A 72089-nucleotide genomic window follows, 5' to 3' on the forward strand; every position below is an offset into this window, starting at 1 on the left:
CTTAATGGCTGGGTCCAACGTGCCTGACATTAAGAATCTCTGGCTTAATACTAGCTAGTAAAACAAAGCCAGAATTAACTCATGATTACCCAACAAGCCATCCGGCTTCAGGGCTGTTGGAAGAGTTGGATACAGCGCCAGATGATGGCGCTTCTATGAAAGCGCCATTTTCTGGGGTGGCTGCAGACTGCAATTCGCAGCAGAGGCGCCCAGAAACCTCGGGCTAACCTGTGCTGCGGATTCCAATCCCCAGCTGCCTAGTTGTACCCGGCTGGACACAAAAATGGAGCGAAGCTCACGTCGTATTTTTTTTAATTATTTCATGAAATAAGTGAAATAATTAAAAATAACGGGCTTCCCTATAGTTTTTGGTTCCCAGCCGGGTACAAATAGGCAACTGGGGGTTGGAGGCAGCCCGTGGCTGCCTGCTGTACCTGGCTAGCATACAAAAATATGGCGAAGTCCACGTCATTTCTTTGGTGGGCAAAAAACTTCTGCATACAGTCCTGGATGGAGTATGCTGAGCCTTGCAGTTCTGCAGCTGCTGTCTGCTCTTCTCCATACAGACAGACAGCAGCTGCAGAACTACAAGGCTCAGCATACTCCATCCAGGACTGTATGCAGAAGTTTTTTGCCCCCTGAAAAAATTATGTGGGCTTCGCCATATTTTTGTATGCTAGCCAGGTACAGCAGGCAGGTACGGCTGCCCCCAACCCCCAGTTGCACCCGGCTGGGAACCAAAAATAAAGGGAAGCCCTTTTTTTATTATTTCATGAATTTCATGAAATAATTAGAAAACAAATGACGTAGGCTTCGCCCCATTTTTGTGTCTAGCCAGGTACAACTAGGCAGCTGGGGATTGGAATCCGCAGCACAGGTTGGCCTGAGCTTTCTGGGCCGCACTGCTGCGAATTGCAGTCTGCAGCCGCCTCAGAAAATGGCACTTTCATAGAAGCGCCATCTTCTGGCGCTGTATCCAACTCTTCCAGCACCTGCCTGCTATACCTGGCTAGCATACAAAAATATGGCGAAGCTCACGTCCTTTTTTTGTAGTTTTTTGGCAAAAAAAATAAAAAATGCTTCCCTTGATTTTCCATTGCCAGTGAAGGTAACACCAAGCAGTGGGGGTTAGCAGCCAGTAGCTGCTTGGATTACCCTTAGCTTGCAATACAAAAAATGCAGCGGGAGCCCATATATATTTTTTTTAATTATTTATTTAAATAACTAAAAACAAAATGGGCTTCCCTGTATTTTGATTGCTGGACATCACAGTGCTGTAAAAATAAATCTTTAAAAAAAATGACGTAGCGCTCCGCGGTATTTTTGATTCTCAGCGCAGATAAAGCAGAGAGCTATGGGTTGCCACCCCCATCTGCCTGCCGTTACCTTGGTTGGCAATCAAAATACAGGGAAGCCCATTAATTTTTTCTATTTAAAAAATAGTTAAAAAAAAAATGACGTTGGGTCCCCCCATTTTTGATAGCCAGCTAGGGTAAAGCAGATGGCTGTAGCCTGAAAACCACAGCTGGCAGCTTTACCGTGGTTGGGGATCCAATGTGGAGGTCCCTCCAGGCTCTTTTTTTATAATTATGTTATAAATATTAATAATTACACAAAAAAAAAGGGTCCCCCCCCAAATTGGATCATCAGCCAAGGTAAAGCGGACAGCTGTGGTCTGGTATTCTCAGGGTGGGAAGGTCCATAGTTATGGGGCCTTCACAGCCTAAAAATAGCAGGCCGCAGGCACCCCAGACGTGGTGCATCCACTAGAGGCGCCAATCCTGGCGCTTAACCCCAGCTCATCCCGTGCCCTGGTGCAGTGGCAAACGGGGAAATAAATCGGGTTGATACTAGCTGTAAGGTCACCTGACATCAAGCCCAGCAGTTTGTCATGTCATGGCGTCTATTAGATACCCAACATCATATCATGATCATCATGGACCGTCTAGAATATGGGGGGGGGAGACATTCAGGGAACGTATCCCCCATTTTCTAGGAGTGCTGTCACGCTCCCCGGCTCCCCTGCCACGCTCCCCGGCTCCCCTGCCACGCTCCCCGGCTCCCCTGCCACGCTCCCTGGCTCCCCTGCCACGCTCTTCGGCTCCTTTGCCAGGCGTCCCCCGCTCCACGGCCTCCATGCTCCCTCACCTGCGTCCTCCAGGCAACCCGGTCCCCGGTCTCGGCGCCCATCTGCGATGCTGAGCGCTCCTGCCTCCTGTGCACCGCTCCCTGCTCTTGCTTCTGGCACCCGGGCCTCGCGCATGCGCATTAGGGCGCGCGCGGTCATTGACCCTCTCTTAAAGGGCCAGCGTCCTCCAACAGGATATTGAAGATTCAGGTGCAGGGTATATAGGGGGTTCCTTTCCAAGTGGGCGGGGACTGTTCTTCGTGTTTGCTAAGCTAGGAGCCAGGTCTCCCTGTGCCATTATCTCGTACTTACCTATCTCTCTTGTAGAGCCGCTCCTGTCTCGCCAACCGGTCCTGACGGTTCCAGAACCCCGAACGGACTGTCCGCCATCTTCTCAGTTCCTACCGTTTCCGATCCCTGGATCCGTGTGGTGACCGACCTCCCCGTTCCGCTGGTTTGGGACCCTGCTTGACATCATCTCGGCCTCCGAACCTGCGCTCCGTCACACGGACTACCTTCAGAGACTCCGTGGTCCCAGGGACTTCTACACCCACTCCTCTGAATGGACTGTCCTGCTACCCGTAGTGCTTCGGCTACCGGGCACCTTGCCCTCGGTGGGGTGCTCAGTCCAGTGGATCCACCTCCTGGGCCTACCCGTCATCCTGGTCCTAACAAGTGCAGACCCTTCTTGTGAGGAGCGTGGGTGCAATGAATCTGCACTCACTCTCCCCGGGTCCACAGCAGCAGAGTCCATGTCGTAATGGTTGCTACCAAAGCTGCAATGCCCTGCTCATGAGGTAAGGGCATGCCTAATCAGGAGAACTATTCTACATTTCCAAATATTGGTATTTGCTGATATTATTGCTATTCCACCTACTATATATTGGGGATAGGATCTTGGAGATGGAATACCCCTTTAAGTCCAGTTATCCAGCTGAATGAATACTTAACAACAGAGCTCGCTATTTAGATGTGTTTTCTTGTGGCGTATAACGGACTCTCATGTTTGGTAGTCATTCAGCAGGGCAACTATAAAAGCAAATCCCTCCATTTGGAAATGTAGTATAGCTCTCCTGATCAATTATGTTCCTTACATCATGAGCAGGGCATTGCAGTAATAATAATAATTTATTCATTCATATAGCGTTATTAATTCCATAGCGCTGTATGTCTTTGGAGTGTGGGAGGAAACCGGAGTACCCAGAGGAAACCCACGCAAACACAGGGAGAACATACAAACTCCTTGCAGATGGTGTCCTTGGTGAGAATTGAACCCAGGACCTCAGCGCTGCAAGACTGCAGTGCTAACCACTGAGCCACCGTGCCGCCCATTTAGCTTACAGATGCATAACCACCACTCACTGTGTCTGAACACAGGAAGCTGAGCTGACAGCCGCTCTGTGCATGCGGCAGCGTCTATTGTGAAGGAGAGGGCCGCGGGGGATCAACGCTGAACAGGTACCGTGGGACACCGGGGAACACCGGTGGGGTTATAGGGGGTGACCTGGCAGGGCCTGGGGAGGAGTTTTCTGTCGCATGTGTCATGGCACATGCGACAGAAATCAGAGGAGTAGGGTGAATGCGGCCGGCGCGCTGCTGTGCGCGCGGCCATCTTGGATTTCTGGGAGGGCATCAGGGGGGGCACTTTGGCGACACCGGGGGACCGGGGAGGAGATTTATCATGTTTGTTCATGCCAGATGGGAGATAAATAATTTTTTACCGGCGCTGTCATTTACTGTAACGTGATCATCGGTGTACGGTGTATACCTGTGATCACATGAGCGGGGACCGGAAAAACCGTCCTGAATCATGATCTCCAGGGTCTCAGCTAGCCCTGAAACCCCGGAGATTTTCTGATGCTGGGGGGCGCTATTCACTTCTTTCTGCCTGCTGTTTATAAACGGCAGATCAGAATAAGGCTACATTAACACGACCTATCCATTTTTGCGGTCTGCAAATAACAGTCCGGTTTTTTTTCATGGGTGCATCCGTGTGGCATCCGTTTCCGTTCCGGAGACGGTCCGTATGTCATCTGTTTGTCATCCGTGTGCCTTCTGTTTTTTTTGTGTACTGCAAAAAAACTGAAGGAGGGTAAATGCATAAATTTACCAAGGATCCATAGCTTCATCCTACATGAGGCGGTCACTTGTTCACTCCAGTGCCATTTTCTACTGCTTTTCACAGCGTAGAGCGCTCTGGTGATTTTCTTGTGCTTGTGCACTTCATATCAGTCTTTTCTGTCATTATAATGGCAGAAAGACACATAATGTCCCACTCTCCTGCATTTTGTAATTTTGCACCCTTTGGTGCCTTTCATGTGGCACTAAGGGGTGCTTAGCTTTGTATTTAGCCAAAAAAATGAAAAAAAAAATGACGTAGGGTTCCCCCTAGTTTTGTAGCCAGCTAGGGTAAAGCAGACGGCTGCAGCCTGCAGACCACAGCTGGCAACCGCACCTTGGCTGGTAATCCAAAACTGAGGGCACCCCACGCTGTTTTTTAAATTAAATAAATAATTTAAAAAAAAAACACGTAGGAGTCCCCCCAAAATTGGATCACCAGCCAAGGTAAAGCAGACAGCTGGGGTCTGATATTCTCAGACTAGGGAGGTCCATGGTTATTGGACTCTCCCCAGCCTAAAAATAGCAGGCCGCAGCCGCCCCAGAAGTGGCGCATCCATTAGATGCGCCAATCCTGGTGCTTCGCCCCAGCTCATCCCGCGCCCTGGTGCAGTGGCAAACGGGGTAATATATGGGGTTAATACCAGATGTGTAATGTCACCTGGCATCAAGCCCTGGGGTTGGTGAGGTCAGGCGTCTATCAGATACCCGACATCACCAACCCAGTCAGTAATAAAAAAAAATAGACGACAAACACATTTTTATTTGAAAAAACACTCCACAAAACATTCCCTCTTTAAACAATTTATTAGAAAGAAAATCAAATCCAGGTCTGGTGTAATCCAAGGGTTTGCCATGACGATCCACACTGTCCCAGTCAATGAAGAGCAGAATGTTCCCCATTGGCTGGGAGAGCAATGCAGTGACCTGAGCTAACATCAATGGGTCAGCCCAGGTCACTGCAGGGCATGACAAGTGCTGCTGTCAGCGAGTTACATTACCTGCGCTGATCTCCAGCACACTGACAGCACCTGTCACTGAGTTCAATGACCGTCGCCTTCACAGCCAAGTATCGCGAGAGGACCGTGACGTCACCGCTAGTCAGTCTCGGGTCGGAAGCGAGAGAAGGTGATGTGACAAGCGGCGGCCATGGAGGACTGTGACAGCGCTGAGGTCGGGATGGCGGGACTTCATGACCGCAGGTAAGCCGAGTGGGACCATGTGTGCAGAGTGTGTGTGCAGAGTGTGTGTGTGTGTGTGTGTGTACGTGTGTACATGCCGCGGGCAGGAGGGGGCGGAGCGAGCTGAGCGGGGAAGTGTGGGCTTCCTGCATGTAACTAGGATAAACATCGGGTTACTAACCAAAGCGCTTTGGTTGGATACCCGATGTTTATCTTGGTTACCAGCTTGTGGCAGGCTGCCAGCGATGGCTCCTGCACACTGTAGCTGTAAAAAGCCCTGCTTTTTGCTGCTAGAACCGTTCTCGAACGTATCTAGAACTATAGAATTTTAGCAAAAAAGCTCGAGTTCTAGTTCGATGTAGAACAGCCCCAAAATCACTCGAACCGCGAACTGGAGAACCGCGAACCGCGCTCAACTCTACTTACGAGCCAGCAGGAAATGAGGCTTCCTACCCAGAATGCACTGCAAGGAGGAGGAGAAAGGAATCATTAAATACAAGGCTGGTGCTACTAAACCTGGTCACAAGAGGGAGCCAATGTACAGCCTAACAAATAAAACATGTTTACAGCAAATGAACAATAACGAAAACAGATTGAATGCGGATGGCAGAACATTCATTAATGTGATTTGAGCTCTGCAATGACATGCTCAGATCACAGTCACTATAAGTGAGAAAGGGAGAATGTAATCCAGTGCACAGCGCTAGGCTAAAATAATATGGTGATGTGCTCCACCTAAAACTTTGAAGTTCACCGCTGATGTGGCCATAGGACATATGGTCAGACATCAATCGCAGACTCGCATAGCCTATGGCTGCCATACTTGTAAGTGTCATGCTATGATAACTGCACAACAGGAAATAGAAATGGGAGCCCGTAGATGCTCAGCTAAAAAGGTATAAAGAAAACATTACTCCTTTAAATAAATGTTTTATCATAAAATATAACACATTCCCTTTAATAAAAGATTTATTCTATAAACCTATTTCCTTTGTCTATTTCATTATCATTCTTGATATGCAGTTTACACTTTGTTCTTTGTCTCAGAATTCTCTTGTAGACATGTTCCTTCAAGTAATTCCTGCTGGATGTCAGATCTGTGAATCTAAAGCCTGCTTTCCACATTGCAATTTTACATACGATATCGTGTGCGATTTGCAATGCCCCAATCGTATGTGTGGCACGTTCAATTTGTTGAACGTGCCACACAAATGATTAACCCCCATCACACGTACTTACCCGTCCATATGAGTTCGATGTGGGCGGCGAACGTCCACTTCCTAGAGTGGGAGGGACGTTCGGCGTCACATCGATGTCACGCGGCAGCCGGCCAATAGAAGCGGAGGGGCGGAGCTGAGCTGGATGTAAACATCCCACCCACCTCCTTCCTTCCGCATTACCGGCCGGGAGCCGCAGGACGCTGGTAAGATCTGTTCATCGTTCCCGGGGTATCACACACTGCAATGTGTGCTGCCCCGGGTACGATGAGCAATCTGACGTTCAATTCTAGAGAATTGAACGATGTGCGTGCGATGAACGTTTTACCGTTCAATCGCAATCGCACGTACCTGTCACACACTGGAATGTAACTTACGATGCTGGATGTGCGTCACTTACGATGTAGCCTGCCGACACATTGTAAGATACATTGCAGCGTGTAAAGCAGGCTTAGGTGAAGCTGACCTCACTAACTATCACTGACTTATTCTTAATGAGCTTTTCTCTTAAAGATGATTTCGAAAATATGACATTTTCCCTATCCAAAGCAAAGAAGATAATTTACTAATCTCTTTGGGTTTGATTGCTGAGATCCCACGTGATTATGAGATCCAGGGTTTCAGAAATTGGGCTTTTCAAAGCTCTATCTTTAATGTAGTGGACATGTGAATGCTCGTCCTCTACTTCATTCAAAGAGTGATGAATTTTGCATACTAGCTAGCTTGATGAAACAGTTGAAAAATAATATTACATTTTTAAAGCTATTTTCCGCTGCTGTGAATCAATCACTTTCTTCTCCCATTACCAAATAATAACACCTACAGTTAGGTCCAGAAATATTTGGACAGTGACACAATTTTCGCGAGTTGGGCTCTGCATGCCACCACTTTGAATTTGAAATTAAACCTCTACAACAGAATTCAAGTGCAGATTGTAACGTTTAATTTGAAGGTTTGAAAAAAAATATCTGATAGAAATTGTAGGAATTGTACACATTTCTTTACAAACACTCCACATTTTAGGAGGTCAAAAGTAATTGGACAAATAAACCAAACCCAAACAAAATATTTTTATTTTCAATATTTTGTTGCGAATCCTTTGGAGGCAATCACTGCCTTAAGTCTGGAACCCATGGACATCACCAAACGCTGGGTTTCCTCCTTCTTAATGCTTTGCCAGGCCTTTACAGCCGCAGCCTTCAGGTCTTGCTTGTTTGTGGGTCTTTCCGTCTTAAGTCTGGATTTGAGCAAGTGAAATGCATGCTCAATTGGGTTAAGATCTGGTGATTGACTTGGCCATTGCAGAATGTTCCACTTTTTTGCACTCATGAACTCCTGGGTAGCTTTGGCTGTATGCTTGGGGTCATTGTCCATCTGTACTATGAAGCGCCGTCCGATCAACTTTGCGGCATTTGGCTAAATCTGGGCTGAAAGTATATCCCGGTACACTTCAGAATTCATCCGGCTACTCTTGTCTGCTGTTATGTCATCAATAAACACAAGTGACCCAGTGCCATTGAAAGCCATGCATGCCCATGCCATCACGTTGCCTCCACCATGTTTTACAGAGGATGTGGTGTGCTTTGGATCATGTGCTGTTCCCTTTCTTCTCCAAACTTTTTTCTTCCCATCATTCTGGTACAGGTTGATCTTTGTCTCATCTGTCCATAGAATACTTTTCCAGAACTGAGCTGGCTTCATGAGGTGTTTTTCAGCAAATTTAACTCTGGCCTGTCTATTTTTGGAATTGATGAATGGTTTGCATCTAGATGTGAACCCTTTGTATTTACTTTCATGGAGTCTTCTCTTTACTGTTGACTTAGAGACAGATACACCTACTTCACTGAGAGTGTTCTGGACTTCAGTTGATGTTGTGAACGGGTTCTTCTTCACCAAAGAAAGTATGCGGCGATCATCCACCACTGTTGTCATCCGTGGACATCCAGGCCTTTTTGAGTTCCCAAGCTCACCAGTCAATTCCTTTTTTCTCAGAATGTACCCGACTGTTGATTTTGCTACTCCAAGCATGTCTGCTATCTCTCTGATGGATTTTTTCTTTTTTTTCAGCCTCAGGATGTTCTGCTTCACCTCAATTGAGAGTTCCTTAGACCGCATGTTGTCTGGTCACAGCAACAGCTTCCAAATGCAAAACCACACACCTGTAATCAACCCCAGACCTTTTAACTACTTCATTGATTACAGGTTAATGAGGGAGACGCCTTCAGAGTTAATTGCAGCCCTTAGAGTCCCTTGTCCAATTACTTTTGGTCCCTTTAAAAAGAGGAGGCTATGCATTACAGAGCTATGATTCCTAAACCCTTTCTCCGATTTGGATGTGAAAACTCTCATATTGCAGCTGGGAGTGTGCACTTTCAGCCCATATTATATATATAATTGTATTTCTGAACATGTTTTTGTAAACAGCTAAAATAACAAAACTTGTGTCACTGTCCAAATATTTCTGGACCTAACTGTATACTCTGGTACTCATATCATTCAAATGATGTTGGCATTGGTTCTGCCGTGGATTGCATGACATTGTTATTAGAGTTGAGCGCGGTTCGAGGTTCTCCAGTTCGCGGTTCGAGTGATTTTGGGGGCTGTTCTAGATAGAACTAGAACTCGAGCTTTTTGCTAAAGCTCGATAGTTCTAGATACGTTCGAGAACGGTTCTAGCAGCAAAAAGCAGGGCTTTTTACAGCTACAGTGTGCAGGACCCATCGCTGGCAGCCTGCCAGAAGCTGGTAACCAAGATAAACATTGGGTATCCAAACAAAGCGCTTTGGTTAGTAACCCGATGTTTATCCTAGTTACGTGCAGGAAGCCCACACTTCCCCGCTCAGCTCGCTCAGCTCGCTCCGCCCCCTCCTGCACGCGGCATGTACACATACATACACACACACACACACACACGTCCCCAGCCATGCAGTCCACGACACTGACGTCCTCCTGGCACTCTGCACACATGGTCCCGCTCGGCTTACCTGCAGTGATGAAGTCCCGACCCCAGCGCTGTCACTGTCCTCCATGGCCGCCGCTTGTCACATCACCTTCTCTCGCTTACGACCGGAGACTGACTAGCGGTGACATCACGGGCCTCTCGCGATACTTGGCTGTGAAGGTCATTGAACTCAGTGACAGGTACTGTCAGCAGTGCAGGAGATCAGCGCAGGTAATGTACCTCGCTGACAGCAGCACTTGTCATCCCCTGCAGTGACCTGGGCTGACCCATTGATGTTAGCTCAGGTCACTGCACTGCTCTCCCAGCCAATGGGGAATATCCTGCTCTTCATTGACTGGGATAGTGTGGATCGTCATGGCAACCCCATGGATTACACCAGACCTGGATTTGTTTTTCTTTCTATTAAATTGGTTAAAGAGGGAATGGATTGGGGAGTATTTTTTCAAATAAAAATGTGTTTGTCGTGTATTTTTTTTTATTACTGACTGGGTTGGTGATGTCGGGTATCTGGTAGACGCCTGAACTCACCAACCCCAGGGCTTGATGCCAGGTGACATTACACATCTGGTATTAACCCCATATATTACCCCGTTTGCCACCGCACCAGGGCGCGGGATGAGCTGGGGCGAAGCACCAGGATTGGCACATCTAATGGATGCGCCACTTCTGGGGCGGCTGCGGCCTGCTATTTTTAGGCTGGGGAGATTCCAATAACCATGGACCTCCCTAGTCTGAGAATATCAGACCCCAGCTGTCTGCTTTACCTTGGCTGGTGATCCAATTTTGGGGGGACCCCTACGTGGTTTTTTTTTTAATTATTTATTTAATTTAAAATAACAGCGTGGGGTGCCCTCAGTTTTGGATTACCAGCCAAGGTGAGGTTGCCAGCTGTGGTCTGCAGGCTGCAGCCGTCTGCTTTACCCTAGCTGGCTACAAAAATAGGGGGAACCCTACGTCATTTTTTTTTTCATTTTTTTGGCTAAATACAAACTAAGCACCCCTTACTGCCACATGAAAGGCACCAAAGGGTGCAAAATTACAAAATGCAGGAGAGTGGGACATTATGTGTCTTTCTGCCATTATAATGACAGAAAAGACTGATATGAAGTGCACAAGCACAAGAAAATCACCAGAGCGCTCTACGCTGTGAAAAGCAGTGGAAAATGGCACTGGAGTGAACATGTCACCGCCTTATGTAGGATGAAGCTATGGATCCTGGGTTAATTTATGCATTTACCCTCCTTCAGTTTTTTTGCAGTACACAAAAAAACGGAAGGCACACGGATGACAAACAGATGACATACAGACCGTCTACGGAACGGAAACGGATGCCACACGGATGCACCCGTGAAAAAAAACGGACTGTTTTTTGCAGACCGCAAAAATGGATCGGTCGTGTTAATGTAGCCTTATTCTGATCTGCCGTTTATAAACAGCAGGCAGAAATAAGTGAATAACGCCCCCCGGCGTCAGAAAATCTCCGGGGTTTCAGGGCTAGCTGAGACCCTGGAGATCATGATTCAGGACGGTTTTTCCGGTACCCGCTCACGTGATCACAGGTATACACCGTACACCGATGATCACGTTACAGTAAATGACAGCGCCGGTAAAAAATTATTTATCTCCCATCTGGCTTGAACAAGCATGATAAATCTCCTCCCCGGTCCCCTCCGGTCCCCCGGTGTCGCCAAAGTGCCTCCCCCTGATGCCCTCCCAGAAATCCAAGATGGCCGCGCGCACAGCAGCGCGCCGGCCGCATTCACCCTACTTCTCTGATTTCTGTCGCATGTGCCATGACACATGCGACAGAAAACTCCTCCCCAGGCCCTGCCAGGTCACCGCCTATAACCCCACCGGTGTTCCCCGGTGTCCCACGGTACCTGTGCAGCGTTGATCCCCCCACAGCCCTCTCCTTCACAATAGATGCTGCCGCATGCACAGAGCGGCTGTCAGCTCAGCTTCCTGTGTTCAGACACAGTGAGTGGTGGTTATGCATCTGTAAGCTAAATGGGCGGCACGGTGGCTCAGTGGTTAGCACAGCAGTCTTGCAGCGCTGAGGTCCTGGGTTCAATTCTCACCAAGGACACCATCTGCAAGGAGTTTGTATGTTCTCCCCGTGTTTGCGTGGGTTTCCTCCGGGTACTCTGGTTTCCTCCCACACTCCAAAGACGTACAGCGCTATGGAATTAATAATGCTCTATAAATGAATAAATTATTATTATTACAGCAATGCCCTGCTCATGAGGTAAGGAACATAATTGATCAGGAGAGCTATATATTACATTTCCAAATGGAGGGATTTGCTTTTATAGTTTCCCTGCTGAACGACTACCAAACATGAGAGTCCGTTATACGCCACAAGAAAACACATCTAAATAGCGAGCTCTGTTGTTAAGTATTCATTCAGCTGGATAACTGGACTTAAAGGGGTATTCCATCTCCAAGATCCTATCCCCAATATATAGTAGGTGGAATAGCAATAATATCAGCAAATACCAATATTTGGAAATGTAGAATAGTTCTCCTGATTAGGCATGCCCTTACCTCATGAGCAGGGCATTGCAGCTTTGGTAGCAACCATTACGACATGGACTCTGCTGCTGTGGACCCGGGGAGAGTGAGTGCAGATTCATTGCACCCACGCTCCTCACATGAAGGGTCTGCACTCCTAGAAAGTGGGGGATACGTTCCCTGAGTGTCTCCCCCCCATATTCTAGACGGTCCAGAGTCGTCGTGGGACCCCTTTATTTTTTTTCTTACAATAAATTGGTGAAAGAGGAAATGTTTTGGGGACTATTTTTTCAAATAAATTTCTTTTGTCGATTTTTTTTTTTGTTAGTACTGACAGTTTATGATGTTGGGTATCTAATAGACGCCATGACATCACAAACTGCTGTGCTTGATCTCAGGTGATTTTACAGCTAGTATCAACCCGATTTATTACCCCGTTTGCCACTGCACCAGGGCTCGGGATGAGCTGGGGTGAAGCACCAGGATTGGCGCATCTAGTGGATGTGCCACGTCTGGGGTGCCTGCGGCCTGCTATTTTTAGGCTGTGAAGGCCCAATAACTATGGACCTTCCCACCCTGAGAATACCAGACCACAACTGTCCGCATTACCTTGGCTGGTGATCCAATTTGGGGGGGACCCTACTTTTTTTGTGTAATTATTAATATTTATAAAATAATTATAAAAAAAGAGCCTGGGTGGACCTCCACATTGGATCCCCAACCACGGTAAAGCTGCCAGCTGTGGTATTCAGGCTACAGCCGTCTGCTTTACCTTAGCTGGCTATCAAAAATGGGGGGACCCAACGTCATTTTTTTTTAACTATTTTTTAAATAGAAAAAATTAATGGGCTTCCCTGTATTTTGATTGCCAACCAAGGTAACGGCAGGCAGATGGGGGTGGCAACCCATAGCTCTCTGCTTTATCTGCGCTGAGAATCAAAAATACAGCGGAGCGCTACGTCATTTTTTTTAAAGATTTATTTTTACAGCACTGTGATGTCCAGCAATCAAAATACAGGGAAGCCCATTTTGTTTTTAGTTATTTAAATAAATAATTAAAAAAAATATATATGGGCTCCCGCTGCATTTTTTGTATTGCTAGCTAAGGGTAATCCAAGCAGCTACTGGCTGCTAACCCCCACTGCTTGGTGTTACCTTTACTGGCAATGTAAAATCCAGGGAAGCATTTTTTATTTTTTTTGCCAAAAAACTACAAAAAAAGGACGTGAGCTTCGCCATATTTTTGTATGCTAGCCAGGTATAGCAGGCAGGTGCTGGAAGAGTTGGATACAGCGCAAGAAGATGGCGCTTCTATGAAAGTGCCATTTTCTGAGGCGGCTGGAGACTGCAATTCGCAGCAGTGGGGCCCAGAAAGCTCAGGCCAACCTGTGCTGCGGATTCCAATCCCCAGCTGCTTAGTTGTACCTGGCTGCACACAAAAATGGAGCGAAACCTACGTCATTTGTTTTCTAATTATTTCATGAAATTCATGAAATAATAAAAAAAGGTCTTCCCTTTATTTTTGGTTCCCAGCCGGGTACAAATAGGCAACTGGGGGTTGGGGGCAGCCGTACCTGCCTGCTGTACCTGGCTAGCATACAAAAATATGGCGAAGCCCACATAATTTTTTCAGGGGGCAAAAAACTTCTGCATACAGTCCTGGATGGAGTATGCTGAGCCTTGTAGTTCTGCAGCTGCTGTCTGGCTGTATGTATGGAGAAGAGCAGACAGCAGCTGCAGAACTACAAGGCTCAGCATACTCCATCCAGGACTGAATTTTAATTGAGATTTTTTAAAATAAAAAATCCCCAATAAACCAGCGCTGATAAGAGGTTTTTTTTTTTTAATATTTTATACTTTTTATTGCTATCCTTGTTTTAGACACAAATTTATTCTAAACAATTCACACAATAGAACAAGGAAAAAGAAAGAAGAATAAACCACATATGGTAGAAATAAAAATAAAAGTAAAAATAAAGAATAAGTAATTGATAGTGCAGCAAACAGATACCAGGTGTCTGGTTGCAGTACCCCGGCCGGTAGTAGAGCAATTAATAAATCTAGTATAGTATATTAAGTGATGCTTCAAGGCATATGATATTTAATGCCAATTGAAACTATCACTGCAATATGATTTTTCAGATACCTGGAGAGTTTTTTTCAATCCATAAGCAAAAAGGTTTTTAATAGAGGCTTAAATTATAAGCAGCAATTTCAGCGTTCCAAGTGCCTTTAAATGAATTTGAAGAAACTGCACTTCAGGATTGTAGTGAGGATGAGGTGCCCCAGCTCATCAAGTGTTCCAATAGGAGTTTACCTGCAGTCAAGTTCAGGCAGCAATTTCAGCGTTCCAAGTGCCTTTAAATGAATTTGAAGAAACTGCACTTCAGGATTGTAGTGAGGATTAGGTAAACTCCTACTGGAACACTTGATGAGCTGGGGCACCTCATCCTCACTACAATCCTGAAGTGCAGTTTCTTCAAATTCATTTAAAGGCACTTGGAACGCTGAAATTGCTGCTTATAATTTAAGCCTCTATTAAAAACCTTTTTGCTTATGGATTGAAAAAAACTCTCCAGGTATCTGAAAAATCATATTGCAGTGATAGTTTCAATTGGCATTAAATATCATATGCCTTGAAGCATCACTTAATATACTATACTAGACTTAATAATTGCTCTACTACCGGCCAGGGTACTGCAACCAGACACCTGGTATCTGTTTGCTGCAAAATCAATTACTTATTCTTTATTTTTACTTTTATTTTTATTTCTACCGTATGTGGTTTATTCTTCTTTCTTTTTCCTTGTTCTATTGTGTGAATTGTTTTGAATAAATTTGTGTCTAAAACAAGGATAGCAATAAAAAGTATAAAATATTAATAAAAAAACCTCTTATCAGCGCTGGTTTATTGGGGATTTTTTATTTTAAAAAATCTCAATTAAAATTCATTTCTGATTCCAGGCAATTTAAAGGGGATTTTTTTGCCTACAAACCTAGCTCCAGATTTAATGGTTATTGGGGTCAAGCGCAAACAATTGTCTGTAGACTACTTGGTATATCCATCCAGGACTGTATGCAGAAGTTTTTTGCCCACCAAAAAAATGACGTGGGCTTCGCCATATTTTTGTATGCTAGCCAGGTACAGCAGGCAGCCACGGGCTGCCTCCAACCCCCAGTTGCCTATTTGTACCCGGCTGGGAATCAAAAATATAGGGAAGCCCGTTTTTTTTAATTATTTCACTTATTTCATGAAATAATTAAAAAACAAATGACGTGGGCTTCGCCCCATTTTTGTGTCCAGCCAGGTACAACTAGGCAGCTGGGGATTGGAATCCGCAGCACAGGTTAGCCCGAGGTTTCTGGGCGCCTCTGCTGCGAATTGCAGTCCGCAGCCGCCCACAGAAAATGGCGCTCTCATAGAAGCGCCATCATCTGGCGCTGTATCCAACTCTTCCAACAGCCCTAGAGCCGGGTGGCTTGTTGGGTAATCATGAGTTAATACTGGCTTTGTTTTACTAGCCAGTATTAAGCCAGAGATTCTTAATGTCAGGCACGTGTCACGCTCCCCGGGTCCTCGGCTCCCCTCCCCGGGTCCTCTGCTCCGCTTCCCGGGTCCTCAGCCCCGCTCCCCGGCTCACCTGCCACGCTCCCCGCTCTCCAGCCTCCGGTGCCCGTCCTTCCCAGGCCCCCTGGTCTCCGATCTCGGCGCCCGACGGCTTCCCAGGCCCTGGCCGGCTCCCCTGCGTCCTCTTCTCAGCTTCCTTCCCTGGCTTCTGGCACCCGGGCTGCGCGCATGCGCATTAGGGCGCGCGCGCGGTCACTGACCCTTTCTTAAAGGGCCAGTGTCCATTAACAGGAAATGAGGCTAAACAGGTACAGGGTATAAAGGGGTTTATTGTCCAAAGGGGCGGGGCCTGATCTTCGTGTTTCCTAAGCTAGGAGTCAGGTCTCCTGGTGTTTCTGTGCATATACTCACCTATCTCTCTTGTAGAGCCGTGCCTGCCTCGCCATCCAGTCCTGCCGTATCCTGAACCCCGAACGCTGTCCATCTGCCATCCTGACAGTCCGCACCATCTCGGATCCCTGCGGTGACCCGTCATCTCGCTCCAAAGGTTCCGGACCCCGCCTGACATCATCTCGGCTTCCGAACCTGAGCTGCGTCACCCGGACTACCACCCGTGACTCCGTGGTCCCAGGGACTTCTCCGCTATACTCGTGTGCACGGACTGTTCTGCTGTTTATAGTGTTCCAGCTACCGGACTCTCTACTACCATCTAGGAGTTCGGCCCAGTGGATCCACCCCCTGGGTCTGCCCGTCCACCTGGCCGTGACAGTAAGATCAGGCCATGGATCCCGCTGCAGCACTAGCAGCCGTACAGGAGGAACTCCAACGCCAGCGTGAAGTCCAGACACGCATGCTGCAATTCATGTCTTCTGTAGACGCCCGCCTGAACACGCTACAAGTGGCAGTTACGACTTCTACATCCCGGGCTTCCACTAGTCAATCCACGGATCCAGCTCCTGTGGCGACTTCTTCGGATACCACCAGACTTCGGTTGGCTTCACCACCCCGGTACGCCGGAGACCCCAAGACCTGCAGGGGATTCTTAAACCAATGCTCCCTCCATTTCACGCAGCTGCCGCATTTGTTTGCCTCCGACCAAACCAAGGTCGCCTTCATCATGTCCCATCTAGAGGGTGAGGCACTGGCGTGGATGAACCCCTTGTGGGAGAAGGGGGATCCTGTGACCACGAACCTCCTGGAGTTCCTGCAGGCATTCCGTGCTACCTTTGATGAGCCCGGACGCGCCTCCGCGTCTGCTTCGTCTCTTCTCCGGTTACGTCAGGGGACTCTGACGGTGGGTCAATACGCGATCCGGTTTCGCACCCTGGCCTCAGAACTCGGGTGGAACAACGAGGCCCTAACCGCCGCCTTCTGGGAAGGACTCTCAGGGCGAATTAAAGACGAGCTGGCGGGTCGTGACGTACCGACCACCCTGGACGCCCTGATTGCCCTAGCGACTCGAGTGGACATTCGCTTTCAGGAGCGATCCAAGGAAGTGTCCCGTGAGAGACGTCCGGTACGGCATTCCTCTCCTCCGCAGAAACCCTCCGTACTTCAGTCATCAACAGCAGGGGTCCCCGTCCACGAGCCCATGCAAATCGACCGAGTGCGGCAGTCTGAACAACGTCGAGCAGAGCGGCTCGCCAAGGGTCTCTGCTTTTACTGCGGTGAGGGCACACACCTGCTACGCTCCTGTCCAGAGAGGCCGGGAAACTCCAAAGCCTAGGGTTGGTAGGAGAGGCCACCCTAGGTGCTGGGACTCTCTCAGACCCGGTTACATGGACAGTGCAAGTGACAACGGGAGAGACGCGGTTCACGGCTGATGCCTACCTTGATTCCGGGGCAGCAGGCAATTTCATCCAGCAGGCCACGGTGGACAAGTACCAGGTGCCCGTTATTCCACTCGACAAGCCCCTGGTGATTGCCTCTGTGGATGGGAGACCCCTCTCTGACACCATCTCCTGGATCACCAGGTCGGTCGAACTGCGTATCGGTGCCCTTCACACCGAGAACATCGCTTTCTACGTCCTCCCACACATGTCCCATCAGATCCTGCTGGGACTTCCATGGTTGCGGACACACGAACCATCAGTCAGCTGGGGCACTGGCGAAATCACCCGATGGGGCTCTTCGTGTCATGAGAGGTGCCTAAAGTCCATACAACCCATCCGACGACCTCCGGTTCCAGAGAACCTACCGGGGCTGCCCTCGGCCTATTGGTCCTTTGCAGATGTCTTTGATAAAAAGGAATCCGAGGTACTGCCGCCACATCGTCCATACGATTGTGCCATCGACCTGCTCCCAGGAACAACACCACCACGAGGACGAATATATCCTTTATCTCCAGCCGAAACAAGGGCCATGTCTGCTTACATCTCAGAGAGCCTGGCAAGGGGATTCATTCGGAGATCCTCCTCTCCTGCTGGAGCAGGTTTCTTCTTTGTCAAGAAGAAAGAGGGTGACTTACGCCCATGCATAGACTACCGGGGTTTGAATCAAATCACCGTAAAAAACAAGTACCCTCTGCCGCTCATCCCCGAATTGTTTGACCGGCTTAGAGGAGCTCGTGTGTTCACCAAGCTGGATCTTCGGGGTGCTTACAATCTGGTACGCATCCGCTCTGGTGACGAATGGAAGACCGCGTTCAATACGCGCGATGGACATTATGAATACTGCGTGATGCCCTTCGGCCTGTGTAACGCTCCTGCCGTCTTTCAAGAACTGGTGAACGACGTGTTCCGGGACCTTCTCTACATCTGTGTGGTAGTGTATCTAGATGACATCCTTGTCTTCTCTCCGGACCTCCAAACCCACAGAGAAAACGTACAGCTGGTTCTACAAAGACTGAGAGAAAATCGTCTGTACGCAAAGTTTGAGAAGTGTGTCTTTGAGCAGTCTTCTCTCCCCTTTCTGGGGTACATCATCTCTGATACTGGACTGCAGATGGATCCCAAGAAGGTCTCCGCCATTCTCAACTGGCCTCCTCCTTCTGGACTGAAGGCAATCCAACGTTTCCTGGGATTCGCCAACTACTACCGCCAGTTTATCCCTCACTTCTCTGCCTTGACTGCTCCTCTCTCCGCTTTGACTAAGAAGGAGGCTAATCCAAAGGACTGGTCACCTGCGGCCGACGCCGCGTTTGGCTCTCTGAAGCGGGCTTTTGCTTCCTCTCCTGTACTCCACCGTCCGGAGTTAAACCGCCAGTTCACCTTGGAGGTGGATGCCTCCTCCTCAGGAGCCGGAGCAGTGCTCATGCAAAAGTCCTCCTCTGGGAAGATGGTGACTTGCGGATTCTTCTCCAAGGGCTTCTCAGCGCCTGAACGCAACTACACCATCGGTGACCGAGAGCTCTTGGCAGTCAAACTGGCTTTGGAGGAATGGCGCTACCTCCTGGAAGGTGCAGTGTACCCCGTGATTATTTACACGGACCACAAGAACTTGGAATACCTACGATCCGCTCAGCGTCTGAACCCACGGCAAGCCAGGTGGTCCCTATTCTTTGCCAGGTTTGATTTCCAGCTTCACTTCCGACCCGCGGACAAGAATGTACGCGCTGATGCCTTGTCCAGGTCTTTCATGCCCATGGAGCAGGAGGAAGAGACTACCCAACCCATCATTTGTCCTAGCAAAATCATTCCGGTGGCTCCTGTCACCCTGGCCCAGATACCGCCCGGGAAGACCTATGTCTCTGAGGTAGACAGGAGAAAAGTGTTACACTGGGCTCATGCCTCGAAAACAGCCGGTCATGCTGGTCAGAAAAAGACATGGGGTGCGATTGTACGTCATTATTGGTGGCCATCCCTTCGCACGGACGTCGCTGCTTTTGTATCCGCCTGCTCCTCTTGTGCCAGGAACAAGACGCCCAAACACCTCCCATATGGCCGTCTTCTGCCTCTGCCGATACCCTCAGTTCCGTGGCAACACATAGCAATGGACTTTATTACGGACTTGCCATTGTCCTCCGGACACACAGTTATATGGGTCGTGGTGGACCGGTTCTCTAAAATGGCTCATTTCGTCCCTATGGCTGGACTGCCCTCTGCTCAGGAACTCGCGGACGCCTATATACAACACATCTTCCGCTTGCATGGCTTTCCATTACACATCGTATCCGACAGAGGAACTCAGTTCACCTCCCGCTTCTGGAGGGCTCTCTGTCAACATCTGGGAGTGACTCTGGACTTTTCATCTGCATACCATCCTCAGTCTAATGGCCAGGTAGAGAGGGTCAATCAAATCTTGACCTCTTTCTTACGTCACTATGTTAACGCCCATCACGACGACTGGTCCGCTCTTCTTCCTTGGGCTGAATTCTCCCACAACCGCCACATCAGTGAGTCGTCCTCCAGCTCTCCCTTCCATGTCGTTTACGGACTTCAGCCTTCCATCCCATTGCCTGTATCCCCTTCTTTGGATGTCCCTGCTGCAGATACTGTATCCCGTGACTTTGCAACCATTTGGGACTCTGTCAAAGCGTCCCTTGGGCGTGCTTCCCTGCGGATGAAAAGACACGCAGACAAGAAACGTCTGGACCCTCCGTGTTTCTCTCCTGGAGATCTCGTCTGGCTTGCTTCCAAGTACGTCCGCCTGAAGATACCATCATACAAGCTGGGTCCTCGCTACATTGGGCCGTTTAAAGTCCTCAACAAGATCAATGAGGTCTCCTACAAGCTACAGCTCCCGGCCACGATGAGGATACCCAACTCATTCCACGTCTCCCTGCTCAAGCCGGTTGTCCTTGGTCCCTTCTCCGCTGCTGCCAGTCCGGCTCCTCCACCTATTGCCGATGACGACATCTATGCGGTAAGGGATATCGTGGCCATGAAGACCGTACGAGGTCGACAGTTCTTCCTGGTGGACTGGGAAGGGTATGGTCCTGAGGATAGGTCCTGGGAGCCCAGGGAGAACGTGGGCACTCCTCTGATCCGTGCCTTCATGTCCCGGTTGCGGGGAGGGGGGCGTGGGGGGGGGTACTGTCACGCTTCCCGGGTCCTCAGCCCCGCTCCCCGGCTCACCTGCCACGCTCCCCGCTCTCCAGCCTCCGGTGCCCGTCCTTCCCAGGCCCCCTGGTCTCCGATCTCGGCGCCCGACGGCTTCCCAGGCCCTGGCCGGCTCCCCTGCGTCCTCTTCTCAGCTTCCTTCCCTGGCTTCTGGCACCCGGGCTGCGCGCATGCGCATTAGGGCGCGCGCGCGGTCACTGACCCTTTCTTAAAGGGCCAGCGTCCATTAACAGGAAATGAGGCTAAACAGGTACAGGGTATAAAGGGGTTTATTGTCCAAAGGGGCGGGGCCTGATCTTCGTGTTTCCTAAGCTAGGAGTCAGGTCTCCTGGTGTTTCTGTGCATATACTCACCTATCTCTCTTGTAGAGCCGTGCCTGCCTCGCCATCCAGTCCTGCCGTATCCTGAACCCCGAACGCTATCCATCTGCCATCCTGACAGTCCGCACCATCTCGGATCCCTGCGGTGACCCGTCATCTCGCTCCAAAGGTTCCGGACCCCGCCTGACATCATCTCGGCTTCCGAACCTGATCTGCGTCACCCGGACTACCACCCGTGACTCCGTGGTCCCAGGGACTTCTCCGCTATACTCGTGTGCACGGACTGTTCTGCTGTTTATAGTGTTCCAGCTACCGGACTCTCTACTACCATCTAGGAGTTCGGCCCAGTGGATCCACCCCCTGGGTCTGCCCGTCCACCTGGCCGTGACAGCACGTTTGACCCGGCCATTAAGAATCTCCAATAAAGGGTTAAAAAAAACACCACACAGAGAAAAAATACTTTAATAGAAATAAATACACAGACACATTAGAGACTCCATCTTTATTACCCCCTGTCAGCCCTCCACGATCCATGGTCTTCTGTCTTTCTCGTTTAACAAATGCAGCTCTGCTCCATCACTGCTGCATGGGGGAAGACGCTGCTGCTCCCCGTGCAGCCTTCACTCCGTGAAGGCTGCACGGGAAGCAGCGTGCAGCCTTCACTCCGTGAGTGATCAGTGCTGCTGGCTGTCAGCGGTAACGCTGACAGACGCGTTACCATAGCAATGGTGCTCCCGGAGCCGCGGTTAGCGGTGACGTCACCGCTAACTGCGTTGCTATGGCAACGGTGATCTCCGTTAATGACCGGCTGTGTCAGCCGGTCCCTAACGGAACGGGGAGTCGACCGTGTGCTAGAGCATGTCGCCGGTACACGGCGATACACAAATGTGCACCGTGTACCGGAGAGATGAACTCGCAGGTCCTACATGACGCGTCATAGTCATGTGACCAGTCTGTAGCCAATGAGATAATAGCCACGTGACTGGTCACATGGCTATTTTGACGTCACGATAGGTCCTGCATCACTGCTGGCAGTGCTGGTCACCGGGAGGATTCAGCGATCATCGGATGGAATAGCGGCAGGAGACAGAGTGCAGGAGGGATCGCGGGGACCGGTAAGTGTTATGGCAATGTTTATTAACTGTTTGTGTACATTTATCATGCATTTTTATGTGTTTGTGATTGCCTCCCATTATATCCTATAGGTTCGAGTTTGGTTCGTCGAACGTTCGACGAACCGAATTCGAACGGGACCTCCGTTCGACGAACCGAACTCGATCCGAACCACGACCGGTTCGCTCATCTCTAATTGTTATATCAAATAAGCCCTGCAGTCAATCAGCGGTTGCTTCACTCTCCCATTCTTTAGACAAATTGGCCATCCGGAGGATGTGTCAGCGATGTTTAGCTCTGCACACACCTTCTGGCACGGTGGTGTCAGACTCTTTTCACATTGCAGAGTCTGACAAGCAACCTGAGGGTTCTCGATTGTTCAGCCAGAGCAGTGCGTCGGCTGGTTCAGGTTCACTGGTTTTCAGCCCTGTAGGAGTTAAAGTGAATCTGTAAGGGGCAATATGCACCCAGAACCACAAGCAGTTTTGAGTGCATATTTCTAATCCCTGCCTAACAATCCTTGTATACACTAGCATAGATAAAGGCATCGTTAGAAAAAGTATTTCTAAATATTGTTTCTTATATGCTAATGAGGCCTATGACTAGTCACAAGGGCGTGAGTTCCCTTTGCTAGTAGGTCCCCTTATCAAGTTAGCATGCCCCTGTGGGCAAACTAACATGCTAATGAATGTACAGCTTTTAAGCACATACCTCACTTTTCATGATGGCCAGCGGAGGATAGATGCACAATAAATTGATACTGGGTATAAACTTCCCGGCTTTAGTGAGGTACAGTGCACATATAAATCCAAACACGGATATAGGGATCCATATCTTATATATGCATATCTACAAAACAAAGCAAAGCAAAGCATATAAACCTACACTAGACCTGCATTATTGTATGGTGTATCAGAGAAACACACATAATTCCAAAAATTTTTTGAATTATGTGTGTTTCTCTGATACACCATACAATAATGCAGGTCTAGTGTAGGTTTATATAGGTACAGTGCACATGACTGGAAGTCCAGGGGATTCCGGATCATGCGCAAAGTGCATCAATCCTCTCCCAGCCACCGTCAAGACTGAGGCATGTGTAGTTTTGCTGCTCATTCATTAACATGCTAGTACGCCCAAAGGGGTGTGCTAACATGCTAAGGGGGCTGACTACCCAAGGGAACTCACGCCCTTGCGACTAGTCCCTGGCCTCATTAGCATATAATAAATGATCTTTAGAAATACTTTTTATAAAGATCTGTTTATTTACTAGATACAGGGACTGCTATGCAGGGATTACTAATATGCACCCAGAACTGCTCGTGGTTCTAGGTGCATCTTGTACCTTAGAGGTTCCCTTTAATTCCTGCAGACTGGTGAGCAGGGCCTAAGTGCTCAAGTTGTTGATTGCCAAGTGCAGCCTCCACTTAACAATTTAAGGCACTGCCTCCATCCAGGAGGTGCCGATGTTAGCTTCAATTTATACTCCAGCGAACCCGGGTCATGGTGCTTTTGATGTGGTTGGCGATCCGTCCTGTGCTTCTGCGTGGTGTGAGCATTTACTGGTTGTGCGTTACTTCCTCCCCTTTTTGCTTTGCTCCCTAGTACACATATAACTCACTAGTCGAGGTAAGTGTACAAATTTTCATAAAACCCTAACTAAAACTTAACATTTAATGATAATTCTAAAAGGTAAAATACCACAAAACATGTGAACAATGTGACTCGGTGCACAGAAGAGAGAGGGAAACTCAGTCCCTACAATGTCCACTCCCTCCTGCGCCCTACCTAGCCGTGGAGGTTGGCACCCTAAAGATATGTGGCATCCCCACTCACCGACGGCTTCCCTGCTATGTCCCTGAGAACCCCTAAACACAAAGATAAAGTGCAGTGCGCATTCATTAAGTGCAGTACATATACATAAAGTGAAACTGTGCAAGTATAGGGTTCACTATAAACCTCCAAATCCAGGAGGTCACAATCGTTCTCAATGAGAGCCTCAATTATAGCAGGGACATAGATTGTACTTAGCTTAAACTGTCTCATACCTCAACGCGTTTCCCCACTTCATGGTTCATCATGAGGCCGATATCAATTTGCTGTGGCACGATATACCTATAGCAGCCAGTATGCTGCTAGATTTTCATGATGTTAAGGGCAATTTTGCTCCCTAGTACACATACTGTCTCTCCTGTGTATTTTGAGTGCTGTGTGTATGGGTTTTTGTTCTCCCTTGTCCGTGTTGTTTTGTGGGGTTTTGATTTTGGTAGGGGGAAGTTGAATCAGGGCTTGGATAGGAGACAGGGCCACGTTGGAGGCTCGACCCTGCCTACCATCAAGCTTACCATCAATATAAGGGATAGTGCAGGGCCCAAATCTGAGGGTCAGCCTAGGGAGCCCTGGCCTGTCCTTACATACCTCGTGACAGGAAATGAGAGTTGCGGTTGCTCTCTTATTTAATCTGTATATGTGATTTGTATGATCTGATCATTTTTTTTTTCATATTATGTGCTGAAAAATGGTGGAAAAAAATTGCAAGTACATCTCTGCCATAGTTTTTCACATTTTATTTTTACAGCATTTATTGTTCAGAAAAACAACTAGGAAGTGGGATCCTCCAAGTCAGCATAATTATTTTAGTGGGAAAAAAAGTCTGTGATTCCCGAAAATATAAAAAAATTGTCATTTTCGAAGACTTGTATGTCTTAAGGGTAGAGTGAAGGGACCACTAATTGGCTGCAGGGCTCATGTCCAAGTAGTGGACAACTATTTTTATGAAGACTATTTACTATAGAAAGTAGATTAATTTATTTTGCAGCTAGAAAGCAATTGAATAATAAAAAAAATAGTGCTAAGGTATGCATAACCTTAAAAATACAAAGAAGAGAGCTTTCAGAGGTTGAGGGTTGATCTGCTATTTCTTCTAGTTTATGCGAGCATTATTGCATTTTCACATCCAGTTACAAAAATAGTTGGCATTACTTAGACTATGGTATCATTTTTACCGAATTATGGGAAAATCCATGCTGTTAAATTGTTCATAGGTAATATTTATTAGTATTCAGAACACTATAATGGTGGGTAAAGTGTCCACAAGTGTAATTTCATGTGAACTATGTTTCTGAGAAATGTAATGTGGTATCTTCTGTACGTTTTACAATTATGAGTAACCTCAGCTTCTGAGAAGTGACTTCATTCACTTATCCATGAATATTGCATTTAAAGCTCATTTGGGTGTTTTTCTTCTTAGCTATTAATTCATATCATTGCTGCTATTATATCCTACGATTGTTGATCACTGGAGACCTTATATTCACATTGCAAGTTGTAATATTTCATTCTGTTTTGCAAGTGAAAGAAAAAGGTATTCAGTTTTATTTGGAGCTTTTCAATTTTTTTACATTGGTGTTATTCGAGTTGATCTATAGTCAATAGCACAAAAAAACAATTATGAAAACAAAGCTGCTAAAGGTAATAGAACTGTAAAAAGAGGACTAATTAACTGGCATGTATCCAGATTTTGTTCTATTGCTTTAGAGAAGACTATCTGAACAAGAAAAATCCTGAGAATAATTGTGCAATGCCCGTAACCTCACAAATCAAATATATTTCTTTCTTAATAACACCTTGTCTCCAACTGAAGAACATTTGTCTGCTTAACACTAGAAGAAAATTGCATGACCAGAAGATAGCTCTAAAACTTCTGTATAGGGAGAACATTTTGTTCCACTAGAGTTGGCAGTTATCAAAACCTTCTAAAAAATTAGCATAAAAAATAAATTAAGGCTTGTGGGCAGAGGCATATAAATTGGTGCTTTGTACTCTTGTGGCCAAATAAGTATTCAGATACTTGGTATGGATAAGTAAAGAGCCATTTATTCCAACATGCAAACGTCTGTTCCAGGTTCTTAACCATCTTGAAGTGTAAGCAATGTCGCCGATGGTCAAAAAAAATTAAGGACCATCTGTCACTAATCAGATGAACTTAGTTTAGGACAATTCTTGTCTGAAATAAAATTACTGGATATACTTAATCTCCCTAAATGAGCACACTGGTTGTACCGTCAAGGAGATCCACAAGTTTTTGGTGTAGGAAGTCTCTTAATTAGTGATGGGCAGATCTGGACTATAAAAGTCCAGATCTGCGTGGTTTCAGAGGTACCCGAGTCCTGGGCCCGGAATTCTGGGTATTAATCCGTATCTGGCACTCAAGGAAATAAAAAAAATAAAGGAAAATAAAGAATATAGCAATGAAGCAATCCCTTTATACTTACGAAGGCACCATTGCTGAACACTTCTCCTGCGGCTTCTCCTTCGCTTTTTGCCACCGCACCAGGGCAATCGGAAAGAGTTGGGTAAAGCGCCGGGCTTGTCACATCTTATGGATGCAACAATCCCGGGAGTCTGCAGTTTGCTATTTTTAGACAGGAGGGCAATAACCATGGCCCTCTCCAGCCTGAGAATACCAGCCCCCATCCCACGGTCTTTATCTTGGCTGGGTTTCAAAATTGTGGGGACCGCACACCATTTTAATAATTATTATGTTAAATAATTAAAAAAAAAAAAGCTGTATGCGGTTCCTCCTATTTTGATACACAGCCAAGATAAGTGGAGGGCTGGCGGCTGCAGCCTGTAGCCGTGGGCTTTATTTGTGCTAGGTATCACAATATGAGGGGACCCTACAGCAAATATTTTATTTGTTTATTTTTATTGTACGCTATAGAGCCGCAGACCGGGTCTGTGATTGGTCAGACATGCTGTCACACAGGCGGGGGGCGCGTCTGACTACAACCAATCACAGACGCTCGTGGGCAGGGAAAACAGTGAATATTCAATGAAAGTTAATTATTGGCTTCGGAAGTGAATGCGTCACCTGGAAGCAGTGTGACAGCCACAACGGAGCCTCAGTAAGTACAGCGCACCTGCTCCTATCTCTTCTATCACCATTTTTAAACTCCGGATTCTGGTCCCCATTTTCTTATATGGGGACCAGAATCCAGACCGGAACCAGATTTTTAAAAAAAGATAACGGGAACCTGCCGGTCTGGTTATCTGTGAGTCCAGCCATCCCTACTCTTAATATTAAAATCCATTTTATAGATCATGGAAATTTCTACAATAGAGCTGATGATGACCAAAGGAATACATGTTTTGGACAATTAATTGGCAAATACAAAAAGCTGGTACTATATTGTGCTTTTTAGCTTTTTAGTATTTTCTGTAATTGTGGTTTGGCTATATAGCACAATGCATAGAATTCACTCATGGATAATAAATATACCAAGCAAAGAAATGTGCTTCAAAGCCAACGTACAAGCTACTGACTTGTCCCTGACTCATCATTCCTACTTAAACTAGATCTGATGATGAAATATGCCACCCTATTAAAGGTAATATAATAAAGTACAAAGCCAGTGAGTTTCTATTAGAAACGGCATAAAAAAATCTGGTGTTGCCTATCTAATAAGTAAATGCCTTGCAGAAAGCACACAGGATCGTTGTTTCTAGTGTATTCTGAAGGTTTACCCTGTCTCTTATAGGTAATCAAAAACATAAAATAAATAGAAACTTGGCACTAGTGTGAAATTATGGAGAAGGATAAGCCATTAACAGGTGTATGAAAGCAGTCAGACACAAAAATAAGCAAGTGGTGCTCTTTTAGGCAAAGAAAAAAATGAACAAAAAATTAAAGCACTCACCAGTCATAAAAAAAGATCTTAATCTTTTTAAAAATACAAACACGTGGCCATGAGATGTGAAACAAGAGTAGTTTTGGCAATGACCATTTTTGATGTACTCGCATTCTATAGGCTGGAAAGGTGCATGAGTGCACGCAAAATGGTCATTGCCAACACTGCACCCCCCTGGCTACATGTGTTTAGATTTTTTATACGAATAAACAAGATTTATATTGCTGGTGAGTGTCTTCATTTTTATTCTTCCTTTGTTCATTTGTTACATTGTCTGTCTTGTTAGCTCCATATATTTGGAAGGTAGTCAATACAAAAACCTGTTTACTTAACACCTAAAAAAGACCAAAAAATTCTGCCCAGTGGTCACCCCAGGATTACCGCTTCATGAATATAATTTCTAATATACCCTACAGCTAGTATGCTTTTAAAAGGGTTGTTCAATACGAGGACAACACCTTCTGATTCTAGTTGTCTCTCCCAGTTAAAATAAAAAACCCTGTACTCCCCTCCCATTCCATTGTGACATCACGCAAGCCCTGAGTCCAATCACCGCCGACTTCTCTTGCTATGTCTTCAGACCAAATGAGCAATCAACAGGAATTGAGTAGCAGCTGCAGTGTCAATTCTTGTTTATTTACTCATTTGGTCCGAAGGTGGGGAGAGAGAAGCCCGGTGATTGGACACGAGGCTCGTGTGACATCACAATGTCAGGTAAACGCTGATCCGCGATTACCAACATTGCTGAAAGAGCACCAGAAAGGAGGGTGAGTACAGGCTCTTTTATTTTAACTGGGGGAAACAAGAATCAGAAGGGGTTGTCCTGGTAGTGGACAAGCCCATTAAACTGCCACAATGCTATAAATGGAAACTGAGATTGAATGTCCATAATTTCTAAATTCAAGAAGCCAAGGTATTGTAGACAATGTCTCAATCTAATTTGAAATAGTTAAGAATTTCCATGATTGAACACCATCAATGCATTTTTGGTATTATTAGGGTGAGGCCACAAAGTGAGGTGGGCTGTGTAAATGAAACTATGCCCCCCCATGGTGACAAATAACAAGACTATAATGAATTTGTTTGTCCATTTACCTGGTGTGGGTGACCGGAGTGCACAAAAAATCTAAGCACGTTCCTTTAATTTTAGTCACTTTAAGGGGTTATCCAGGACAAATATATTGATGATCTATTTAAAGGATAGGTAACAAATCGATGGTTGTCCGGCACTCAGTACCCACAATGATTACGGTATCTACTGCCAAATGTAAACACATTGGCTAATTTTATATTAAAATTCCCAGTCGAGACTCTGTATGTCATCAATATGTGAATCCTTGACTGTGCCACTGCCTCTTCAGTTTGGGAATTGAGGGTCATCTGTGTACCCTTCAGTATGACATGTTAAATGACAATATGAGGCTAGATTTCTGCTTTACATGTACTTATCGCTTCAGCACAAGAGAATGATCTACTGCATTTACTGTAATACTCTGATTAAAGCTGTTGCTCTGCATGCAAGCTCCACTTTACATCTCTTTTCTTTCCAAGGTCAAAGCAGATGGATGAGAGAAATGCTTCCAAATATTATGACATCTCGATTTTTAATGATAGACTTATTTGTTCTGGCACATTTTTTATGCTGTGTCATGAAGATTTAGCACAAATCCTGGTCACCTTCCATAGTTTTTCTCCTTCAAACTGTTCATTATACTCCATTGTAATTCTCTATAGGAAGTAATTTAGAATTTAACAGCTTTATGAAACTGTGTCAATGCTAAGTACATACTGAATTTCATATGATGCCATCTGCAGTGGCTACTAAGGTCAAAAATTGTGAGCGTAATGCTTGTGTTGTGATTGAAGCCAAAAAGACCATAGTTTAACTAATTATACATTGTAATAATGTATTTCAGTGCTGACAATTCTAAAGAACAATGGTTTAATAGATTTTAATAGGTTTATTCAACTTTTCCATAAAAAAAAAACAACAACTGCATTGAAACAAAAATACAGTTCTTCTTTTCCATTGCAATCCAGCCTGGTTACTCCATTGGTTGTATTCATCGAGATCGCCTAGATACTAAAGGCAAACTCCCTGTGACACCGCTGAAAGACTACTTCAGACTGGTCAAAAAATTCCTATTGCTACCATTGGTGCAGTGATGGATGGCCTGCATAGTGTAGCAGAGAGGAAAGAATTTTAATAGATTCAGTCTCATGGAAATTGGTGAATATTTTTGGTCAGCGGATTAGGAATGAATAATTACTGTATCAATTAAGGCAGGTGCAGTAAGGAACCACTTTGACCGACTAGAGTAGAAAGCCTCCAACATCAGGTGGTTCTACAAGAACATAATATGGGATCTATTAGAAGGTAATACTGATTGTGATCCATATTTTTTCAAGAATCTGGTTGAGACGCCCCTGATGAGCCCCTATACCAGTTGAAAAGGGGTGAAACGCATAGGGAGATTCTTGGATTGATATGGAATAATCTAAATTATTTATTTAAATCTATCTCACACAGACAAACTGACCGATGTATGATTGTGTCGCGGGCGGAGGAGGGGACGCTGCGCTCTCCCACTGCTCGGGTCCGGCTGCCGCTGCTGCTGCGGCTGCTGCTGCTCGGTGGCTCGAGCGATGGGCCGGATCCCGGGGACTCGAGCGGCGCTCTTCGCCCGTGAGTGAAAAGGGGATTGGTTTTGGGGATTTATTGTCCGTGACGCCACCCACGGTTGTGGTGATTTTTTATAGCACCACCGCTGCTCTGTATGGGGATCCCGGGAGCGGTGACAGGGAGCAGCAAAGTTGTTAGTTCTCCCCTCCGTGAGTAGGGGTGGTTTGTCCCGGGGCCCAGTGATGAGGTGCAGGATGAGGGATGGCAGGGCCGGTGCAGAGCTTGGTGAGGTGCAGGGTCGCGGGGGCAGCGCTGTGCCTCACGGCACGGTGGTACTCACTCAGCCTGAGACGATCGCACAGTTCTCGGTAAAACACATGGCTGGAAAGACGGTTCCCATGGACGGCTGCTGTTGCTTTTCCCCGGTAGCTAACGGTGACTGTCTCTTTCCCTGTACCTATGCTCAATGTTGGTAGCGATGGATTCCCACCGGTAACCCGCTCCCCGACTTGGATATGGGCCGGAGGAGCCCCTCTTTGCCCGCAGGTGCTGGCCCTGAGAAACTGGTGCCTTGGCGGTGGCGGTGTCTCTCTCATATGGTTGGACTGTTGCCTTCAATCGGGACTTAGTTGTTTGGAGACCCGGAGGTCCCCTTCACTGACGGATTTGGCAAATTCACGGCGACTCCTAGCCTTGCCGGGATCTGAAAGGCCCCTGCCAATGGTGCTGGCTTCTCCTTGTGTACCGGTCCGATACCGCCGGGCCACCACCCGTCCGTGGTCCTTACGGTAACTCCGATAGGCCACTCCTGCAGACGGTCACCGCTGTCTGCTAACCTTGCTGTCTCGGTCCGGGGCACACACCCGGACCAACTTCAGGCTCTTAGCTGTCACTCTTCTCTTTCCACTTTCACTACACCACTGCTCTCTCTCCTCTCCAAAACTGAACTCCAGCTCTGCCTGAGCTAAACTGCCTGGTTTTCCCGCCTCCAGGACTGTGAACTCCTTGGTGGGTGGAGACCAACCGCCTGGCTCCACCCCCTGGTGTGGACATCAGCCTCTGGAGGAAGGCAACAAGGATTTCAGGTCTAGCTTAGATGTGCCTAACCGGGGTGTAGGGTGTGGTGATGTCATTACCTGTGACCCCTGGCTTGCCCAGGGCGTCGCATTCCCCCTTAGCAAAATGCAGACCGTCCGCGGGCTGCCTGTCCAACACCAGTTTTATTTTTCTGAAAAAAAGATAAGAAAACAATACAAGTAGAAGAACATCATCCCACAATGGGAGGCACTTTTCTTAAACGTTACGGTAATGGTTTCAACGGTTACGGCTTCCGCTCTCACCCACTCAAGCAACCTGGCCCTGATGTTGCCCCTAAGAAACAGGCAGCACCCCTTGACCCCAGTCCAGCACCAAGTTACCCGAGCAGGATCTGTCCTTCCCCTCCAGAGGATCGCCACCGGTTCCGGTGGTGGCTGGGCCCCAGCCTGCTCCACTGCAGGCCCTTCCTACAACCTGTCTCTCCGGAGGCGGTAACGATAAGCCATAACAAAAACATTTTTATTTACATTCTACAAGTTTGTGGTTGCCCTGCAAGTTCACGGGCTTGTCCGTAAGGAGTCCCTTACGCAACTTTTCAAACGGTCCCCACGGGGACAATGGTGCCGGCAACGGCCGGTTCAATCACGGTTCAATCAGGTGACTTCATCGGTTGATCACTTATCATTTTCTCATAACTTTCAAGTTTTGAGCTTGTACACACAAACACTCTGATGGTCCCTACGGGGACTGTGCAGCGGCATTCCGCTGCCCTTACTCCATCTCTTCGGGGTCTGCTGGATCCTCTGCCACCAGCATATCAAACATGCAGCGACAGGCTTGCTGTGACATGGGCGCCCGGTATCCATTCCCACCATTACGCGCGGTGTAATAAACTGCCGGTTTCCCCACATAACGGAGACTCTCACTTGCCTCCTCACCTCCAGGGGTGGGCTCAGCACCAGAGCTAGAATCGCTGGAGTCACCGTCACTTGTATCTGCGTCAGGCGGGTTGCCGCCAGCTGCCGCAGCCTCCTGGCTTCCAGTATCCAGCACATCAAATCCTTCTACAGTAGCACGGGGCAATAGGTCAGGCGAGTTTACACTGAGGCGCCCCATAAGTAACGGTAGGGGCGATGCTTGAGTCGAGACTAGGCCGGGCCCCTCAGCCGCAGTGGCCAGTCCTGGTAGGACATAGGGACGTGGGTCACCAGTCGGCTCCGTCACATCTGTTCCCATCCCGTGCCTCGGGGCGGTTGCAATCAGCATCTCCACCTCACGGGTCCACTGCTCCATCATCCGGAAGATCTGATTCTGTTGACGTTGGTTAAACTCAACTACTCTGGCCCTCATCCACGCCACAGTCCCGAGCTCGGGCACGGACCCCGGTACAATCACTGCCGGGGTCTCCAACACATTTTCATTAAGGGGCCTCGGCTCCGGTGACTTCTGGGGAAGCAGTTCAGGGCTGTGCCTGGTGTCTGCAGCCGGTCGGTCCGCTTGGGCAGACGGGTAGGGTACCGCTACCGGTTGGACAGGTAGCGGGCCTAATGGCGGGGCGGCAGTGGCTAACGCGGGTAGCGGGGGAGACAGCAGGGTGAACGGGTGTAGGCCGGGCCCCTCAGCCGCAGTGGCCGATCCCTCAGGAATACAGGGACATGGGTCTCTTACCCCTTCCTCCAAAACTTTCTCCACCTCGAATCTCCGCATAGTAGCCACCATGTCCGCCATGTCGGCCTCCCACTCCTCCAAGAGGAGCTGCATGCGGGCCTGGAGACGTTGATTCAGCGGGGCGGTCCGGTCCTCCACCCACGCCGCTGTGCCTGGCGCAGGGGTTTCGCTGCTGTTAGTTGGAGCGGACATCCTAGCAGTCGCGCTCTCCAGGAACTAGCAACAAGATGGCCGCAGAGTCCTGGCATCCCTGCTTTTATAGCCGCGGCTACATGCGACCAGTCCCAATTTCGCCCCCCTTAGCCTCTTTCCGGCCCCTCCTCTATCGGGGCGGGGTTTTGGCCTTCGCGACTCCACTACTTGAGAAGACGCTCGAGCGGGAACTTTTCGCGCCAAAGATGGCGGCTTCTGAAATTTTTCGGCCGGACACCTCCGGCGGTAACAAGGCGCACCTCTACCCAACGGCAGAGCGGTAAGATCCTGTTTGTGACGCCAAGTTGTCGCGGGCAGAGGAGGGGACGCTGCGCTCTCCCACTGCTCGGGTCCGGCTGCCGCTGCTGCTGCGGCTGCTGCTGCTCAGTGGCTCGAGCGATGGGCCGGATCCCGGGGACTCGAGCGGCGCTCCTCACCCGTGAGTGAAAAGGGGATTGGTTTTGGGGATTTATTGCCCGTGACGCCACCCACGGTTGTGGTGATTTTTGATAGCACCACCGCTGCTCTGTATGGGGATCCCGGGAGCGGTCACAGGGAGCAGCAAAGTTGTTAGTTCTCCCCTCCGTGGGTTGGGGTGGTTTGTCCCGGGGCCCAGTGATGAGGTGGAGGATGAGGGATGGCAGGCCCGGTGCAGGGCTTGGTGAGGTGCAGCATCACGGGGGCAGCGCTGTGCCTCACGGCACAGTGGTACTCACTCAGCCTGAGATGATGACACAGTTCTCGGTAAAACACACGGCTGGAAAGACGGTTCCCACGGACGGCTGCTTTTGCTTTTCCCCGGTAGTTAACGGTGACTGTCTCTTTCCCTGCACCTATGCTCAATGTTGGTAGCAATGGATTCCCACCGGTAACCCGCTCCCCGACTTGGATATGGGCCGGAGGAGCCCTTCTTTGCCCACAGACGCTGGCCCTGAGAAACTGGTGCCTTGGTGGTGGCGGTGTCTCTCTCATACGGTTGGACTGTTGCCTTCAATAGGGACTTAGTTGTTTGGAGACCCGGAGGTCCCCTACAATGACGGATTTGGCAAATTCACGGCGACTCCTAGCCTTGCCGGGATCCGAAAGGCCCCTGCCAATGGTGCTGGCTTCTCCTTGTGTACCGGTCCAGTACCGCCGGGCCACCACCCGTCCGCGGTCCTTACGGTAACTCCGATAGGCCACTCCTGCAGACGGTCACCGCCGTCTGCTAACCTTGCTGTCTCGGTCCGGGGCACACACCCGGACTAACTTCAGGCTCTTAGCTGTCACTCTTCTCTTTCCACTTTCACTCACCACTGCTCTCTCTCCTCTCCAAAACTGAACTCCAGCTCTGCCTGAGCTAAACTGCCTGGTTTTCCCGCCTCCAGGACTGTGAACTCCTTGGTGGGTGGAGACCAACCGCCTGGCTCCACCCCCTGGTGTGGACATCAGCCCCTGGAGGAAGGCAACAAGGATTTCAGGTCTAGCTTAGATGTGCCTAACCGGGGTGTAGGGTGTGGTGATGTCATTACCTGTGACCCCTGGCTTGCCCAGGGCGTCACAATTGGATAAAATAGTATGGCCCTATTTCTATCAAAAATGACTATAGGGGACAATCTGGGACAAATCTATTCTCCCTAGACTGTGCACTAACTATCTTTTTGTGGGCCCTTTTGGTGATGCACTACTACCCACTGTAAAATAGGAGCACTGGAGTCTAGATAAAGGAAAGGGATCATACAGGAATTAGTCGATGAATGGGGGCGTCACTATTACTAGGACGCCGACCCCCGTATGCTAGGAAGGGAAAGGATAGGGATAGTATCTGTCAATATCCTCCCTTTCTTCAAACTGAGCTCATTTTAATTTTATATTTCTTATATGTACTTTGTTGTAGTGTATGTGTATAATAATGAAGAATTAATTTTAACAAGGGAGTTTCATTTTCGGTGTTATTTGGTTTACATCTACCTGAAGCATCAAATATTGGTATAGTTTCTGTTATATGGGCAGCAAGAATAGACTAACAGGTTCCCTTTAAATGCATTATATAATACAAGTGCATCTCAATAAATTAGAATATCATCAAAAAGTTAATTTATTTCAGTAATTCAATACAAAAAGGAAACAGATATATAGTCATTGCAAACAGAGTGATCTATTTCAAGTGTGTATATATATTTATATATATATATATTTTTTTTATCTATATATAGTATATAAACTATGTTACGGATATACACTAACCTTTATTCATGTGAACGTCTGGCGCTCCCCACTGATAGCGATACCTCTGCTAGATTGCTTCTCTTATGACAATTAGTTTTGTTTGTTTTTTTGTTGCAGACAATAAAAAAAAATAATTGAAACATTCAAATGTAGTTTTTCCAATTTTTCAGTAAAAGAGAATTCCAGTGTTCCAATAAGCTCCAAAAGTATCTCACTTCCTGCTGGTTTGGTGGGATCACCACCAGATCATAGAGAAGCCTGGATGGACAAAGTTGTTTCAAACGCATATTAGAAAAGATTCTGTCCTTCATCAGGGTTGTGTCCAGCTCCTCTTTCTTCTCTGTACATAGTTTCCCAAATAGCAGAGCTGTGTGACTAAGTCATAACTTGCTTGCTTTATCATTACTACTGTCATATTACATACTGTAACACCTACAGTTAGGTCCAGAAATATTTGGACAGTGACACAAGTTTTGTTATTTTAGCTGTTTACAAAAACATGTTCAGAAATACAATTATATATATAATATCGGAGAAAGAGTTTAGGAATCATAGCTCTGTAATGCATAGCCTCCTCTTTTTCAAGGGACCAAAAGTAATTGGACAAGGCTGCGGCTGTAAAGGCCTGGCAAAGCATTAAGAAGGAGGAAACCCAGCGTTTGGTGATGTCCATGGGTTCCAGACTTAAGGCAGTGATTGCCTCCAAAGGATTTGCAACAAAATATTGAAAATAAAAATATTTTGTTTGGGTTTGGTTTATTTGTCCAATTACTTTTGACCTCCTAAAATGTGGAGTGTTTGTAAAGAAATGTGCACAATTCCTACAATTTCTATCAGATATTTTTGTTCAAACCTTCAAATTAAACGTTACAATCTGCACTTGAATTCTGTTGTAGAGGTTTCATTTCAAATCCAATGTGGTGGCATGCAGAGCCCAACTCGCGAAAATTGTGTCACTGTCCAAATATTTCTGGACCTAACTGTAAATGTGTATTAGTAAAACTGCCTTATATTCTTTAAAAACTATTTTAAAAATTCATAAAAACATCATGCTAAAAGAGAATAAAGCTATTATTTAAGAGCATAGTCTATGTGCTAACACATTCATGTAAACATACCAGCATATCAGTATGTCCTATGTCAACACCAAAATGAACAAATACTGCATAAAGATCTCATTCACATGATGCAATGTTAGATATTTTGAATCTAGAAATTCAAATTTAAAATATTCAGTTTGTTAGGCCCATTAATGTGGTTAATTCACATGGGGCAACCCAATGTAGTTTCTGTGCACAGTCTACATGAAATCTGTATCAATAAGTACAACTTTCCTGACTCTCTTCCTCAAATCAGATTTCAAATCAATGATGAGATGACATATCTGTATGATACCATAAGGTCAAAAAAGCAACCTCAGACAGACTTGGCACTAACCTCTCTATATAACAGGTCTCAGATGAACCCCAGCCTACATCCTCTAAATCCTGTACAGGTATCTGAATTTAAAACAGGGCACCCGGGGTTGAGTCTTCAGAGTAGCTACCTTGGTTGTTTCTGTAATATATAGTAGCTTTATTTATTGATAGTGACAGCATAACAGATGAGAGCAGACTAAAGGTAAGAGTAGATGGTGCGGTACAGAGAGTTGCCAACAGTCCAGAATTTCATAGACAGAGTATATATAGGTACATTTTTTCCCCTCTGTAAAAAAATGTATGTACACCTCTAGTTATAGTTAGATATCATCCTTTTACAGTTCAAAGCAAATGCAGGTGTCATTGTCATAACAAATTAGGGGCTGTAGAAACATATAACTTAAAATCTTAATGATATAGTGTGGTCTTCCGATGTGTCTATATTCGTGATTTTTTGACAATCTATCCTTAAAAAAAAAGTTCGACAACCCTGGAGGTAGTGGTGTCATAGCAGCGCATTCAAAGTCCTTGCTTCCCATGTAGGTCAATGGCCATGATTGTGAAAAAAATTGTGCAGTAATTGGCTGTTGTAGAGGGCTGAGTTTTGGCCATCTGTAGATGGCCGCTCTGTGCGACCCCTCCCAAAACATTACTTAGTTTGTAATGATCTGTTACTAACATTAAGAATCCAAATTATAGACAGCAGATATTAATATCAGTCCTCAAGGTGAGTTTTGTTGTAAAATTGAAAAACCAATCAAGCTATTGTCTTAATTATAGTTCCAATAGCCTGAAGAGCTGAACATTTTTATTTGGAGGATTGCCAAACTTTTTTCTTTTCTGTGTTACAATACAAACTTCTCTAATGGTATATTGGAGAATAAATCTACTATTGTGGAAATGCAAAATCTGACTGGAGTCAGCAAATGTAAAAATCAGCAAGTGATGAATAGATCTGGGCTGCAATCCAATCCAATTGTCATTTTGAGACCAGTATTTAATGCCAAAATGGCCCAATTAGTACAAGGTGTGTGCTAAATTCACAGAAATGTGTGTGGATATTTGTGATTTAGTAGCAAGTATTGACCTTTAGAAAATTTTTGTACAGTGTGAAGATGTCTGAGCTGTCAGAACTACACATTGTATAGTCACAACGTAAAAAATGGTGGATAAGCTAATTCCTAGAAAAAAATATATTTGAGACTTCCTGAAATGGAACCTGTCAACTGATACATACTGGCCACTTCATAGCAGCATTTATCAGGCACTGGCTGTATTCTCTCAGTCAGGTATGTTTGAATTTGGAACAGTGCAGCATGTCAGAATCGATCATACCTGGCTGATATACTACTACCAGTGCTTGATACACGCTGCCCACAGATTGATTGGGCAGAATGTAGCAGATGTCAGTTTCTCTTTTAGTCTGTGAATCGCATTTAGAGGGTTTTTCCAACCTCTCAAAAGTTCAAAAACCATGGTCCAGGTGTTGTGATCCCTATTCACATCCGCAGCTGGTCTCTGAAGACTTTCACTTTTTTCCAATCTACTGCAGCAAATCTCAACACTGTGCCCTTAAAAATAGCAATGTCATGTTCCCGAATAGAAATATCCACCCATACTGTGTCCATGAATAAGTGCCTCTCACTGTGCTCCCTTCAAAAAATATGACTATGCTGTTCTTTTATAAAATATTCCCTCCACACTAGCCCCCTTTTGAACATTTAATAATGTCCCCCAATGTACAGCTCATCTATACACAGTATGAAACCCCTATATTTCCACTATACACAGGTAATAAGAACATTTCCAGTTCACCATACCTTTAAAGTCCTGAGGGATCCTTTTGCAGTGCTCAGTACATAAAGTCGGCATCAAACTTGAGAAAAAAAAAGTATTTGTCCGGTAACATGCGAGCAAGTTTAAAATCAGTTTATTCCCCAAAAAATGCACAGAACATGACAAAAAAATGGATTAAAAAAATCCCATGTGACTTTTTTAATCCACTTTTTTGTTATGTTCTGTGAATTTTTGAGAGGAAATAAACAGATTTTAACCTTGGACGCATATTGCTGGACAAATGCTTTTCTCTTTTTTCTCCTTTATGCGCAGTATGATGTTCCCATAGCTCCCCTATACACAGTATGATACCTCTACACCTCTCTACACCTCCCCTATACAGCCTCTACACCTCCCCTATACACAGTATGATGGACGCACAGCTTCCCTATACACAGTATGATGACTTTACACCTCCGCTATACACAGTGTAACCCCACACCTCCCCTATACAAAGTATGGATACCTTTACACCTCCCCTATACACAGTATGATAAACCCCCAGCCTGAGGTATATGGGCCCTCAAAATAGGCCCCATTCTGGTGTATATGGGCCCCAGCCTGGGCCCCATGCTAGCATATATAGGGGCCCCAACACTAGTCTTCATGCTGATATATATGGGTCCCACCCAGGGCCTCATGCTAGTGTATATGGGGCCACTGCCTGGGCTCCATCCTGGTGTACACTGTGTGCAGAATTATTAGACAAATGAGTATTTTGATCACATGATACGTTTTATACATGTTATCCTACTCTAAGCTGTACAGGCTTGAGAGCCAATTACCAATTAAGTAAATCAGGTGATGTGCATCTCTGTAATGAGGAGGGATGTAATGTAATGACATCAACACCCTATATAGGTGTGCTTAATTATTAGGCAACTTCCTTTCCTTTGGCAAAATGGGTCAGAAGAGAGATTTGACGGGCTCTGAAAAGTCCAAAATTGTGAGATGTCTTGCAGAGGGATGCAGCAGTCTTGAAATTGCCAAACGTTTGAAGCGTGATCCCCGAACAATCAAGCGTTTCATGGTAAATAGCCAACAGGGTCACAAGAAGCGTGTTGGACAAAAAAGGCGCAAAATAACTGCCCATGAATTGAGGAAAATCAAGCATGAATCTGCCAAGATGCCATTTGCCACCAGTTTGGCCATATTTCAGAGCTGCAACATTACTGGATTATTTAAAAGAAAAAGGTGTGCCATACTCAGGGACATGGCCAAGGTAAGGAAGGCTGAAAAATGGCCACCTTTGAACAAGAAACATAAGATCTAACGTCAAGACTGGGCCAAGAAATATCTTAAGTCTGATTTTTCAAAGGTTTTATGGACTGATGAAATGAGAGTGACTCTTGATGGGCCAGATGGATGGGCCAGAGGCTGGATCAGTAAAAGGCAGAGAGATCCACTCTGACTCAGACACCAGCAAGGTGGAGGTGGGGTACTGGTATGGGCTGGTAACATCAAAGATGAACTTGTAGGACCTTTTCGGGTTGAGGATGGAGTGAAGCAACTCCTAGACCTATTGCCAATTTCTGGAAGACAACTTCTTCAAGCAGTGGTACAGGAAGAAGTCAGTATCGTTCAAGAAAAACATGATTTTCATACAGGACACTGCTCCATCACATGCATCCTACTACTCCACAGCGGCATCCTACTACTCCACAGCGTGGCTGGCCAGTAAAGGTCTAAAAGATGAAAAATAATGACATGGCCCCCTTGTTCACCTGATCTAAACCACATAGAGAACCTGTGATCCCTCATAAAATGTGAGATCTACAGGGAGGGAAAACAGTACACCTCTTGGAACAGTGTCTGGGAGGCTGTGGTGGCTGCTGCACGCAATGTTGATCGTAAACAGATCAAGCAACTGACAGAATCTATGAATGGTAGGCTGTTGAGTGTCATCAGAAAGAATGGTGGCTATATTGGTCACTAATTTTTGGGGGGGTTGTTTTTTCATGTCAGAAATGTTTATTTCTAAATTTTGTACAGTTATATTGGTTTACCTGGTGAAAATAAACAAGTGAGATGGGAATATATTTGTTTTTTAATAAGTTGCCTAATAATTATGCACAGTAATAGTTACCTGCACAAACAGATATCCTCCTAAGATAGCCAAATCTAAGACCCCACTCCAACTTAATATTAAGCTTTGATATTTATGAGTCTTTTGGGTTGATTGAGAACATAGTTGTTGATCAATAATAAAAAAAATCCTCTAAAATACAACTTGCCTAATAATTCTGCACACGGTGTATATGAGCCCCCAGTTTGATGTAAATGGGCCTCAAGCATGGGCCCTATGCTGGTATATATGGGCCTACAGCTGATATATATGGGCTCCCAGTGTACGGTCCCCCAGCGTTGGTATACATGTCCCCCGTTCTGCGTTTAAAAATAAATAAATAAATAAATATCATATAGTCACCTGATCCAACAGGTCTTGAGCGGTGCAACACAGCAGAGTATCGGCGCTTTACCACGCTGGGATTTTGGTGTCCTGCGTGTGCGCTGTCATCAGCAGCAGTGCAGGGTGATAGTGTCTCCCTAGCACTGCCGCAGAAGTGAACTATATCGACTGAGCACGGGGTCTGGGGCAGCCGTACCCTCTGCCCCCCCAGTAGGTATGCTACTGTGTCCCACTCATACACTCTACAGGGAACCTGAGCGCTCGCAGGTTAAACGAGAAAGAGGGATGTTGCATCCAGAATTTTGGGAGACTCCAAGACACAATCCAGCACATATGCAAGTGAAAATTCCTTATTTATAGATTAAAATACTACAAAAAGAAACTACAGTGACATATTCACAAAAATGTTGAAACCTACATATTTCGAACCATATGGTTCTTAATCATGCTAGGATATGTCTTGCCATGATTAACCTTTGTAGTTTGTCACTGATTTGTTTTTCTTCTATTGTAATTAATAAATAAGGAGTTATTACTCACAAGTGCTGGATTGGGTTTTGTAGCTTCCCAGGACACTGGATGCTTCCTTCCTCTATATAACTTTCACAGTCGCCATTCACCACCTGGCGATTTTTTTTGTTTCACGTTTTTTCCTCCCTTTCTTCTAAGAGCAATTATCTTTTCATTTTTCTGTCAATATAGCCATAAGGGGGCATGTTTTTGCAAGATAAATTGTGTTTTTTAATGACACCATTCAAGTTGTGTTTTTAAATGACACAATTCACTCTGCCCCATATTGTACTGAAAAATCCAAATTGCAAGAAAAGTGCAATTGCACACTGACTTTTGTGGGGTTTTATTTATCACGCTCACTAAATGGTAATACTGACCTCAGAGTATGATTCCCCAGGTCAGTACAAGTTCATAGATACTAAGCATGTATAGTTTTTTTTTTATTTAAGTGGTGATAAAAAAAATTGGAAATTTGTCAAGAAAAAAGAATTACGCTTTTGGTGCCACTTTCCAACACCTATAACATTTTAATTTTCTGGATCTAGGGCTAAGTGATGGCTTATTTTTTGGCTTTTAGTTATCATCATCACAATCTGCACACTCTCCATACTGTCCCGCACATGCTGCCCATTCTCCATACTGTTCTGTACATGCTTTCCACTCTCCATACTGTAGCCTACACGATGCTTCTGTACTAGGTGGTCGAGCTCTGACAATGTTTATGCTAAATATTATGTTTCTACTGTGAAATGTGGGTTTATATTAAGTGTATTGTATTATGTGGGTCGACGGTGAGATATTGGTTGGGATCAGTATTAGTTAGATAGAGATAGAGTTGAGCTTGTAAGACACATAGGAATGTCACCATCTGGTGGCCAGTTTAAATATCGTGAATAATGGATATATAAAAAGTTAAGATTAGGCCTGTGAGAGTTTTAGGCATATAAATAGAGAAAGTGTCCATTTTAGAGGGAGTAGGTGAGCTAAGGTTCTGCCTAGCAGGACCAACCGGGGTTGGTCCTGAAAACCTGATGCCAATCCCAGAAAATCTGGAGCATAAGGCTCATTCTGGTGGGCTTGGTGAACCTAACCAGACATGATGTGTAGGGGAATTGGTCAAGAAAGACGGGTCAAACCTGGAGTACCATAGACCCATGCAAAACACTCTGAGGGTATAGACTGAGAAAGGAGAGGCTGCCCCAGCTTATATGGTAGCCTAGGAAGGTAAAGCTGCTGCTGCACCCATAGTGGGAGCTTCTAAATTAAAGGAGGGCTACCTCTGCATTTACAGTCATATGAAAAAGTTTGGGCACCCCTATTAATGTTAACCTTTATTCTTTATAACAATTTGGGGTTTTGCAACAGCTATTTCAGTTTCATACATCTAATAACTGATGGACTCAGTAATATTTCTGGATTGAAATGAGGTTTATTGTACTAACAGAAAATGTGCAATCCGCATTTAAACAAAATTTGACCAGTGCAAAAGTATGGGCACCTCAACATAAAAGTGACATTAATATTTTGTAGATCCTCCTTTTGCAAAATAACAGCCTCTAGTCGCTTCCTGTAGCTTTTAATGAGTTCCTGGATCCTGGATGAAGGTATATTTCACCATTCCTGTTTACAAAACAATTCCAGTTCAGTTAAGTTTGATGGTCGCCGACCAATATTTCAATCCAGAAATATTACTGAGTCCATCAGTTATTAGATATATGAAACTGAAATAGCTGTTGCAAAAACCCAAATTGTTATAAAGAAAAAAGGTTAATATTAATAGGGGTGCCCAAACTTTTTCATATGACTGTATATGGTAGTCCTAAAGGGAAGGAATACCCCAGTGAAAGAGGAAGAATGTTGAGGAGACCCATTGGATCAAATACTTAATTAACCTCTGGACATAGAGGATTGTGGGAAGTGTGTTCAATGAAATCGATTCTGTATATGTAAGCCAGTCTTCAGAGATACCCAAGATAGCCCCCAATGACGTCATAAACCCACCCATCAGCATCACCACAGATCTGCCCAGATGACATCATAGACCCACCCATCAGCATCACCGCAGATCCGCCCCGATGATGTAATAGACCCGCCTATGATGACAGCCACCAATCAGCTCATGGACTAACACATTGTTCAACCCACTGACCAATGAGTGTGGGAGGAAACCGGAGTACTCAAAGGAAACCCACACAAACACAGGGAGAATATACAAACTTCTTGCAGATGTTGTACTTGGTGGGATTTGAACCCAGGACACCAGTACTGCAATGCTAACCACTGAGCCATGTGATTAGTTATGCAGATTCTTGTCATGTCACTCCTTTGTTAATGTTTTGCTCTTGGTGTTTGAAAATCTTTTTCTTCCTGTATACTATAAATTACAACCTGTTCTCACTCTCCCTAATAGCTCAGGATGTTATTAGGTTGATTCCCAATGGAAAGTCATTGGTTCAAATCAAGGACCAGCCATGAAGATTACCCAAGAAAAGAAGGACTGCATCATCTAGCTCATCGATAGCAGTCTCTCAGCCAAGGAAATGCCCACACTGCATCATGTGAGTGCCATGACAGTTGGAAGAAGAAGAAGAAATGAAGTCCATCAATCCATTCAAAAGCCAATGGGTGGACATCCAGGCAAAATATCAGGGTCAACAAGTAGGCTCATCACAAGGTCTATCAGTTTTGGCATGACAAATACGGCAGTGGAGATGGCTCTTATGCTTCTTAATAGTGGTATCACATATGTCCATGCATTGTGTGACATATGTTACATAAGTCAGGAATAGTGGCCTGAAAAAAGTTAAGCGGCCTCTACTTCAATAATGGCCCAAAAAAGGTGAAGAGGACTCAACTTCAATATCATCATAAGAAGCGCCGGCTTGAGTTTGCAAAAAAGTACGAAAAGTGGACAGTAGAACAGAAGATTAGAAACAGATGATTTGGAGTAATGAGACAAAAGTCAACAGACCAGTGATGAGTCCAAATAGATCTGGAAGAAATAAGAGAAAAAGACACAAGCGGATCAAGAAATTGAAGGAACTGTTTGCTTGGTGTAGGAAAACTGATGATATGGGTTTGTTTCACAACCAAAGGCATTAGATACTTGATGAGGATCAATGGTAGTTTTCAATGCAAAGCTATATGTGAGTATCCTACAAGACGAGTTACCTCATACACTCGAGTAGTATCGGTATGAAAAGGACGACAGTGTTAAAGCAGGACAATGATCCAAAGCATATGTCTAAATTGACTAAGAAATGGTTCAATGACAATGAAGTAGAGGTGCTGGATTGGCCCCCACAGTCCCCAGACCTTAAGCCAATCGAACAATTGTGGGTAGAGTTTAAGCTGTATACATACCCAAGGGAGTCAACCAGTATACACCAATATTGGCACTGTATAGAAGAGACTTGGAATCATGTTTCGGTCGAGACAGCTTGATTATGATCGAGAGAATTCCAAGAAGCTTTCAGTCAGTGTTGAAAGTCAAAGGTGGATTTACAAAATACTAACAAAATAATAAAAATTGAAATTTTAGATCTTAAGGAGCAAAACAGTAACACTGTAGTGACATGACAAGAATCTGTAAAAGTAATCACATATTAAGTAGTTACAAGTCAAATTTATGTATGAGATATCCAAGATGATTTATAATAAAAAGAAGGTTGTCTCACACTCAAAGCTGTAGTGGATATTAAGATATGGAGACTGAAAGTCAAAAGTTCAAAACATTGTTTCCCTTTTGCTTTTCACTGTATACTGCCTCCTCTTCATACTATACGCCACATATAACCTCACTGACCTCTCTCTATATGGTCCCATACACACTTTTTCCTCTTCATACTTTCCCTCACAAGCTGCCCCTCTCCATACTTTCCCACATATGCTGCCCCCTAACCATACTGTCCCCTACATGCTTCTCACTCTCCATACTGTCCCCAAATATCTTCCCCCTCTCTATATTGTCCCCCACCAGTTGCCCCCTCTCTGTACTGTACTCCACATGCTGTCCCTCTTCATATTGTTCATCACAAGCTTCCTTTTTCTATACTGTTTCCCACCTGCTGTCATTCTTCATACCATTCCCCTATGTGCTGCCTCATCTCCATACTAATCCCCCACAGGCTGCTCCATCTCCACACTGTCCCCCATATATTCCCCCCTCTATATACTATCCTCCACAGAATGTTCCACTGCCCACTTTCCATACTATCCACTACACACTATTCCCTATTCATTCTTACCCCCACAAGAAGCCCCTCTTTAAGCTGTCTATTGCACCATCACTGTGGTAACCGCTCTGCTTCTCCCCAGTGTCATTTCATCTTGCCAGCTGCCCCTAGCAACACATCCAACCATGCTACATCTTCCTTTTGCTGGAATGTCTCAACCCATCCACTGTGATGTGTGACCAAACTCTGAAGGAACATAATGACCTGTGGTCTTCAATGTGTTGTTTCTGGCCTATACCCTGCCATTAGTGGATTTTTTTTTAGGCAGCTCCTTCCTCCACACTTTGACTGCTCCTAAGTCTTTATCAGTTCATCTGAACTGCTCTGTCTGTTATAAGCTCTGTTAGTCTCTCATGGTATTGATGCAGGTTGTTATCCATTTATCCTGACCTCTCCTCTTCTGACCTGAGATCTGCCTGACTACATCTTGGCCTGTGCCCTCAGTACCTGGTACACCTGTCTTCACCCATTGGTCAGCTTCTGCAAGTCCAGAGACTGCCCTGAGAGTGGTACCTGGAGACTATCTCACCCAGCCTCACCATCTGAGGCTCTAGAGCAGGGGTGGGCAATTTATTTTCCCATGGGGCCGCATAAGAAATTGGGATGGTTTTAGAGGGCCGGACCAATATAATTAACTCGGTTCTACAATATATATATATATATATATATATATATATATATATATACACACAAACACGCATATATACTGTGCGTGTATAATATATATACACATACACACAATGTATACATACACACACAATCCCCATATACTACATCACTACACCCGCCACATACTACACCTGTAATATACATCAGTATACACTACACCTGTAATAAACTACACCTCTATATACTATACCACTATATATTACATCACTACACCCCTATATACACCTGTAATATGCTACATCACTGTATACTACACCTGTAATAAACTGCAGCACATCACTATATACTACACCTGTGATAACCTACATCACTACACCCCTATATACTACACTTGTATTATACTACATCACTACACCCCTATATACTACACTTGTATTATACTACATCACTACACCCCTATATACTACACTTGTATTATACTACATCACTACACCCCTATATACTACACTTGTATTATACTACATCACTACACTCCTATATACTACACTTGTATTATACTACACTCCTATATACTACACCTGTATTATACTACACCACTACACCCCTATAAATACCTGTATTATACTACACCACTATACCTGTAATATACTACACCACTACACCCCATATACACCTGTAATATACTACACCACTACACCCTTATATACACCTGTAATATACTACACCACTACACCCTTATATACACCTGTAATATACTACACCCCTATATACACCTGTATTATACTACACCCCTATATACACCTGTATAATACAGGTGTATATAGGGGTGTAGTGGTGTAGTATAATACAGGTGTATATAGGGGTGTAGTATAATACAGGTGTATATAGGGGTGTAGTATAATACAGGTGTATATAGGGGTGTAGTGGTGTAGTATAATACAGGTGTATATAGGGGTGTAGTATAATACAGGTGTATATAGGGGTGTAGTATATTACAGGTGTATATAGGGGTGTAGTGGTGTAGTATAATACAGGTGTATATAGGGGTGTAGTATTATACTACACTCCTATATACACCTGTATTATACGACACCACTACACACCTATAAAACTACACCACTACACCCCCCCATATACCAAACCTGTAAAACTACATTCCCATATACTAAACCACTACACCCCAAATATTTGTCAAAAGTTACCCCTCTCCCCCAGCCCCCCGCCTGCCCACCCCCATTGTCCCCGCAGGTTACTAGTAACCACTCACCTCTCTTCTTATCGTTCCCGTCCTCAGACACCTCTGTACGAGCCCCCCGCTGAGCTGCTTCTCCTTCACATGGCCAGGCTGCGCCGACGCTGTATTCCTAGGAGCCCCCGCCGCTGCCTCTCTCCATATGGCCCCCGCCTCTGCAGCTTCTCCTGCCGGGCGGGAACTTTTCAAATGACACACGCACGCCGTACTGACGATATCAGGGCGCGCGTGTGTCACAGAGAAAAGTGTCGGGCAAGGAACAGAGGAGAGATTCCTGCGTTCCGCTGCCTACACTGTGCGGAGCTTCAGGATCTGTCCTCTGTTTCCTGCCCGACACGCAGCGTGTGATGAGGGTCAGGGCCGGCTCCAGGTTTTGGTGGGCCCCGGGCGGAAGAGTCCCAGTGGGCCCCATCAACACGCAGACACACATACGTACACATACATATTTAAAGACAAACTCACAAAAATACATATAGAACGGACACATCTATACAGCCATATACACTGACATACATAGATACACATTATACATGCCTACAGACACACAGCTCTGCTGCATACATACAGACACACATAGCTCTGCTACAGACACACATAGCTCTGCTACATACATACATAGCTCTGCTACATACATACATAGCTCTGCTACATACATACACACATAGCTCTGCTACATACATACACACATAGCTCTGCTACATACATACACACATAGCTCTGCTACATACATAGCTCTGCTACATACATACACACATAGCTCTGCTACATACATAGCTCTGCTACATACATACACATAGCTTTGCTACATAGAGACACACATAGCTCTGCTACATACATAGCTCTGCTACATACAGACACACATAGCTCTGCTACATACAGACACACATAGCTCTGCTACATACATAGCTCTACTACATACAGACACACATAGCTCTGCTACATACAGACACACATAGCTCTGCTACATACATACACACATAGCACTGCTACATACACACATAGCACTGCTACATACAGACACACATAGCTCTGATACATACAGACACACATAGCTCTGCTACATACAGACACACATAGCTCTGCTACATATATACATACATACACATTGCTCTGCTACATACACACATAGCTCTGCTACATATATACATACATACACACATAGCTCTGCTACATATATACATACAGACAGACACACACGCGGCTCTGGGGCCCAGCACATACGGCACCGGGGAGGGGGGGGGTTGCAGGAAATACACCTGGGGGGGAGAAGAGCCCATACAGCTCACCAGGGCCCATAAATCGGGGGGTGGGGAGGGCACATACCGCTCAGGTCACGGTGGAGAGGGGGCCCACACAGAGCCGGAAGGAAGCACTGTGCTGGGGGTCGCTGGCTGGCACTGCAACTCTCATCTGTGGGATGAGCAGGACGCCGGCCGGTAGCTCCACCCACAGATGAAGTTCAACCAGGAAGTCTCTTTGCTCCTTAAAGGGACGGCGCCGCAGATTCCTGCCGAGGACTGCGGTCCCTGGAACTCGGCCCGGAGGCAGCAGAACTAAGGCGAGTGGGCCCCGGCCAAGGGGCACCAGAACTGACGAGGCCGAGTGAGCCCTCCCGGCTCTCCAGGGCCCTGGCATTTGCCCGGGCACTGATGAGGGCAATCTGACCACGCGCCTCCCGGAGCCTGGAGCTCCGGACAACAGGTCAGATTGCCCTCATCAGTGACCGGCCAGCAAGGACGCCCTGAGCCAGGCGGGCCGGTCACAGAGAGTAGGCGGGCCGGATGTGGCCCGCGGGCTGCCCCTTGCCCAGGTCTGTGCTCTAGAGCATACCAGGACATCGCTTGGTTACACACCTCAAAGTTAAGCCTGGTGAATGGTGCAGTGGATCCATACCCACCCGCCATCACATCCCCAACAAGCTGCCTCTATTCATATAACACCCCCACACACTGCCCCTCCACACTGTCCCACCAAAAAAGTATTTTATAAACGGGGAAGGAAGTTGAATTATCTGATAGCATATATCATTAAGTTTGTTATATTGGCCAGTACTATTTATTTATGCAGTTTTCAATTTGCAACCGTTCCAATTTTATTTTCTTGATAGGTCCTTTAATTAATCCTCCCATGTACATTTCAGAAAGCATTTTCAACATGCTGTCAAACTGATGTCTGCATTATCCATATGCATTAGGGAACAGGACCACAGAGTGCAAGCGGAAATAATAGTCTTTTTTATGTTTGGGACTTATTGTTAAAGGAATAGTACAAGAAACTCCAGCACTCAAATGGAATTTTATGTTGATTATTTTTATTCAAAAAAAGGGTATTGCTTCCAATATATTGTTATAAACAAAACGTTTCGGCTATTCGCCTTCTTCAATTTTTATGGTTCTATATAATAAGAAAAAAGGTATCAATATAGTATATACATACAAGTATACATAAAGTAGAAAAGAAAATCATGTCACAGACAAGGTAAATCAAACTATCAACCATGCTTGAAAATATACAGCAAAATTAAACAGAAAAATTTCTCCATTTTATTCACAAATTTAATGATCCATTACCTCTGGTAATGGAAGATAGGTTCTGGACTCACAACACTTTTATCTTTTTTTATGCAATTGGATTGACTTTATCTGTGTAGAAAGAATACGTACATGTAAATAATACTGCTAATATAAATAGCTGTTTGTCAGCAAGGTATAGATATATCATGAACTGCGGAGAGAGACTGTGAAAAGGTTCAAGCGAACACAACTGATAACAATCAAATCTGCCCTCACCATAAATGCCATTTATATAAATACAGACACATACCTCATACTGCTCTGATAATTAGCAAATTACTGTGTGATATAGTGTCAAAAAGGCAGAGGAAACATCAGGGCATGAAATGACGGATCTAATGTGAACAATCAGAAAAACACACAATGAATGGTAATGGTGGCTTAGAACACAGCTAGACAATTAAGACAGGTATAATTACCATTAGAAAAATCAAGCATATACTTAGGCTGCAGAGAAAAACAATGGTCCATAAAGAACCCACTATTGAGAACTTCAAATGACTCAGTTCACATGAGATCCATTCATTACCTGTTCCGTTGGTGGCCAGAGGAGAAGTGGTGAGTGAAGGGAAAACCCTGCGCAGGTTTATATAGTGGTAGAGGGCGGGTGCATGTGTCAATTTCCTCATTGTGGAACGCAAGCGGTGCAGGGGGTGAGACGCACGCCACGCGTGCGCAATGAAGTCAGAAAGTGCGCGCATGCGCAGTGCAGTAAAGAGGAGAAAAAAGACGCGAACAGCTCTGGAGGAACCGCTCCTGACATTCAACGGGTCTGAAAGAGACATTGATAACTATCAGTCATAGTAGCAAGATATATCAGGATAATCATAATCAATAATTAGACAATGGGATGTTATATGAATATATTATCATCAGACATATATCCTAGTGGCAGAGGATATATGGCATATTACATTAAAATATACTGACAATGTGTATATATGTGTGCAGATATGTCCACACATATACACATATATGGCCAACACCTGCATATATAGATATATACCAGCCCATATATAAAAGAAGATATATGGGAATTATCCATAGAAATCTATATACTCTAAAGAAATAATTGATGAGAACATCACATAAAACTCTCGGATATAGACGAATCCGGTCTACACACCAAATACATGTGTCCATTTATGGTAACATATCATATTCACGATTTAAGCCATGTGGGGACAGAGTTCTTAAAGTGTGTATCCAGAAAGACTCTCTTTCTTTGAGTCTCTTAACCCTGTCACCTCCACGTCTCATAGGTGGAACATGTTCCAGAATTTGAAATCTCAATTGGGAAACGGTGTGCCCCAAGGTCACAAAATGGTGGGGGACTGGCAGCATTAACAATTTACATCTAATGGTCGACTTGTGCTTGCCGATGCGGTCTCGGATATGCTGGGTGGTTTCCCCAACATACCCGAGACCGCACGGGCATTTCAGCAAATACACTACAAAAGACGTATCACACGTGAAAAAATCTTTGATGTAAAAAACCTTACCAGTATGGGGATGAGTAAACGTATTACCCCTCACCATATTTGAACATTGTGGACACCGTAGACAGGGATAATTACCCTGTTTTAAAGTGGCCAAAAAGGTTTGTCTTGACTTGCGAGTTAAAGACCCTATATCGGCCCGGACCAAAAGATCCCTAAAGTTGGATGGTCGTTTGAAACTAAATAAAGGGGAGACAGCAAATTCGTCTATATCCGGATAAGACTGATGTAATAATTTCCAATGTTTTAAGATAATGCCCCGAAGGACAGAATGAAAAGGGTGGAAGGTGTTGGCAAATGCTATAAAAGGACCACAACGTTTTTTCCTTATGACCTTATCCTGTGCCACATAATCGGCAATATCCGGGGGATAACCTCTCTGTATAAATTTCTCTTGCATTTCTTTATGCCTGAGTTTACGTTGCATAGTCTCTGACATTTCTGAGATCCTAACCCAACTTGCGGACCGTGCCACCTACATACCTGTCACTTCTGACCCCTCTCCAGGTATTAAAGAGATCATTTTGAATAGAATATCCTATTATTCTCAATTAGGGGTCATTGATGTGAAATTAGCATCTTTCTTGAACAAGTCTAATCCTCAGATCCCCGTGTTTTACACATTACCCAAGGTGCACAAAAATCTGTGGTATCCTCCGGGACGTCCCATTGTCGCCTCAACAGATTCTTTGCTGTCGCCATTAGCTATCACATTGGATCACATTTTGTCTCCTTTGGTACCCAATAGTGATTCATATTTACGAGACACCACCCATTTTCTCGAACACTTAAAATCATTAGGACAACTCTCACCTGGCTCCATCCTGGTCACCCTTGATGTCAATTCGTTATATACGAGTATTGAACATGGTTTGGGACTTGAGGCAATGGAATGGTTCCTCCGGACTTATTCCACATTTTCACCTATCCAGATGGAATTTTGTCTCGATTTGTTATCTATAGTGTTGCGAAAAAACTTTTTTATGTTTCAAGATCAATTTTATATTCAAAACAGAGGCACCGCAATGGGCTCAAATGTTGCGCCACCATATGCTAATGTATTTATGACTCATTTTGAAACCGTATATGTTTATTCTCATCCCATCTTTAAATCACATATTACGACTTGGAAAAGATTTATAGATGATGTTTTTCTCATCTTTAATGGTCCTAATTCTATATTTGAAGAATTTTTTCAATATCTTAATCAACAAATACCCGGTTTAACATTTACTAAGCATATGGATCAGCGTTCTATCAATTTTTTAGATACTTTGATCACTATTGATTCATGAGGCACCATTTCATCAGACTTATATGTCAAAGAAACTGATAGGAATAGCCTACTTCATTACAAGAGTTGTCATCCTCGTCACCTTAAAGAATCTTTACCCCAGTCACAGCATAAAAGGGTTGCCAGGATCGTGTCAGAGACTATGCAACGTAAACTCAGGCATAAAGAAATGCAAGAGAAATTTATACAGAGAGGTTATCCCCCGGATATTGCCGATTATGTGGCACAGGATAAGGTCATAAGGAAAAAACGTTGTGGTCCTTTTATAGCATTTGCCAACACCTTCCACCCTTTTCATTCTGTCCTTCGGGGCATTATCTTAAAACATTGGAAATTATTACATCAGTCTTATCCGGATATAGACGAATTTGCTGTCTCCCCTTTATTTAGTTTTCAAACGACCATCCAACTTTAGGGATCTTTTGGTCCGGGCCGATATAGGGTCTTCAACTCGCAAGTCAAGACAAACCTTTTTGGCCACTCCAAAACAGGGTAATTATCCCTGTCTACGGTGTCCACAATGTTCAAATATGGTGAGGGGTAATACGTTTACTCATCCCCATACTGGTAAGGTTTTTTACATCAAAGATTTTTTCACGTGTGATACGTCTTTTGTAGTGTATTTGCTGAAATGCCCGTGCGGTCTCGGGTATGTTGGGGAAACCACCCAGCATATCCGGGACCGCATCGGCAAGCACAAGTCGACCATTAGATGTAAATTGTTAATGCTGCCAGTCCCCCACCATTTTTGTGACCTTGGGGCACACCGTTTCCCAATTGAGATTTCAAATTCTGGAACATGTTCCACCTATGAGACGTGGAGGTGACAGGATTAAGAGACTCAAAGAAAGAGAGTCTTTCTGGATACACACTTTAAGAACTCTGTCCCCACATGGCTTAAATCGTGAATATGATATGTTACCATAAATGGACACATGTATTTGGTGTGTAGACCGGATTCGTCTATATACGAGAGTTTTATGTGATGTTCTCATCAATTATTTCTTTAGAGTATATAGATTTCTAAGGATAATTCCCATATATCTTCTTTTATATATGGGCTGGTATATATCTATATATGCAGGTGTTGGCCATATATGTGTATATGTGTGGACATAACTGCACACATATATACACATGGTCAGTATATTTTTATGTAATATGCCATATATCCTCTGCCACTAGGATATATGTCTGATGATAATATATTCATATAACATCCCATTGTCTAATTATTGATTATGATTATCCTGATATATCTTGCTACTATGACTGATAGTTATCAATGTCTCTTTCAGACCCGTTGAATGTCAGGAGCGGTTCCTCCAGAGCTGTTCGCGTCTTTTTTCTCCTCTTTACTGCACTGCGCATGCGCGCACTTTCTGACTTCATTGCGCACGCGTGGCGTGCGTCTCACCCCCTGCACCGCTTGCGTTCCACAATGAGGAAATTGACACATGCACCCGCCCTCTACCACTATATAAACCTGCGCAGGGTTTTCCCTTCACTCACCACTTCTCCTCTGGCTACCAAGGGAACAGGTAATGAATGGATCTCATGTGATCTGAGTCATTTGAAGTTCTCAATAGTGGGTTCTTTATGGACCATTGTTTTTCTCTGCAGCCTAAGTATATGCTTGATTTTTCTAATGGTAATTATACCTGTCTTAATTGTCTAGCTGTGTTCTAAGCCACCATTACCATTCATTGTGTGTTTTTCTGATTGTTCACATTAGATCCGTCATTTCATGCCCTGATGTTTCCTCTGCCTTTTTGACACTATATCACACAGTAATTTGCTAATTATCAGAGCAGTATGAGGTATGTGTCTGTATTTATATAAATGGCATTTATGGTGAGGGCAGATTTGATTGTTATCAGTTGTGTTCGCTTGAACCTTTTCACAGTCTCTCTCCGCAGTTCATGATATATCTATACCTTGCTGACAAACAGCTATTTATATTAGCAGTATTATTTACATGTACGTATTCTTTCTACACAGATAAAGTCAATCCAATTGCATAAAAAAAGATAAAAGTGTTGTGAGTCCAGAACCTATCTTCCATTACCAGAGGTAATGGATCATTAAATTTGTGAATAAAATGGAGAAATTTTTCTGTTTAATTTTGCTGTATATTTTCAAGCATGGTTGATAGTTTGATTTACCTTGTCTGTGACATGATTTTCTTTTCTACTTTATGTATACTTGTATGTATATACTATATTGATACCTTTTTTCTTATTATATAGAACCATAAAAATTGAAGAAGGCGAATAGCCGAAACGTTTTGTTTATAACAATATATTGGAAGCAATACCCTTTTTTTGAATAAAAATAATCAACATAAAATTCCTTTTGAGTGCCGGAGTTTCTTGTACTATTGTTCGATATTTTACTCCAGAGCACCTACTCAAAACAGTGTGCTCAGCCATATCTTATTCATACTTATTGTTAAAGGAAGTGATGGGGGCCAATTTGTTACACTATAGAACAGCTAAGTGTGATAGGAAGTTTAAAAGTTTACCCACTACCGGAACTCTCTTACAGTTTTTGCCGTAAATATTTAAAGGGAATCTGTCACTAGGTTTTTGCTACCCCACCTGAGAGCAGCATATTGTAGAGACAGAGACCCTGATTCCAGTGATGTGTCACTTATTGAGGGGTTTGCTATCATTTTGATAAAATCAATGTTTTCTCTGCTGCAGATCTAGCAGTTATACAGAGCTCATGAGTATGCTGGACTACCCGGCAGCACGCCAAGTAGTCCTATAATGATAATCTACTACTGATTAAACAGTGATTTTATCAAAACTACTCTAAGCAGACCAGTAAGTGACACATTGCTGGAATCAGGATCTCTGCCTCTACGTTATGCTGCTGTAAGATGAGGTGGCCAAAACCTGGTGACAGATTCCCTTAAAGGTTCATGTATCTAAAGAAGCCCATATACATTTTCATGTTCCATCACACCTGTGTACATTATTTTCTGTACCCTAGCACCAGCACTGTTTTTTACATCCATTACGTCCTCTCCAGGATCCTCTGCTCAATTCTGACTAGGCTTTCCATGGCCCTTGTGATGGACTACAAGCCAGCAGTGAACACAGCCATTGTGTCTCTGCATAATCCCTTCCTTCACTTTAATGCTTTTAAACAGCCTGAGCTATTTTAGTGAATAAAAGTCTGAAAACAAAGCAGAGTGCAAAATAGGGCTTTACCAGATAAATGGTGAGTTAGGTACAATTAAAACCACTCACCTGGCCGGGTTGTGGCAGGCACAACTCCTATATAAGGTATAATTTAATGGCGGTTGGTGCAGCTCCACGTGAATAATCTGGAAGGTACTGGAAAAAGAATGAATGTATTGCCGCGCTACCACCTATGCAAAAAAGTGTTGATAAATATTAGTAATTTATTTTACAGGTCGGCGCGTTTCTGGGATCAAGTCCCCTTCCTCAGGACCATGGAAATCAACAACAGTCAACAGTCAACAACAATTGTTGTTGATATCCATGGTCCTGAGGAAGGGGACTTGATCCCAGAAACGCATCGATCTGTAAAATAAATTACTAATATTAATCAACACTTCTTCGCATTGGTGGTAGCGCAGCAATACATCCATTCTTTCTCCAGTACATTTCAGTGAATAAAAGTAACATAAAACAAGGGAATACTAGTCCTGGAAATAAAGATTATCCCCCACTCTTCCTTTACTGACTGAACATGTTCCGATAATGGATGAGGGAATATTTCCGAGTGGCATTGAATTTTTCTCAAATATTATAAAAATACACATTTTTTCAAAAACAAAATGTGTATATTTTGTCATTTGCTTCTGTGGAAATTCAGCAAAATGGCAGCCACTGCCTGCCATTTTTCTGAACCATAAAAGAGCCATCAAAAAGCTAAAATATAAATAAGAATACTGTACTTATACACAGCTTAGCGCTCACTTCTCTGGCCCCATTGTTCCTTAAGTCATCTCACCGTCAATTATCTGGACGTGTTATCTTCTGATCACCAGCATTAGAGTAGAAATACAGGCAAGTATGCACAAGGTCATGGCACATGTCATGACATCATGACCTATTGGGCACTTGTAGATGTGTGCCTCCCCGTGGTCGGCAGCAGCCGAGCCGCTCAGATCCGGACCTTCAGTGGGTGGCTCGAGGGTCTCTGGACCCGGGGGTCCTGCGGTCACGTCGATCAAAAGGGGTTGGGTGATGTAGGTGTATGGCCGGAGCCGTGTTTGAGTTCGTGACGCCACCCACGGGATGTGGTGAAGTTGGACACCACCGCTGCAGTTACAGGGCACCCGGGGGAGATGTTATGCAGCAAGTTGTTAACTCCTCCGTGGGCAGGGATGTTGGCCCCGGGACCCGTTAGGGGTGTTTGGCGGTGCAGGGAGATGGGCGGCCGGAGGGCACTGATGTACTCATGATTAGTAAACACACGAGTCTCTCGTAAACTAAGGTGATGGTGGTCGGTGCCCGCAGCCGGCTGCAGTCTGGTCCCCCACCCGGTTGGTGGTCTCTGCCTTTCTCCTGCACCTGTTTTGTGATGGTGGACTACCTGCGCTTGCAACTTCAGGAGTCCGCTCCCCAGCTTGTGGTTGCCTGAGGAGCCCTTTGCCCGCAGACGCTGGCCCGTGGGATCTCTCTGCCGTGGCGGTGGTGTTCTATCCCCCTCGTTGGGCTGTTGCCTTCAGTCGGGACTTTGGGTGGGACATGACCTCTAGTCCTGGCCGCAATCAGTGAATTAGCTAGCCCCCCACCTCGTTAGGGGACTGGTGTAGCGCGGGGTCCTATCTGTGCCTACCTGGCCCGGCCAGGGCGTCACACTCCCACTTGGTTAACCACAGACCGTCCGCGGGCTGTCCGACCACCACCGTTTACTTTTCTTTAACTGGAAAAAAGATAAAAACATTTACAATTATAATAACATTTGTACAATTTTAAGCATACTTTTGGTTTTCTTCCCTTGCAGGAGGCATGTTACTTAAACGTTGCAATAAAAATTTTTATTAACCGGGAACGGGACGGGACTGGGTCCTTTTCATTTTGCCCACCCAAGCAAACCTAGCCCTCATGCTGCCTCTAAAAACCAGGTCAGCACCCCTTTTCCCCAGTCCAGGAAACGGGTTCGGGTCCGGGTGTTGCCCACACGGGCTGGGTAATAAGTTCTTTAACCGGCATTCTCTCTCAGAGGCCCCACGTCAAGGGGACCCCTGACCCGGAGGGTAGTCACCAGTTTCCTTGGTGACGGGACCCCGACCTCCTCTGCCGCAGGCCCTTCCTCCAACCAGCCTCTCCAGAGACTGCAGGACAATGAAAAGGGTGGTCAGGGATTATTTACAAGGCCCAATAGTTTTTGGGGTGACCTGTAAGTTCTCGGCCTTGTCTTTATTTAAATGGGGAGTAATAAACTGAACAGGGGAGTCAACAAAGCCCCGACGGGGATGGGCAGGATGGTAGCCGGAAACCGCTACCTATTCAACATTCCTCTTCATCCTCGGGACTGTATGGCGGGGGAAGGGAATGGGTGTGCCTCCGGGCACTGCGGCTCACCCTCCTGTTCACATCTAGGGTGAATCACCTCCTCTCCCCGCAATGCCGAGTGTAAGTGACTAACTCACCGGGTTCCAGGTCCTGGTCCGGGAGACCCATGGGAAGGTGGGGGATAGACGTCCCTCTATGACACAAAGATCTCCGCGTCCAGGTCTGGCTTGAAGATGGACCCCCATCCATGTCGGGGGTCGAAGTGCCGGACCTGGCCTTCATGCGTCGTGCCCCGCACCCGGAAGGTGGCGTTCCTGAGATTGTCTTTTTCCTGGATGGTCCAAGCCAACACCTCCACTTTTCGTTTCTCACGGGCTGCTATCTCCCGGCCCAGCTGGCGCTGCTGCCGCTCCCAATACGGAACGTCTGCCTGCTCCTGCTCAATTTGCGCAGGGGTCGGGCCTAGCCGGAGCTCCCCCGTGTCGGCCATGACCGACACCCTCCTTGGGGAACCCCGCTGTGTCGCGGCCGGCTCTGCTGCTTGGCAGTGGCAACCCCGCGGTGCCTCAGCCGAGGCCTGGATGCTGGGAGCGGCCAGCTTTGCCGACTGGGCTGACTTCCGGTCAACGGCCACCTGCATCTTAGCCGGGCAGACAGCCGAGGCCTGGGTTGACTGGAGCGCGGTCACTTCCGGGACTGGCGGGCCCATGCCGGGGAAAGGCATCCTCCGGAGGTGAATCTTCCTCCCGGTGTCGATACCACGGTGGTGACGGGCTGATCGCCGACGGCTTCTGCAGACTGGTCCTCGCGGGCTGGTGGAATGGACTCCACTGCCGGTGTTGAAGGCAGCGGACCGAGCAGGGAATCAGCGGCAACCGATATGGATGGCGAGGGAGGCAATATAGAGGGCAGGGGCAGACCGGGTCCCTCAACCATATTGGCCGGTCCCTCAGGGACATAGGGGTGTGGGTCGCTTACCCGCTCCCCTAAGGTTGCCTCCACTTCGCGTGCCCGCATGGCCGCAGCCAGCTCCTCCATCTCGGCCTTCCACCGCTCCATCAGGAAGCGCGCGTGGGCCTGTATGCGGCGACACATCAGCGTTGTCCAGGCTTCCACCCATGCCGCTGTTCCGGGCGCGGGCTCCGGGGCTCCGGGCTTACTAGACGGGTCAGCCATGTCTCTCTCTCGGGGTCCAGGAACCAGAAGGGTGGCAGGGTCCTGGAGTCCCTGTCCTTTATCTGTTTGGTCACATGTCGCAAAATCTTCACCCGCCCCCCCCCTTGGTCTTTTCGCAGCACTCCTCTCTCCGGCCAGTAAGTTTCGTTTTTCAACTTCTGGCTTTGCTTTACGGCCGTGTTCCCAGGGGGCGGGGCTTCAGTTCTGGCGCTCTTTTTGCGGGGAAGAAGACTCTGGCGGGAATCTTCGCGCCAAAAGATGGCGGCAAAATTGCGGACTTTGAAAATTTCACAATGGATCACCGCTGACTTCACTTCAAGGCGCACTTCCACAAGGTAAGTGGATAGGTAAGTATCCTGTTCGTGACACCAGAAATCGAAGTGTGCCGCCCCGTGCTCGGCAGCAGCCGAGCCGTTCGGCTCCGGACCTTCAGTGGGTAGCTTGAGGGTCTCCGGACCCGGGGGTCCTGCAGTCACGTCGGTCAAAAGGGGTTTGGTGGTTTGGGGACGTAGGTGTATGGCCGGAGCCATGTTTGAGTTCGTGACGCCACCCACGGGATGTGGTGAAGGTGGACACCACCGCTACAGTTACAGGGCACCCGGGGGAGATGTTATGCAGCAAGTTGTTAACCCCTCCGTGGGCAGGGATAGTGGCCCCGGGACCCATTGGGGGTGTTTGGCAGTGCAGGGAGATGGGCGGCCGGAGGGTACTGATGTACTCACGATTAGTAAACACACGAGTCTCTGGTAAACCAAGCTGATGGTGGTCGGTGCCCGCAGCCGGCTGCAGTCTGGTCCCCCACCTGGTTGGTGGTCTCTGCCTTTCTCCTGCACCTGTTTTGTGATGGTGGACTACCTGCGCTTGCAACTTCAGGAGTCCGCTCCCTTGCTTGTGGTTGCCTGAGGAGCCCATTGCCCGCAGACGCTGGCCCGTGGGATCTCTCTGCCGTGGCGGTGGCTTTCTATCCCCTTCGTTGGGCTGTTGCCTTCAGTTGGGACTTTGGGTGGGACAGGACCTCTAGTCCTGGCCGCAATCAGTGAATTAGCTAGCCCCCAGTAGCTTCTGGACCTAGCTTCAGGGTCTGAGTACCCCCTTTGTGCTCCGGTGTCCAAGTCAGTTCCCCGGGTCGGTACCGGAGGGCCACTACCCTGTCCCAGTCCACCTCGGTTCCACCGAGTCGTCATCCCGGATCCTGCAGACAGAGGCCTCCGTCTGCCTCCTAGCCAAAGGTACCAGGGCTCCTACCCTGGCACCTGTCAGTTAGCTTCAGGCCTGACACACAGGCCTGCTTCCACTTAACTTCACCTCCACTAACAGACTCTCTACTTTCCCCGCTCCAGGCTGTCCGAGACTCCTCGGTGGGCGTCTTCCAACCGCCTGGTTCCGCCCCCTGGTGTGTCCATCAAGCACTGAGGGAGATGACTAGGGTTTTAAATGTTTGGCTGCTGTCACCTCATGAGGGGACTGGTGTACTGCGGGGCCCTATCTGTGACTACCTGGCCCGGCCAGGGCGTCACAGATGAGTGAAGGAGCAGCCAATCAGAGGATGCAGCAGTCCGATGGCTGATGACATCACAGTGAGAAGATCACCTGCGCTATATCCTGGTAGTTGAGTATGAAAGAGTGTTTTTTTTAGGGTTCGGTCACATCTGGTTGTAAATACACCAAGTCCAATCAGATAGAAAATGGGATTGCACTCGCACCAGTGTTTACGAATAAAGCAGTGCTGATCTATGATTTTTTTCGTCAGCTGTTATTGCCTGAGGAAAAAAACCACAGCATGCTATGTATGGTCGTGTAAAATGGCAGAGACTTAACAATGCAAGTCTAGGTGTGCAAGAGAAAAAAATGGAAGATACACGCCCACAAAGGTGTGATAACATCGAAAGAACAATCAAAATGAGGGAGCCAGCATGATTTCTAAACTGTACATATTAATAAATGGAGATTTTTGGCAAAACATTGCAATATTTTGACCTACCCCGCCACGTCACGGCAAATCTCAAGGGGCAGTCCTACACTAATATTTTATTTTATCTGAAGGGTGCCATGCGTCTCACACATTTAAAAGCAGAACTATTTAAAACAGCACTTACCTGATGCTTTTCATTCCTGTACCTGTGACTGAATCACAGCTGTGGGCGGGACAGGCCCAGGCAAGTGCTGCTTATATTAAATAGCCTGTGGACAGGGCTGATGGCTGGGTGTGAACAGTCACCAATTGCCAAAATCAGACAGCTAGAACAACCAAAATATGGGTGCACGGCTTGGTGGAGGTCAACCACCTGCCAACAGAAAAATCAAAATGGGAACCAGCACGATTTCTAAACTGTACTTATTAATAAATGAAGATTTTTGGCAAAACATTGCAATATTTTGAGCTACCCCGCCACTCCATGGCAAATCTCAAGGGGCAGTCCTACACTAATATTTTATTTTATCTGAAGGGTGCCATGCGGCCTCACACATTTAAAAGCAGAACTATTTATATGTATTATATACTATGTATATAAGTGCAGTTTAGAAATCGTGCTGGCTCCCTCATTTTGATTTTTCTGTTGGCAGGTGGTTAGCCTCCATCAAGCCGTGCACCCATATTTTGGTTGTTCTAGCTGTCTGATTTTGGCAACTGGTGACTGTTCACACTCAGCCATCAGCCCTGCCCACAGGCTATCTATATATATAATTGCCTTATTCTGTCTGTCTGTCTGTCTGTCTGTCATGCTCCAAAATTGTGTCCTTACGGTGACACAAAGCTGATTGGCCGCTGGGCTCACCATGGCCCCGCCCCCCCCCACGGATTGGCCTCTCGCCCCGGCTCTCTGCAGGCCCCGCCCCCCTCACGCAATGCACGCTCGCTCTGGCCCAACTGACACGGAGCTCCGACTCCCAGGTGAGTACACACACACACATCAGATCACACTCAATCTCACACACACACCTCACACATCACATCCACACACTCACAACATCCTGGGATATCGCTTGCTTCTACACCGGCTCCGTCACGATCCCAGCAGCGCCAGACATAACCTTGCGATGCTGGGATCTTGACGGAGCCCGTGAACGCTGGTAACCATTATACACATCGGGTAACTAAGGTCCCTTGGTTACCCGATGTGTATCATAGTTACCAGTGTACACCGGCTCCGTCACGATCCCAGCAGCGCCAGACATAACCTTGCGATGCTGGGATCTTGACGGAGCCCGTGAACACTGGTAACCATTATACACATCGGGTAACTAAGGTCCCTTGGTTACCCGATGTGTATCATAGTTACCAGTGTACACCGGCTCCGTCACGATTCCAGCAGCGCCAGACATAACCTTGCGATGCTGGGATCTTGACGGAGCCCGTGAACGCTGGTAACCATTATACACATCGGGTAACTAAGGTCCCTTAGTTACCCGATGTGTATCATAGTTACCAGTGGACACCGGCTCCCGGTACACATGTGCAGGGAGCCGGCATTATACTCCTCTCCCCCCAGGACTACTCCTCCTATTACAGTCCTCCTATTATACTCCTCTCTGAGTATAATAGGAGAACTATTAAAGCATGGGGGATGTAGCACGATGGGGGGTGCGCAGCATGGGGGATGTAGCACAATGGGGTGCGCAGCATGGGGGATGTAGCACGATGGGGAGTGCGCAGCATGGGGGATGTAGCACGATGGGGAGTGCGCAGCATGGGGGATGTAGCACGATGGGGAGTGCGCAGCATGGGGGATGTAGCACGATGGGGAGTGCGCAGCATGGGGGATGTAGCACGATGGGGAGTGCGCAGCATGGGGGATGTAGCACGATGGGGAGTGTGCAGCATGGGGGATGTAGCACGATGGGGAGTGCGCAGCATGGGGGATGTAGCACGATGGGGAGTGCGCAGCATGGGGGATGTAGCACGATGGGGAGGTGCGCAGCATGGGGGATGTAGCACGATGGGGAGTGCGCAGCATGGGGGATGTAGCACGATGGGGAGTGCGCAGCATGGCGGATGAAGCACGATGGCGGGTGCGCAGCATGGGGGATGTAGCACGATGGGGAGTGCACAGCATGGGGGATGTAGCACGATGGGGGATGTAGCACGATGGGGGATGTAGCACGATGGGGGGTGCGCAGCATGGGGGATGTAGCACGATGGGGAGTGCGCAGCATGGAGGATGTAGCACGATGGGGAGTGCGCAGCATGGGGGATGTAGCACGATGGGGAGTGCGCAGCATGGGGGATGTAGTACGATGGGGAGTGCGCAGCATGGCAGATGTAGCACGATGGGGAGTGCGCAGCATGGGGGATGGAGCATGATGGCGGGTGCGCAGCATGGGGGATGTAGCACGATGGGGAGTGCGCAGCATGGGGGATGTAGCCAGATGGGGGATGTAGCACGATGGGGGATTTAGCACGATGGGGGGTGCGCAGCATGGGGGATGTAGCACGATGGGGAGTGCGCAGCATGGGGGATGTAGCACGATGGGGAGTGCGCAGCATGGGGGATGTAGCACGATGGGGGGTGCGCAGCATGGGGGATGTAGAACGATGGGGGGTGCGCAGCATGGGGGATGGAGCATGATGGGGAGTGCGCAGCATGGGGGATGGAGCACGATGGGGGGTGCGCAGCATGGGGGATGGAGCACAATGGGGAATGCGCAGCATAGGGGATGGGGCATGATGGGGGTGCGCAGCATGGGGGATGGAGCACGATGGGAGGTGCACACCTCCCCCCAACACACACACACACACACACACACAGGGAACCACAAACACCGCCATACACAGACACCCACACACACAGACAACGCTGCACACACACAACACCCAACACACAAACACCGCGGCATACATAAATATACGCACATACCGCACAACACACACATTGCACAAAACATACCTCCCCCCAAAACACACCACACGCACACAAACCGCGCAACACACACACACACAACGCGACAGACACACAGCGCTCCACAAACAACGCAACACACATACAACACCGCTCTCACCCCCCGCCACACCCAGACAACACCCAGAACATGTACAGCGCCCTACACAAACACTTGGTAACTACACACAACAACATCTATATATATATATATATATATATATATATATATATATATATCTATATCTATATCTATATCTATAACAAAAATCATACATGAACTACACAATACGTAAATTCTAGAATACCCGATGCGTAGAATCGGGCCACCTTCTAGTTTAATATAAGCAGCACTTGCCTGGGCCTGTCCCGCCCACAGCTGTTATTCAGTCACAGGTACGGGAATGAAAAGCATCAGGTAAGTGCTGTTTTAAATAGTTCTGCTTTTAAATGTGTGAGGCCGCATGGCACCCTTCAGATAAAATAAAATATTAGTGTAGGACTGCCCCTTGAGATTTGCCGTCACGTGGCGGGGTAGCTCAAAATATTGCAATGTTTTGTCAAAAATCTCCATTTATTAATATGTACAGTTTAAAAATCGTGCATGCTCCCTCATTTCGAACATCGAAAGAAGGCCGACTAATCTGGGGTAAATAACGCCCCTCTCCGCAAAAAAAATCACAGAGCAATGTTTAGTATAGACCTTTGTCTTGGATCAAATTACCCATAGAAGACTACAGGTCCGTAAAAATCATGAAGATCGCATGGATAGCATCATTGTGTAGTCTGTGATTAACATTGTAATGAATAGGAGAAGCTTTATCTTTTATATATTTAGGGTTTTTTTCTAAGAAAATCACTGATGGTAAAATCTCACACACTGACCAAACATTGATGAAACAAAATACATGAAACGCGGACTGTTTTTTGTGTACGTGAAAAACACAAACGTATGAATGCGTATATATTTCCTAACCTGCCACATGGAATTTACATAAGCAAATGGAGTATTCCACAAAGAAAATTATTATGTTAGGCTATTATACAGCTATCTCACAAAGAAAGAAAAGCTTATTCTATGGTTAAATCAAATATCACAACATTTGCATCCAAAAATTTTGTGCAAGATCTTTTCTCTAATGGAACTGGTCATAAACATTTGACGTGTCTGAGATATATATATATATATATATATATATATATATATATATATATATATATATATATATATATATATATATATATATATATATATAAAAAAAGCAAGACACATTCACTAGAAATACTGTCAACACTTCATAGAAGTGGAATGGGGCTAATAATAGTGATTATAATATCCAGTTCACACACTAATAGTTTTCCGGCATTGATCTTTCTATAGCTGTACGCTACTATGTCTTACATGAACACTGTAGTTATCAAATAACAGTACAGGGAACATTTCTTTCAGCCTCTTCACTTTTCCTACAGTACATTTATTGCCATTACTGCACATCGATACACTCTTGGGTAGTTTGTCCCATAGAAGGTAATTGGATGTTTTGATTCATCTGTCATGTTCACCCCCCCCCCCATCCCGCTGCAAAGAAAAAAATAAGGAAATAGAAAAAATGCAGCAAAAAAGGGTATATATAACCTTAGAAAATTGTGGGGGTGAATATCTAATGCCCACACTTTGCATGGAAAAATGTATTGAGACACGTACGGTAGCTTTAATGTTAATGATGTCCCATTCTAAATCAATAGGCATTGATTTGGAGTTGTTTTTCTCTTTGCAGCAAAAACAGTTTTCACTCAGGAAGACTTTCTATAAGTTTCTAGATTATGTTTGTGAGAATTTGTTGCCTATTCATCCAGAGGAGCATTTTTGAGATCACACACTGATGTTGGTTGAAAGAACCTAGATCACATAAATCAGTCAAGTGCTCCACATCAAACTCACCAAACCATGTCTTTGTGGAACTATACTTTGCTGCACAGTCAAGCTGGAATAGGGAAGAGCATTCCCTAAATTGTTTTCTAAATTGTCCAAAATGTATAAGCACAATGAAAATTTTCTCTTTCTGAACCTAATCGGCCTATGGTAATTTCTAAAATTAACTCCATATCAGTATACCTCCTCCACCAAACTTTACAGTAAACCCCACGCTCTTAGCCAGCTAATGTTCTCCAAACACATGTTCTCAGAATTGTGATTTGTAGTACAACAAAACACTTTTTCACTGCTTCACAGTCCCCTGATGGCATGTTTCACACCACTCCATATATTATACTATAGTAAGTCTTGTATGCAGCTTATCGGCCATAGAAACCCATGTCATGAACATCCCAATTCACAGGTTTTGCGCTGATGTTAATTCCAGAGGTGGTTTGGAATCTTAAGCTCTATGTACCTCACCACATGATGACTGCAATCTGTAACTTTAGGCTGGTTTCATATCCGCGTTTTTTTGTGTGTAGGTAAAATACCGCAAAGCGCATTTGACCGGATCCTGTGCATTCCAAGTGCACTGCATGCAACCGCAAGTCACTGGATGTTATTTTACCGGATCCTTCTATTTCTACTCTTTATGACTGCTGCGATGGATGCAGTGGGACACAGAATTTAATCGGCTGGCACTGGAGTCAGATCATGAGGAGTCAGCTGAACTCCTGATCTCATGGCCCGCACAAGCTGCGATGGATGTAGATGTCCGGGCTGTGTTGTCAGAAGGTCAGCAGAGTTCAGATCACCTTACTCCAGTGTCGGCCGATTACTTGTTCTGTGTACCCCTGCATCCTTCGCAGTGTGTGCGAGCTGTGGAATTCGGCCGGCACTGGAGTCTGCTAATCTGAACTCAGCTAAACTCCTGACCTCATAGCCACCAGAACAAGTAATCAGATCAGCTGACTCAAGTATCGGCCAATTACTTGTTCTGTGTCCCGCTGCATCCATCGCAGAGTGTGCGGGCTGGAGTTCAACTGAATTCAGATCAGCGAACTCCAGTGCCGGCCGAACTCAGCTCACCTCACAGCCCACACATGCTGCGATGGATGCAGGGGAACACAGAACAAGTAATCGTCCAACACTGGAGTCAGCTGATCTGATTACTTGTTCTGCTAACTGTGTGATCAGGAGTAGGAATGAGTGAGCAGTAAAATGCTCGGGTGCTCGATGGGCGAAGCCCATGTCGTTTTTTTTTTTGTTTTTTTTTAAAGTCATTAAAAAATAAAAAAAAAAAAACAAATACCCCAAACACATAGCCCTAACCCTAGGGTCAGAGGTAAAAACAAAATGTGTGGTCTCCCGCTGCATTTTCTATTGCTAAGGGTAACCCAAGCAGTTACTGGCTGCCAACCCTCACTGCTTGTTGTTATCTTCACTGGCAACAGAAAATCCAGGGAAGCCCTTTTTTTCCTGCCCAAAAACAAAAAGAAAGAATGACGTGGGCTTCGCCATATTTTTCTATGCTAAACAAGAATGCCGCGGAGACACTATCACATGTTTCTCAACGCTGGCAGGAAACTAGCCAGGTCTTTTACTGGGAAGGAACAACCACGGGAAGGGCAGTCTCCAGTCAAGGAAACCGCCTATACAAAAACATGGTATCCATCCACAGAGAGCTATTTCGGGGTATTTGCCCCTCATCAGTGTGGAGTAGGAAACTGGCTAGTGGGAGGAATGCCTAGTAGAAGACTACATAGGTAAGGATGGTTGACCTTGGGGAGATCAACATCCAACACCACGGAGACACCATCATGTGTTTCTCAACGCGGTGACACTAGAACAAGGCCCCCTGGGAAAATATGCAAAACAAGAATGCCGGGGAGACACCATCACATATTTCTCAACGCTAGCAGGAAACTAGCCAGGTCTTTCACCGGGAAGGAACAACCACGGGAAGCGCAGTCTCCAGTCAAGGAAACCGCGTATACAAAAAAGGTGAAAGACCTGGCTAGCTTCCTAGCCAGGTCTTTCATGACGGTGATGGTGTCTCCGCGGTGTTGGATGTTTATCTCCCCGAGGTAAACCATCCTTACCTATGTAGTCTTCTACTAGGCATTGCTCCCACTAGCCAGTTTCCTACTCCACACTGATGAGGGGCAAATACCCTGAAACAGCTGTCTGTGGAAGGATACCATGTTTTGGTATAGGCGGTTTCCTTGACTGGAGACTGCCCTCCCCATGGTTGTTCTTTCCCGGTGAAAGACTTGGCTAGTTTCCTAGGATTTGTTTTTGGTGGGACAAATTTTACTTTTACCATATAGTGCACTGGACAACAGGAACAAAAATTCCAAGTGCGGTGTAATTGCAAAAAAAAGGGCAAATCCCCATTTGTTTTTTATTTACTATGTTTACTACATGGTAAAACTGACCTGGCAGTCTGATTCTCCAAGTCAGTACAAGTGTGTAGATACTAGTGATGCTAGAGCACTAAAATGCTTGAGTGCCCAGTACTCGAATGGAGCAGGCCAGATGATCGGACAGGCACATCTTGAGTAAGGATTTTATGGAAGTCAATGGGAAACTCGTGCATTTTTCCTGTGGATCCTAACAGAAGGAATGAGGAGGCTTGAAAATCGCTGAAATTAATGGAAACTACACTCAAATGGAATGGGAATACCATGGGAAAGATGCTTAGATGCATCTCTGACTCTCAGTTTGCTGCTGACAGGTAAATAAATAAATAATTTAACATTTTTGATAACCAGCCAAGCTAAAGCAGATAGCTGGAAGCTTATATTATCAGGCTGGGAAAGTCCATGGTTATTTGACCCTCCCCAGCCTAAAAGGACCAGTGCACAGCCACCCCAGAATTGGAGCCTTACTTTGGATGTGCCAATTCTGGCACTTTACCCGGCTCTTCCAGATTGACCTGGTGTGGTGGCAATCAGGGTAAGATTTTTTTTGCAGTTGATGTTAGCTGTCATGAAGCCCAAGGGTTATTAATGGAGTAGTGTCCATCAGACACACCCTTTACTAGCCCAGTAATACAAAAAACAACACACACAAGAAAAAAAAAGTTTATTAGTTTATTTGAATAAAAATTCACCCACTATCCCTCGTTCACCAATTTATTTTTAAAAATGTTCCCAAGAAGTTCCATCGTAGTCCACGTTCTCCAAATGCAGCTCCGGTGACTGTGAATAGCTGTACAACTCTCATCAGCATCGCCAGGATTCGATGAGCGTATGATAAAGGTGGGGACAGCAGAGGTGCAAGATACTGATGGAACAAAACTCACAACCTAGATAGAGACCTCTCTATAGGCCCCTTTTCACACTGAAACTTTCTAGCGATACCACCAGCGATCCCAACCTGGCCGGGATCGCTACAAAGTCTCTGGTGAGCTGTCAAACAGGCAAACCTGGCCAACGACGCAACAGCGATCCGGACCTGCAGAACGACCTAGCTAGTCATTGGGGACGTTGTAAAGTAGCTTTTTGAAAGGGAAGTCGCTAACGAAGTCGCTGTAAAGTCCCCTTTACACACTAAAACTTTGCTGCACAGCGGGAAACAAAGGACCAAAGAATGGTCCTGAATGATTTGTAGCGATCACAACTTCACAGCAGGGGCCAGGTCGCTGATGTGTTTCACACACTGCAATGTCGCTGGGGAGATCGCTATAACGTCACAAAACCGGTGACGTTACAGCGATGTCGTTTGCGATGTTGCAGTGTGTAAAGCCACCTTATTAGTAACACCATGGCTTGATGCCAGCTGACCCTACACAGCTGACCATAACCCCATAAACCCAATAAACCATTACCCAATTGCCACCGCACCAGGGCAAAAGGTAACCGCCGAAGCAAAGTGCCAAAGTTGGTATATTTAGGCTGGGAAGGGCCCAATAATCGTAAATATTTCCAACCTGATCAGATCACAGCTATTTACTTTACTTTTGCTGGTTATCAAAAATGGGAGAGACCCTATTTTGTTTTTTAAATGTAATTGTTTATTTGGCTACATAGCTATACAATCTATCTATCTAGAAAAAAATAAGGAAGGCAGCACTCCATGGTTAGTGAAAAGTTCAGACCATTATGCCTAAATGGATTATTCACACAACCGTTATTTTTGTCTGTAGGTAAAAAGAACGGACTTCCCTCAGATCAACTTTATTCAGTGAGACAGTACATGCACTAGTTTCTTCCATTGTCACATGGGGTTTAGAACAAAACTCGAGTGTCAGGGCAGCATCTGACCCTTTTCACACAGCAGAGTCTGACACTACACTCTTGGTCTCTTGTTATTAGGCTTCTGAGTTTCTCATATGGGCATGGGCATCGACCAAGCTGTTTTCTCTTTAGTTCAGGCTTGCAGGAGTTAAATTCTGCTTGTCTGATGATTGTTTCTGGAGTCACATGTTGTGAAAGACAAATTACAGTTATTCCTGCCCTTTTTAAGATGGGGGATTTGATCATTGCCGGTCCTTGTGCTGTGGTGTTCCAGCTTCTGGAGATTTTCGGTGCATTATTTAGTGTGTTGTGGAAATATTTTTGTTATCTATTTATTTCCTCCTTGTTTTTTATTCTCCCTTGAGCATGTATTGTATATACCTCTGTGTGTGCGTGCAGTGAGTTTGAGTTTTGTTTTTTCCCTGTCTGTCTTTTTGTGTGGGATTAATCACTCCTGTCAAGGACCTTCCTTTGGGTGGGGGAGAGTGGATGTCAGAGCAGTGCTGGCCAGGTGCAGGGCTAGGCTAGCAGTCCAGACCACTTCACTATCAGAAGTACCTCTGGGATAAGGGACATCTAGGGCCCCCCTAGCCTTTGGGCAAGTCTAAAAGCCCCAGGTCCCGGTTATCCTCTTACTGTACATGGCATCCATATATCATATGAGACTCACCCATTCATGTCTAAGGATGCTAATAAAATTGAATGCCACACATAAACCATCCAATTTTTATGGCTCTACCTCAGTTATTTAACAAACTGTAAATGGTCTTGAAATAATGAATAACTGCTGCTGTAATAAACAGATTATATATGACCTGTACATGGATGATAAGTGAGAAAAAAACATCTGAGTTTTCTGGATAAAAATGTATACAGTTGTTTGAACTTGACCTCAGAGTCATGGGAGCATTTCATCAAACTTCTGCCCCACATATGATGAGAGATCATATGAGACCCAACTTACCCACTGTAAATTACCTCTACTTTTTAGTATGTTACCTTCAAAATGTAGTGATTTTAGCATTTGTAGTATCAAAAATATACTTTGCTATGTTTACAATGTATTCCCCAAATATTGTGATGTATTCACCTTTTTCTTCCCTTTACCCAGTTGTAATTCCTCTTTTAAAATAAAAATTTTGGAAATGAAAAATATACTTTGCTTTGCTGAACATTTTGTCATTTTGGTGATTTATGTAATAG

This window comes from Anomaloglossus baeobatrachus, chromosome 6 (genome assembly GCF_048569485.1).
Source record: "Anomaloglossus baeobatrachus isolate aAnoBae1 chromosome 6, aAnoBae1.hap1, whole genome shotgun sequence".
NCBI classification, from domain to species: domain Eukaryota; kingdom Metazoa; phylum Chordata; class Amphibia; order Anura; family Aromobatidae; genus Anomaloglossus; species Anomaloglossus baeobatrachus.